Source organism: Lonchura striata, chromosome 7 (genome assembly GCF_050655825.1).
Source record: "Lonchura striata isolate lonStrDom1 chromosome 7, ASM5065582v1, whole genome shotgun sequence".
Classification (NCBI taxonomy): domain Eukaryota; kingdom Metazoa; phylum Chordata; class Aves; order Passeriformes; family Estrildidae; genus Lonchura; species Lonchura striata.
In genome coordinates, this window is record NC_140709.1 from 14,515,517 (window position 1) to 14,567,193 (window position 51,677).

The 51,677-nt window shown below is 37.1% G+C and overlaps 1 protein-coding gene across 3 annotated transcripts; it reads left to right on the forward strand.

Moving 5' to 3' along the window:
- Window positions 1-249: 249 nt before the first annotated feature.
- XRCC5 (X-ray repair cross complementing 5) lies at window positions 250-50,160 on the forward strand. Of its 3 annotated transcripts, XM_085584213.1 has the most exons (22): window positions 250-304; window positions 933-1,022; window positions 2,397-2,507; window positions 3,056-3,239; window positions 4,935-4,983; window positions 6,525-6,647; window positions 9,360-9,545; window positions 12,446-12,560; window positions 14,191-14,329; window positions 16,371-16,483; window positions 20,202-20,264; window positions 20,929-21,066; window positions 21,718-21,808; window positions 23,021-23,148; window positions 27,191-27,387; window positions 31,536-31,626; window positions 33,039-33,108; window positions 40,352-40,461; window positions 40,958-41,054; window positions 43,049-43,116; window positions 47,734-47,805; window positions 48,604-50,160. In XM_085584213.1, the coding sequence occupies exons 3-22, from the start codon at window positions 2,433-2,435 to the stop codon at window positions 48,616-48,618; spliced, it is 2,124 nt and encodes a 707-aa protein (XP_085440339.1). In that variant the 5' UTR covers window positions 250-304; window positions 933-1,022; window positions 2,397-2,432; the 3' UTR covers window positions 48,619-50,160. The 3 variants fall into 3 exon arrangements, with proteins under 3 accessions (XP_085440339.1, XP_021381844.3, XP_085440340.1); XM_021526169.3 differs by lacking the exon at window positions 933-1,022; XM_085584214.1 differs by lacking the exon at window positions 250-304 and having other exon boundaries at window positions 937-1,628.
- Window positions 50,161-51,677: the final 1,517 nt, after the last annotated feature.

Here is a 51,677-nt window from a genome sequence, read left to right on the forward strand (position 1 = left end):
GCTTGTCCTCGGCTACGCTCCGCTCGACCTACGGCCAAAATGACAGGCACGCCCGCGAGATGTGGCGCTTGGAGGGAGGGCTGCGGGGAGCCCCGAGGAGAAAGATGCTGGAGGCAGCCGCCATCTCCCCTCCCTCCTCCACAGCCTGCCCGGGCTGACTCAGTTTCCCCCTCAGCCCGTCCCGAGCCGCTAGGCGGCGCTGCCCCCGGCGCGGCCGCCGCGTTCCCGGCGGGCGGAGCGCGGCGCGGCGGGCGGAGCGCGGCGCGTCCCGCCCGGCAGCAGCGCCATGGCGCCCGGCGGCAAGGTGAGGGCGGGGGTCCGCGCTCCCGCAGGCACCGTCCCTGCCACCCATCCCTGCCACCCATCCCTGCCACCCATCCCTGCCACCCATCCCTGCCACCCATCCCTGCCACCCGGCGGCTCCTCCCGTGCTGGCCGCCGAGCCGCTGCCCGTGCAAAGCTGGCTAGCTCAGAGGGAATCTGTTCCTGCTTCAGAGCACGGTGCAGCTCCCGCAGCAGTGACTGCCATTGCTGGAGTAACGCCAGAACTGGTTTTGCTCTGTTGAAAACGCAGTTTGTGTGTGTGGCGCGTTTAAGGGAACTTATTGGTGAATGCCGTGTTGAGGTCTCTCGTGTTACGGGGCAGTTTGTTATCTGTTAAACACAGCTTTATCGGTGCTGCTGTAGCCATCTCTCTCTTTGCTTTATTATAGCTTCTTCAGCACCGAGAGGCCAGAGATAAAGGCGGTTTGTTCCATCTCGCCCTTAGCAGTACCTGGTCCTACGGTCACACGTGCCGAGCTGGGGGCAGGTGTCGCTTAGGACCCCGCAGCTGAGAGCAGCACCGGGGGCTCGGGTGGGATGGGCAGAGGTTAACAACAGCGGGAGAGACACAGAGCAGGGTTACCGCCAGAGCTCTCCTCTTCCTGCAGGAAGATTCCACATACCTGAACGGGCACCCAGCTTGGGTTTGCTGCCTTCCAGAAGAGCATGTTGGCACTTGACACTTGGTCGTGTGTTTTGTAAGCAAAACGGCAGCTCTGCAGTCCTGCATTTCTTTGGCTCCTCTGCTGTTATCCTGCCATCTTTGAAGGGAGTTTTACCCCTTTTGGACAACAGGATGGATTTGGCTGCCAGCCATTGTGTGTTTTTAGGGAGCACAGCACCAAGCTGAGGAGGGTCAGCAGCTTCTGCTGTGGTAGATACATACAGTGATTCCTCAGGCTGGAGGTGGGCACTGCCAAGTCTCTTGTGAGAACGCAGTGCAGCCTCTGTAACTGCCTCTGCTCCACTCTGAGCTGCTGCAGACCTGGCTGACTCTGGCACTTTTCCCCAGCTCCCGGGCAAGCCACTGGTGAAGGCAGGGTGAGGAGTAGAGTGCTCAGACCTGCTGGGCAGCTTGTGGAGCTCTGTAGATCAGCAGGTACTTGGAGTTGCTTGCAAGGCCATATGCAGAGCTTAGACCAACACCTTTTCTCACTGTTCAACCATTTTGCTTTGAAGAAGCAGACTCTACATCTTGTGCCACTTGGCAGATTTACGATTATTGTCCACATTTTGTCAGCTTAATTTCTTCTGGAATTGGATATATTTTGTATTTTAAAACAAGTCACCTGCCTCCAGCCTAGGTAATATCTGACTTTCCTGTGTTCTGGCAAACATTGTTTTTCAGGCAGTGTACTTTAGTCTATTGGCAGCCCAAAACGTAAGGTCTTGATGTATATTTAGGGTACTTTGGTTTAATCCATGAGAATAAATTTGAGCTGGCTTTGGACATGCAGAGCTTCATTTTGCTGAATTCCTCTTTCAACTACATTTATCTAGATGATTAATCAAGATACGGGGAGTCTGAAAGAACTTGAGAGGAACTTAGAGTCAAGTGAGAAATGGCAAGAAACTATTTTATTTAATTCTAGTATATAAATCAATTCATGGGCAGACTTGAGCAGTGTTTTGTATAGATCAGTTAAAGAGGTGATTAGAAATACAAAAACATAGACTAATGTGAGGGATTTAAGCTCCTAAATTGAAAATTGAATTAATCATTCCAATTGTCAACTAAAATATCTGATTAATTTCCTGATGCAGAAAAGCCCTTAGATCCCGACTATGTTCATGGGACTGTATAGAAATTACATGACCTTTACAGGTCATTGTGTAACATAGGATTTTTTTGTATTTTCCACTGAAACGTCTGGAACATGGTACAGGATGAAATTATTTTCTTTTCAGTGCAGTTATACCAGTTCTGTCTTCCACCATTGTCTCTTATTAACAGTTAGTGTAAAAGTAACCTCTTGTAAAGTTGTTTGATTTTTAAGTTTTGCATGAACCTTTTTAACCTTTTCAGTAATTATGCTTGTATTTTATTTTTTACTCTCACTCATGCTTTTCAGGTGGCAATAGTGCTGTGCCTGGATGTAGGCCTTACAATGAGTTCTTCCCCTGGTGAAGAGTCTTCTCTTGACCAAGCCAAGAAGATTATGACAAAGTTTCTGCAGAGACAGGTGTGTGTGACTTCATAAGTGTTAATAACATCTGTGAAACATTTTTCTCGTTTACTAATAATTGAAATAAATGAGGAATGAGTGAGAATTAGTCTCTATATATGCAGGAGTGACAGTGCTCTTTGTTTCAGCAGTGTTTTTTGTGCATGAGATGTGATAGGTTGGTTACCCTTTTTCTTCAGGGCAGTAGAAACTTTTAGGGAAAAGAATTGCTTTTCTCTTTCTCTAAAATATTTCAACACTTATTAGTTACCACACTGAAGATTCACTTTGAGGACTGGATCACCCAACTTTATTTGTTTTATCCCAGATAAAACAAATAGCCTCTTGCAAATTTATTAGTTTAGCCTCTTGTAAATTTATTAGTTTAATTATATCTAACTTTGTGATCTCAGTCTAAGTTTACATTTTGAGAGGATAGCACCAAATAAGTAAAAACCAGTAAATACATTGTAATTGATGTTTCAAAATTAGTTAGATTTGCCTAACATAGTTGTGTATGAATCTACCTGGTTTTTATATCTATTTTGTGTTCTCTGTATCTGCAGGTTTTTGCTGAGAGTAAAGATGAAGTCGCTGTAGTTTTGTTTGGCACTAATGGCACTAGAAATGACCTTGCCAGTGAAGATCAATACCAAAACATTACTGTACATAGATCACTAATGCTGCCAGATTTTGATCTGCTGGAAGACATTCAAAATGTGATTAAAGCAGGTTCTGCACAAGCAGACTGTATCCTTTTGCTGCAGAGCACTTCTTGAACTGATTCAGCTACATAGGAGACAGGAAGTCAGTGTTGCAAAATTGGGCTCAGCCTCCCAAGTTTTAACTACTATCAGAGTTGAGCTAATTTGTGGTTGTAAGTTTGTCCAAAAGCAGACTTAGCTGCTTTTTGACGTTCTTTTAGGCTAACAGATGTAGCCTTGGCCTTAAAAAGAATCATTGCTTTTATGAAGTGTTCTGTTAATTAAAGAGAACAAAGATAGTAATATAATTTTAGGCTTCAGATAAGGCATGTATTTTTAAAATAGCATTACAGAACTTGGCTTATGCTTTTTAATAAAAATTTTGTTTATTAAATAAGTCAGCGGAAGTTCTAGAAACCAGACTGTCGTGGTTTCAGCCCAGCTGGAAACTCAGCCCCATACAACTACTTGCTCATTCTGCCACCAGTTGGATGGGGAGAGAACTGAAAGGGTAAAGGGGAGAGAACTGAAAGACTAAAAGGGAGAAAACTCATGGGTTATGATAAAGGCAAGTTAATAGGGAAGTTAAAAGCTGTGCACACAAGCAGAACAAAATCAGGAATTATTCACTGCTTCCCCAGGGCAGGTATTCAGTCATCTCTAGGAGAGCAGGGCTCCATCAGACTTAACAGTTACCTAGGAAGACCAACACCAGAACTCTGAATAGCCCCCCTTCCTCCTTCCTGCCAGCTTTATGTGTTGAGTGTGATGCCAGGTGGTATGGGGTATCCCATTGGTCAGTTGGGACCAGCTGTCCCTGCTGTGTCTCCTCCCAACTTCTTGTGCCCCTGTAGCCACCTCGCTGACAAGGTGGTGCAAGGACCAGAAAAGACCTTGGCTCTGTGCAAGCACTCCTCACCAACAACTACAACATCCCTATATTATCATCACTGTTTCCAGCACAATTTCAAGACACAGCCCCATGCCAGCCCCTGTGAAGAAAACTATCTCTACCTCAGAGAAAGGAGAATAGAGGTTTATCAGACTGATTTATTCATAAAGTATTTCTAACTTTGCCAAGTATTACTCCCTGGTTTGAATGCTGTTCATGTTTGACTGTCTTATGCTCTTAGTTATATGTAACTAAGGTGAAGAGTTTTAAAGGGTGATCTGATCTGTATGATGTTCCTTCATTTGTTTCATTTACATTCAGTTCAATTTCCTGTGTTGTCTCTCTCTGTCCATAAAACGATTGCTGTGAGCTCTATCCAGGCAGTCAGAGCTGTTTCAGATAAGTGTGCAGACACTCAGATGGCTGACACATTCCCAGTGGACATTGTGATGAGGCAGAAACTAAGAGATTGTCAGATGCAGGTGGTTCAAAAAAACTTGCATGAGGCAATGATATATATATTGAAATTTTGTTGGTGGATTCAGAGTAATGTTCTAAAGGTTAGATTGCCTCTTCATGGACTTCAGCCTCATTGACAGTTGAGAATCTGAAGGAGTCTTTTTAGTGTTCCATTGGGTAGATGGGGTAGAGACAAGATCACAATACACAAGTTATATAGGGACCCCTTGCACATCAGTTATTTGAAAAGTATTTATCTCAAAAGAGTATTTCTTAACTAAAATGCGTGTGTCAGTCTTTGAGAGGGAGTGAAAATGTAAAATTGTTTTATATTAAAGCCACTTATCATTTCTTGATTCATATTCTGAGATTTTTCTTAATTTTGCCTAGTTTTGGATGCTATTATTGTATGCATGGACTTGCTTCAGAAGCAAACAATGTGAGTATGTAACTCGAGGTCTTACACAGAAGTCTGACTTTGTACTGTTTTCTTGTCAGTCTTATATTTACTATATGTATAAACATGGGAAGTGCTTTCTTAAAAAAAAAAAGAAAACCCAAAACATTAAAGATAAACAGCACACTACAGAAATTAGTCTCCAAAGAATCCTTGTGATACATCTGATTTGTCCAGACAATTGGAGAGCTTTCTGAGGCAACTGGCAACCTCTAGTAGAGCCATGAGAGTATTAATACCATTAAAGAAGGCACAAAGCCTTCCCTTTGTGTCCTGCTTTTAAAAATGGATGTTAAAATGCTTAGAAAAGGGTTATTGAATTTAAATGTGATGGCACATTTTAGAAAACTAAAAAGAAAACAAAACTAGAAAAGTGAATTTGTTCAGCCTAGAAATTTAAAGAATGTTGGAGATGAAGTGGCTGCTTGTAAATATGCAGGCTGTGGGAAGTAAAGGTGCAGTAGGAAAAGACACTCTTTAAGCTGAGAAAAAATGTTGACGTCAGTGTTACAAAGTTATCAGTGCATGTACTTAGGCTGGCAAGGTGTTTCTAACACTCTGAAATAGTGGTGCAAGGAAAGGAAGGTAACTGCACTTCCTCTCAAACCAGAGCTTGATCATGTTTCTGAAAACATTATATGATCTAATTGTGAGTGCAGAAGACTGCACTTGGTGATGCAATTTATAATTTTATTAATAAGGTCTAATCAGTGTGGAAAGCTGTATCCATTTAATGGTTAAAACTGAGTTGTGAAGGAAAATTACTGTATTTATGGCATTATAGACTTGATAGCTATGAAACACTGGGTTTTCTTGTAGCCTGTATACACCAACCCCTTTGATATGGAGATTGTATTAATCTGAGAAAATACTATAGGATAAAAATTCAAGAAAATCACTCTTGTTTGATTATCCAGATCAAAACTGTACCAATTCAACTGCATTTTATTCTGTCATTGGCCAGCCTTCCTGATCTGTACTGTTACTACTTCTTAGAATATTAAGTAGTATTGAAAGCCCATCTTCTCTAATGACTCTCCTGAATTAGATTGCTAAAATGGAACCCCACCAGCAGCAGTAATTTAAAATACATTTTCACAAGAACAGACTTACAGCTGCAAAGGAAATAACCAGTGTAATTCATAAACAGCCTAACATATTTTATTAGCATTTTATCCACATTGATGAAAATTGGCAGAATTCCATTCATTTAGATGTAGTTACTGTCTACAGTCACAGGGCTAGAATCCTCAGTTTTAGGGTAGGAGAGAGAAAGGGGAAGCATATAAAGATAAACACAGAGAAAGGGGAAGCATATAAAGATCAACACTTAGGATGAATAGTATAACCTATGATAGAACAACTTCTACCAAATAGGTTTATTTGTTTTCTTTCATTTTACAAGTATATTTCTTTGGTAAAAGTAATTAAAAATATATTAATTTTGTTATTATTTTGTAAGGAAATAATTTAAAAATAGCCTTATGTTTTCAATATATGTAAATGTTTTTCTCTATTTCAAGAGGAAAGAAATATGAGAAGAGGCACATTGAACTGTTTACAGACCTTAGTAGTCCTGTCAGTGAGGATCAGCTGGGAATTATCATTGCTAACTTGAAGAAAACAGAAATTTCACTTCAGTTTTTGTAAGTATTAAAATGGCTGTAATGTACTATGCCATCTTTTAAAGGGAAATTATTCTTTCTTAATAATTATATTGAAATAGCTGGTGATCTGCTGGATATGGTCTCTTCAGGGGTGTACCAGTAAGGAATATGATTATTGTAAGTACTTCTCTCAGTTGTATGTACTTTGAATTCCACTTATGAGCCAAATCCCCTTGGTCAAATAATGTGCAAATAAATGTTAAGATGATGGCTTTTTCTCCACTTAAGCTTATAGCTTAGAGCCAAAGTGTAAAATGGGAGACAAAAGAAAAATATAAGCAGAGCATTAGGAAACAATAAACCAAAAATAAACCAAGAAACAGTGTTTTTGTCACAGCAACAAAAGGTAAGGGCATTACTGGGAAGAAATAATGAGGTAGTGTTGCAGATGTTAATAGCTTGATTCTGGTGTCAGTAGAGGAGCAGGTCTGGAGAGAAGGGTTATATTCACATTGATGAGCTTGGAAAATGGAAGCAATGTCTTATGTGTTAGAACAGGAATCCCTTGATTGTCATGCTGTAGATACAGGCATTGATCCAGATAATCAATAGTGGTGTTAATGTCTGTATTAGCTGTTGCATGTGATGGCAACTGGAAGCTGTGAGCCTTCTAGAGGAGTTTATTTAAAAGCAAAACTTTATGTGGCTGTTTATAATAAATACTTTCACAGGAGAAAGTTAAAGCCCTAGATTTACTTCTGACCATGTACTTTAGCCTAGATTTAGCATTCTGTAAGGAACAATGTTATGAACTTAATAACGGATTCATTTATACCATTTGCCAACCCATCTGGAAGATTAGAGGGGTTAGATAGGAAAATGTGACTGAAAGTCATGGTCTGATCCACAAAACATCTTTGCCTTTGCTTAGGGGAGGCTGGATGCAAAGATACCAGGTTCCGTCTACACCAGAAAAGCAGTTAGGCTTCCAGTGTGACACACTCCTCCTGGCTTATTTGAGCTGTTGTTGGCACTGGAGGGAGTAGAGGTGCAACATCATGAATCTGAGTACCTGTGCAGTCAGAGTACATCTTTTGGAGTCCTGGTGTTCAGCTACTGCTCCCTTGTCTATGAAGCAGAAAAGAAATGTTGCTGTTACAGCAATGACTTCAGGTTTGCAACCTGTCTCCCAGCCACAGGAACAAAGGATTATTTGATTGTTACTTGTACAAATATAAAATGCTTATTAAAAAAAAAAAATCTTGCTAAACATTTTGTTATAACCTATGCTTCCATCTCTTATGCCCTGATCATAGACTAACTAGGCTGTAATTTGGAGCAGAGAGTTAGTTTTTCTCCCTGTTTCCAGGTGCCAAGCACATGCTGAGCACTGTGTAGTGTTGGGTATTACGTACTTCTCATCACAGTAGTCTCTGGGTATTGTATAGTGAATGTAGCCTAACTTTTACCTTTCAGAGGTTTGAAGCTTTTTGATGTTGCCCTATCAGCTTAAAAATACAGTTTCTATATTTTGTCAGTGGAATCTGATTCCTAAAAAGGTACCAAACACTTTGCCGGAGCTTGATCTTTAATTTTGCTGTATGTGACACTGTTGTGCATAATGTTAACTCTGCTTATTATTGGTTGCTTCGTGGATAAGTTTAGTGAGGACTAATGAGGTGAACGTATGGTAGAGATGTGTAGGTTGCTTTTTAAAAACATAATACAATGCTAAAGTTATTTCACTTTGTAGAAATGTGGTAAAAGGTATCATGTGGTTCATTCAGAATTGGATCAGATGAAAGACCTGAAAAATCTGCAGGTGTTTTCAGAGGCACAGAGTTGAAGATCTTAAAATCTTTCTCTCCTGTGTTTGTTGTACTTAGTTAATACTCTTCTGTATTTGAAGAGCTGCACAATCATTTTATCTATAACCCCTGGCTAAATTTTAAAATCTGATTCATGAAGTGCAGGAAAAATGTGCCATCTTCAGTCAGAAATTCATCCAGTGTTGTAAGCTATTAAAATCGGAAAGAATAACATTTGTTCCAGAAATACCTAATAGCTCCACTGCAGAGAATATCCTGCTTGCTGGCATTTGGAGCTGATACAGAGACACAGGCCTGGAATGGCCTTTAACAAGTCATCTGGAGCAATCCTCTGCTTCAGACTGGGTCAGGTGTATGTCTGTCATTGCTGAGCAGTGTTTGTCTAACCTTCTGATAAAGATTAGCAGTGATGGAGACTCTTCTCTCTCCTCAGGCAGTTGGTTTTAGAGATTATGCTTTGAAATGCCTTTATCAGGTTTTTGACTATCTGACCTGACTGCATGATGTGATTGGAGTGCAGGCAGAATACAAAGAACTGATTGTTTCCTTCCTCTCTGCAACAGCTTTTTGTATTTAAGGCTGTCTTGCCTTCTAATTCCCTTCTTTATTGGCTTTATTTTGTTCAATCTTTTTTAATGGATCTTACTTTCTAATCAACATTGATTTTACTGTCTAATCTATTACTGTATGTAGATGTCTTTATTGATGCACAATACCCAGAACTGGTGCATTGCTCTGGTCAAGATGTTACCAGTGTAGGCTTGAAATACTCCTTAATTTGTTTTGCAAGTCCTGTGGGTCTTTACACATCTGTCTGCAGCTAGATAGAAGTCATTGATCCTAAGAACATTTTTGTTTTGATTTGCTTGGTTATTTTAATAAGGAAGAATGTCAAACTAATTGGTTCTTCTTTTGTTCTTAGTCTACCATTTCCAGTGAGTGTTGAAGGAACTGAAGATACAAGTGCCAGTGTACATGCTCATATGCACAAAAACTCTTTTCCAATAAAGGGTTTAACTGAACAACAAAAGCAAGGTATTGATGTGGTGAGGAAACTCATGTATACTTTGGATGAAGAAGGAGGTCTGGAAGAAATTTATACTTTCAGGTAAATTTGGCTAATACTGGTTATTGTACTATAGATATACTTCCTGATTTCTTCTTCAAAAGATGAAGTTAAGTAATCAGTTGAAGTTAGTGAATTTTATCACTTACTGTACCCTCAGTCCCCTTCATACAGCTTCTTCAGTGGCTTTAGTATAAGTAGAAGAGCGTAGGGATTTCAGGGGAAAATTAATTTTCTGTATCTATATTTAAATGTAAAAATCAGTTTCCTTCCATCTTTAGTGTTGGAGGATTTTGGAGGGGAACATTTCTGTAAATGTCATTTCAAAGACATGTTTTAGAAAGAGATGGAATTTGTGGCATAGTTCACCTCGAACATCTGCATTTAGTGGTGTTCTTTGTTCCTTGGTTGCAGACTACTTTTATCTCACTAGTTTGATAAACTCCCACAAATTCTTTGAGTAAATGTTGTTTGTTGAATCCTGCTCTTTAATCACAGTATGCTGTGCCACTGTGACAAACAATATACTTTTTTATTTTTCATTTTTCTTGCATTAGGAATGCAGGAATTGAAAGATGATTTTTCACTTCTTGTTTTCCCAATGAAAGAATAAAAGTTTGTGTATCTCTGAAAAACTGTAGCTAATGATATATCCAAGACTTTTCTACATAGGTGTTGTCTCAGTTGGGAAACGCACCTATCATAGTCTGATGTTACTGTCTCAGTAGTTCTGCTCTACAATTATGAAAAGTGGTCTTTTAGGCAATGTGATTTTCAGGAAGTTTAGCAGACCACAGCTGTAATGTTGTTATCAAAGGTAATTTTTAGATGAATGTTGTCCCTGTAGGTTTGTATGCTGTAATTCATCAGTTTATTTGTGGGATTTCCTTCCCTCCCCCATCTCAGCTGGTCAGCTTTGCATCTCAGCAGACAGAGAAGCTTCTCCTTGAGCTTTGCTGTGCATTAGTGAAGAGACACGTGTCACTGTGTCTGTGTTCTGTACATGTCAACAGAGCAGTCTGAGTCTCTAGAAAAAACAAGCTTTGTCACTGCTTCAAAGACTGCACAGAAAAGCAGAATCTTTCCTGACCCATTTATCCTTTGCAATAATCCATATGCATGAACCTACCATGTGGCTTGGCCTCTTTATACTTTATCACAGACTCTTGCTACTTTACAAGGCTGTCTTTGTGCCATACTTTCAGGGGAAATCCAAAATCTCTGGATAAATAGGCATTTGGCTAGTAGATTAAAGCTTTAGTTGGAAAAGTTGTTTAAGAGTATGTGAGGTTTTAGATGCAATTAAGTTGCTTATCAAGCTTTAAGAAGTCAGCTTTGCAAATCTGTCATGATAATTGGCCAACGCAGATACGCTCTCCATTTTCCGAGATTAATTATTCCTGCTGGTAAAAATATTTCAACTCTTGTAAAAATAAATTAGCCATGCCAGGAAAATGAGTGAGGAGTTTTTGTTGTGATTTTTTGTTATGATACTCAGCCTATTAGACAGGATGTACTTCTGCTGCCTCTGGGTTTTGAGGGAAGGGATTGCAGAGCAGAAGAGAAAGGTTGTGTTCATTAAATACAAGCTGAAATGTATGTTTGCAAGGTTTTATTGACTGGGTCATCTTTAATTACAGGCAGCATTTTTCTTCTGCAAATATAAGAAATTAAAGGATAGAATTAATGAATTGAATTATATTACATTTTTAGGCATTTGGCACTTGTGTATTTGATTTTTGTACTCATGCCTGACTGTATGTATTGCAGTACTCCTAATGATATAGTACCATGTTCTTTTTTAAAATCCTGTGTTGATGTCTTCATTGCTAGGAAAAAAAAAAATCTTCCTTTCCATAAGAAAAAAAAACCCCAAAACTAGAAAGGAAATTCAGTGTTTATCTCGTATAAAAAACCCAGTGTGTTTTGCCATTCATTGTGCTTTTAGAATTTAAAAAAAACAACTGTTCATACTAGGAAACCTGAAAAGTAGAATGCCTAGTTGAATTCTCTACTGGTCATTTTAGGAGTTTATTTGATTTCTGCCAGACAAGAGCTTTAATCAAGACAGTGGTGGATTCCAGGTTTTATCATAATGTGAAAAAGAGTAGTTCAGCTTTCTTTTATCTTTGCTTTATCATGCAATAAAAGAAAAAAAATTGAGAGCTTTCTCTTTGTTAGAATTTTACAGCCAAATCGGCAATACAGTTTGTATTAGCTGAAAGCTGTTCTTTGGGGCAAGCCTATTTGAATTCACAGTGATATATTATAAATTACTGTGTGTTGTTAATTTTGGACTCCATTGCTAAAAGTTGTGCAATTAAGTTAACACTTTTTAGTATAAATTCATTACAGTTCATTTTTTTTGTGTTTTTTCAACTTCTATATCTGCTGTTTAGGCTAGAAATAGTTGAAATAACTTACTTCATTATGACAGAATGCCCTTAAATTAATGAGTTCACTAGTACTGTATAAAAAAGTGCCAGAAGTTAATTTCTACATAAACAAAATCCTCTTAATTGAAACTGGATTCTTTATTTCTTCAGCTTCACTATAGAAAGCATTTTACCACTTAGAGAGCTTTTTCTAATTTTTGTTGTTCAGCTTGCTACATGGCCTAATTGGATGAGCACAGAAAAATGTAAAATGCTTAAGAAGCAATTGTGTGGTTTTATCACTAGATTTAACACAGTGCCTTTAAGCCCTAGTGTCACACCATCATAAAAGCTCAAGATGGGGATAATCTACTGTACCACCTCTTTTTTTTGTTCTCTTTTCTGACAATGGGTAATGGTAAGATTATTGATACAGTTTATTTGCTTTATGCAATCAAAGCTGAAACAGTTTGGACTCCTGCATTTCCTTAAGGAGAGTGTATTGTCTATAATACTTTATTATAGTTCACCAGAGTTCATTGCTGTTTTCCTGATTCCTTCATTTAGAGAGAGCCTGGAACGCCTTTCAATGTTTAAGAAAATGGAAAGAAAGCCTATGCCTTGGCCCTGCCAGCTCACTATTGGTCCTAATTTGTCTATAAGGATTGTGGCCTACAAATCAGTAAGTGTGTAAGATCATATGTTCCAGTGTAATTTGGCAGCAAGTTAGGTGCAACTACATGTTTTTTGTTTGTTTGGTTTTTTTTTCCTTAAAGCTAAGAAAACAAGGATGAAACAACATCCGGATAATTATATTAGAGATTTTTGTTTGATTGGAAGCCAATACATCTAAAATTGTGGTTCCCACAGCAACTTTAACTTCACCATACACATTAAATAACTAAAATTCATAAGGTACAGAAATGGGAGTGATTACTGTCTGCTCTAGCACTTAGTAGTATTGAAGCTGATGACCCTGATTAAGAATGCTGTGATTGAAGATTTACATTCAGCATCAGTGGTATGTGAGACTTTATATATATATTTCTTAAGCCCTAGGCATGAGAAGAATTTTGGACATGTGTGCATAAAATGATGGGTGTAAATGTTTTACCAGCCATTGTTTCAAATCACATCTGTTGTTATTTCAGACTTGGAATAAAAAGTCTGTTTTTTCAGCTTGTTTGTACTGTTTGGCAGAGCTTGGACCCAGTCTGTTTCTTACGGTTTATATGGTTCCTTTAATCAGTGCTAGGAAAAAATAAGTGTATTTAAAGGCAGCAAATGTGCAAATTTCTTGTTACTGAATATTTAATAGGTGACTGTGTAGTGTGGCAGTATTGATGGATCTGGTGAGATGGAGTTTGTTTTGTTATTTCAACACGAGACTTAGCCTGATATTATGAAGATGAAATATATCTGAAGTCTGAGAGCTAGGTATACTAGCCTTGAAAGACATGAACTTTCTATTTATTTATAGTTATTAATTTTTTTTATTAGGCTATTGTGCCAGACCAGTGCAAATAGACAGAAAGAGTCCCGTCCCAAAGATGTTTACACAAAAAATAGTTAAGTTTGGGAGAATAAGCAACATGAACTGAGTGACTAGCCTGAGGTCATACAGCAGTCATACTGCCATAATGTATTCTGTATTTACTGATTTCTGCTCATTTCTACATTTTTATTCTCATATACTAGCTATGCCATCAATTTCACTTAAGCAGAGAAAAAAGAAAGCAGTTTTATTTCCCTGTAGTTGGGAAACTTTCACTTATTGTAAATACTTATTCCTTCTTTCCTTCCCAAGTCCATAATGCAACTGGGATCTTTTTGCCTTTTGGGGAAGCTGCAGTAATATAAGGTATTTTTATCCTGTAGTGTAGTAAGCCTGATGGAAAACTTGGCCAAGCAAACTGAGTGAACATTGAGTCTTACTGTATCTTTAACATATTTCTTAATGCTTTGTCAAAAGTATTGATACAGTTGGAGGTACTAAATTGCATAGCAAGCAATTTACATGGTATCCTATGACTCAAAGACTTCCACAAATGGCTTAACCTACAGGTTTAATGAAAAACCAGGACAAGTTTGCTGTCAGTATGCTACAGTTTATGTGTTAGGTCTCATACCGATGAAGCAGTGCTGAAAGCACTTTGGTGACAGCCAGAGATGCATTATTTGACAGACTTTATTAGTTCTTTATTGGCAAAACAATGCAGCACTCAGGCTGAGGATTTTTTGTGTGTTCTGTTATGTACTCTGGATCCCATTGAAATGTTAAACATTCATTTTCTTTGAATTCTGATATCAAGGTCACAGAAGAGAATGTGAAAAAAGTTTGGGCAATTGTGGATGCTAAAACCCTCAGAAAAGAGGACGTGCAAAAAGAAACTGTTTACTGCTTGAATGATGATGATGAGACAGAGGTTCAGAAAGATGATACCATTCAAGGTATGACATCTTTATGTGCACCTTGAAGACAAAGGGAAGATAATGGCTTGGACTGTTGGGTCACCTCAGGGCCTCTTAGTTTTATAACTTGAAGCCTAACTGTGGTCTTAGAATGCGAGCCCTGTAGGCTGGTGGAACACAGAGATTGTTGCACATGTTTTCACATGTTTTAAAAAAAATCTTATCTTGCCAGTAGTAGGAATAATAATAATAGGAATAATAGTAATAGGACTAACAACAACAACAATAATAGTAATAACAACAGATGGAACTTAGAAGGCACTAAGTTCCTTTCAGAAGCTTTCTGAACTACACACTGTAGAAGGCCATACCTCAGTTCTGTAGTGAGTAGTTCTGCTACCACTATTCTGTTTTTAGATCTTCAGTTATACCGATAACATGAATGCTTTCATAGTGCTGCTTTTTTTGTAGATGAGCAAGTGCTCTAGTTATTCTGCACTTGGAAAGATGAAGCCATCAAAGGAGGGTTTAGTGTTCAGGAGTACTAGCTTTGCTGTACTATAACAGGATCAATCTGAAGAAGTGGTACGCAACATACTTTTTATGACCTGCAGCTTCTTTCTGAGCAGATTAATTTCCTTAGAAGACTACAGGCCCAGAAACAGCAGGAAATAGTGTACTTACTTTTAAAAATTGAGTTAAGCAAATCTGTTTAATTTTTTGTGATTGTATAGATACATTTTGTTACTAGTTTTTTTCCATTCCTTTGCTATTTCAATCCCACACAAGTAGGGCAAGTATATTAACTATAAAGAGCAGGACTATTCAGATAACAGCATAGAGAGTGCTGTCAGATGAATAACATAAATTGAAAATTAGAATAAGCTGTATTTTTTAATATAATCTATTTGAACTGTAGCATTCATAGGCGTTTCAGAGCAGTATCAGATAAAGTCCCAATGACAATGTGACCTTCTTTAAGCAGAAATGATGGTTCAAAGATGGTCTAGTTATGTTCTACAACTTCAAAACTGTGTAAAGAAATTCCAGTTCTTACAGAGAATGCATTTTGAGGGATTTATGACTGTTCTCAGCTAATCTTCTGACTGCTTAAGTTAGTAAGTAGTTGTGGGATACTAGTAAAAAGAAGTGGTGAGCAGAGATAAAGAGATATCCCTGTCAGTGGTGTGGTATTTCTAATGCTAAAAGAGCTACTGATGCCTCCTGGACTTTTGTGAAGCTTTTGAGAAATGTCACAATTAGACAACATTTTGTATTTGCAGCACCTGTACTTAAATTTTTTTTCATTCTGTGTGTTTGCTTTTCAGTTTGTAGGAAAGTGTATCTTTACAGGTTTTTCATCCAGGGATTTATCTCTGTTCCTTCTGCTTTCTTCACACCTGAGGATATCATCCTTAATCTGTGGCAACATAATAATGTGATGACATTACAGGGAGGATAGTGGAAGCTGAGATAGGAGAATAAGCATTTGGAGCAGATGATACCTCTGAGAAATTACAGCCTCCTATTATATGGACAAATACCTGTAATATATAGCATGGGAAGTAAAATACAGAAATATATAAAAAGACCAGTTCTGCATACAAGAGTGTTTTGGTTTTCCATTGTGTACCTTGCTTCTACTGTTATCACATTCTATTCTCTGAATCTCTTCTGGTGTCACCTAGTGTGGTATGATTTATTGTATGTTTGAGGTTGCTTGTGTTATGTTTGCAGAGAATGTTGCAATCTGTTTGCTGAAATCTATTCTGATTTGCTTAAGTCTATTCTGTGAGTGTAACTTTGTAAGGCAAGATGTTCCCTTATTTTCTTTCCTGCTCTCTGAGAGTACTTGCATTACATAAAATTATGTACAAGGAGTGCAACTGCTGTTCGTGAAGTACAAAAATGTGTCTACGGGTGTTTGGTTTTTTTTTGATAACAGGGAAAGTAATTTGATGAGCATGTGTGGAACGTAGCTGTGGGGCATGAATGCATTGTTAAAATATTCAGAGAGCTAATTTCAGTGTTAAAATTGTAGGCCCATATGCTTACCAGATGCTCTTCTCTCGTTCTCCAGGTTTTCGGTATGGGAGTGATATAGTTCCTTTTTCCAAGGAAGATGAAGAGCAAATGAAATACAAAACAGAAGCTAAGTGTTTTTCTGTTTTGGGATTTACTAGATCCTCTCAGGTGTGATACTAAATGTCTTCCTATTCAGCTTCCTGGGTTGTTCAAGGCAATTGATCTTGGTTTGAATTCAGTAAAGTCATAGTGTTGTTTTGAGTTTCAATATTGGGAATGGGGCATCTCCACTCAGGTATGCAGAGGTGACTTATTTGCTGATTCTAGTACATGTAAGCAATATGTGGTCTTGTGAAGGAGAGAAGCTCATAAATGTGGCCATTGGTCAAGTGAAGCCAGAGCCACTGAGTTCAGATCTCTGCAAAGAGGAGACAGAGGTATTTTTGTCTAATTTCATCTTACAGATTTTAATAGTCTGTCTTCTGTTCAGCTCAGGCAACAGTCTTTCTAGGCTTTGTCCAGCCAAGAGTGTGGCTACTTCTTAACAAAAGTTTTTCCCTCAAGTAATGTTAAAGCAAGCCTGAAGCTGTCTCCATTCATTCTCAATTCCTTAAGGATTAGTTTGTGAACCATGTCTGGTCTCTTCTTTCTATTGTGACAAAACTTAAATGTAGTGAAGACTTCTTCACATAAGAACTTAGACAAAGGTAGCATCATTCAAAAGCTCTCCATATTTCTGTGAGATGCTTGGTGTTTGTAACGCACTTATCTCTACCAGTGGTATTGACTTTCCTATTTGTTGTCCCTGACAGTTGTAAGAAACTTACTTTGAGCAAGTACTTTAATAAAAGTTAACCCAGCACAAGGTGATTTCCTTCAGAAAATCCAGGACTTAAGCATTAGCAAAGCCTTAGGCAAAGGCTTAACAAAATTTCTTGAAGAAGGACACATGAGGAGAGAGTACAGAGATATGAGTGGCAAGTAATTGCTGTGAATGTTAAGCTGCTCCCCATCTTTTTTTTCCTCTGAAAATGTTTCTGACTGAAACTTTGCTCATCTTGGCGTTACCCCACACCCAGTCCTCTTCAGCAGTCAAAACTAAAATTAAATCATAGGGCAGTTCTACACCTTCACTTCTGACAGCTCCCAGCCCTCCTGCTCTTTGAAATCTCTTACTGCCTGAACAAATGAGAACTCTTGATAAAGGCTAAGGCATCATTACCTTTACAGTGAAGGAAATATGCTAATGAAATAGGAGGCATTTGGGAGCTTACTCTCAAATGAATGTAACTAAACACCTTCTTACTTTACAATACAGGTGTCACAGAAACCTTGTGCACGTTGCTATATGTGTCATTAGCCTACTGCAGTGCAGTGTTCCAAAACATAAGAACTGAGGAGCAAGGAAGTTATGTGATTTACTGAAAGGAGAGGCCAGTCCAATTGGAAACTGTAACCTGGTTGTTCCTTGAGGACTTTCAGACTTAGTTGTTGAGTAACATGAGGGCATGTGCACTGCAAGTGATTGATCAAGGAAACATCTCGTGCTTGAGCTTATGTGCTCTAAATTGGCCAGGGCCAGAAAGGTGTTAGGGAGTGCTACCTCCTGTACCAGAAACTGGATCTAATAAGTGAAATGTGTCTGAATCCTGTGTTCCAATGCAACAATTTCTTGGATCTCTCCATACATTATTAGCCTCCAGCTGAGTCTTACTATTGTCATTTAGTTCTGCAAGGTGTATTTCACTGTGTGCAGAGTTTTCTTATGCTGGAGGTTGGCCTCTTGTTTCAACTTAGTCTGACTTTATTTGAGAATGAAAACTAAGAGGAAAGCAGATGAACAAACTGTTATTTCACATGGATTTTTATTTTCCCGTCATTGTTCAGAGAGTGTGGTAATACTTTCAAATACATAGTTAATGATTGTAGGGTTAATTTTAGGAATATTTTTTGAGTAATGTAAATACGCATAAAAGAATTAACAAGTTGTTTTAAAAAAATTTCAATGTACCAAATACTGATTGCTTTTAATTAGTTTTTATTATGTACTTCTCTTGTCTCTGGATTTCATAACAAGCAGAAATTATATCTTAAAGTGTGCTCTGGTCCTGTAGCCAGGAGTGTGAGTAGTTATGCCCAGTAGTAGCTGCACCTCCACTCAGTGGAAAAAAATTATTCAAGTGTGGTTGCAGGATTAAAATTACAGTGGATAGATAACGATATCAGGAAGTTTTTAACTACAGCTGGAATTTTTAAGACCCGTATGTTATCTTAACTTTTGCCTACTAAATTTTATTGTTTGGAATGATAAAACTGACACTATTCAAATGTATGTTTTTATTAAATATTTTTTTTTTAAAAAACTTCCATGGAAAGATGATTCATTATTGACTAGAAAAACTGGAACAGCTCCAAATGCATAATTAAATAAGGACTAGAACCACCTTATATTCTTTTCCCAAGTTGTTCACATCCCTCAGGAAAAAAGATCAGAGGCCGCTTAAACTTTGATTTTTAATTTATAAGCCATGCAATGTAAATCAAGAAATAATACTTGAAAATATTACAAAGGGACAATTTCTTTTGCAAACAAGAAAAGGTGTAGTGATACACACATCTAGTTATGTATACTATGCTAAATGTAAAATTTCCTGAGCATTTAGAGACAGAACAGGAAAGAAGGACTGCAGGTAGAATAATCTGAGCTGATGAATCGTGCTGTAATACAGTAAACGGATCTGCTCTGGTGCAGGTTGTCACTGCCTTCAACAGCCTTATGGTAATTTGCTAAATAGAGAAGATAAAAAGATTAAATGAATGAAAGAAAAATCAGAGATATAATGAAGTTCTGAGACTGTAATTCAAAGAGTTTTTTCTTTAACAAAGAGAGCTTATTTTAATCAGTGTCCATAGTATTATGTGATCTTTGTGACAGGTCTTCTATGATTGCAGGCTTTCTGTGTGTGTGAGCTGCTGTAACTCCAACTAGTCCAGCGATGCCCCTTGATGAAACTATTTTTCCTTTTTGTTTTAGATTCAGCCATGTCCATGAATAGAATAAACTCTGCTAGCACAAGTGCTTCTTTGCTAGCATAGCTGTATGACACGCCTATCTTTTTTTGCAGCCCCCCAAATCACCAGGCTAGCCCAGATATACAGGGCCTTGAGGGAAGGCACGTCAGGAGTTGGGCAAAGATTCCAAAGAGGTTTCAGTTCCCCGATGTGGTTGTCCAAGTTGTTTATTCCATGAGATGAAGGGGAAAAGAGAGAGAACCAGGAAGGGACAGGACCTTATCTAGTCTCAGGACAGGGAGGGCTCTCTTGCCCTCTGCCAACCCCGTTGGGGCAGGAAAGAGGGGACCATATTTATCAGATCCCAGTCATAGGGGTCCCTGGAAGGGGAAAAAGCATAGCCCGAGAGCATTGTAACAGCTGTATATAGTCTGGGTTGCTGTTGAAGTAGTTCTATTAATTAAGGATGTGACTTTTTCCAGCTCCTTTTTGATGTATCTTTGCTAGAAAAATGTAATAACACAGATATGGTAACCCTTAGGTTTAGGTCTTGTATTAACTATTATAGTTTTCCACAATGACTTTTGAATTACAGAAGTATAATTCAGACTGGTAACAGCTGCCAGTAGCATTGTCTTTCATTCCTGCCCATCAGTAGGATGCTGTGAGAATATCCTGCCCAATATGACTGAATATTCATTAAGTGATAAATGGAGATATAAGACAAATACAGGGCTTTAATCTCTATGGACTGTAACTAAATTTGGTGGCTTCTGCCTTGAGTGACACTAGTTGTTTTGTAACCTAATTGGTCCAGTTGCATTAGTGACCTTTTCTTTAGGTCAGGCTAACTCTTGATCATTTGAATCTGTAGATCCAGAGGCATTACTACATGGGCAACCAAGCTCTGAAGGTCTTTGCAGCAAAAGGTGATGAGGTAAGGCAAACTGAAGTTTAATGTTGAATGTATTTTGCTGCAGAAGAAAAAGAATAGTAGTGATGCTTGAGATTGTCCTGTCTTTCTGTGTTAATAAATACTTCTAATACAGCTTACAGAAATGTCTTATTTCATTGCCCAGTAGGTTAAAAAGAAGTTGGATTGAACCCCAAATGAACACAGTATCTCATGAATAATGAAAACTGATAGATATTATGTTTGAGCAAGGTTATGAGGAATCTGAAATTGGTGCTTAAGTCAATTCTCATGCAGAGCAACAGTGTGCCCTGTCACTGTGTTATTTAGAACAGACCTTCAAAGTGCTGGAGGTAAAAAGCTCACTATGGTGCTCTAATATGTTCCTTTAAGGGACTTCTCTCCTTTTGTCTATCTCATGCAAAACCTCTGAGAGTTCTTCACACCTGGTGGAAAAGGTGGAATGTGCTGAATCTAAAGTTGGCTCAGCTTTGAATGTATCCACTATCATGATGAGATTTGACCTTTCTGCTTCTTTGATTTATGAACATGAAAAAATGCTTGTGTTAAAGTTATAACTGATATGGAAACTAGTCTTGACTAAATCAATACTGTTGAATTCCCTCTGAAATATGTATTTCATGATTAAGAACTTGCATGATTTTTTACACTTCTTTTTTCCCTCCAGAATGCAGCAGTTGCTTTTTCTGCACTTGTTCGTGCATTGGATGAGTCGAAAATGGTGGCTGTAGTGCGCTATGCTTATGATAGAAGATGCAACCCACAAATTGGAGTAGCTTTTCCGTATATTAAGGATGCATATGAGGTAATTCTTCTCTCTTACCCTTCTACAGAGAGACCCAGAAGCAACACAGTATGTCAGAACTTTTGCAGCATATGTTTCCCCTGATCTTTCTTATGAGAGACTATTGAAAGAGCTAAATATGTATAGCATGGCTGAGCAGTGATGGATGTGGGGGCGGACACAACAATCTTCAGACTTTTGAAGGGTATAAACATAAAAGATGGAAAGGAATTATTTAGGGTGGTATGAACTGGAGGAGGTAATTGAATAAAGAAAAAATGAGGCAGAGAAATGTTAAAAAAACAGAATCCAGCTTTTGACTTTGGAATACAGTAAACTGTGATAAAACCTCCCAAAGCGCCAATATATTGGATAATTAAAGCATGAGTAATTGGAACTCTGCACAAGAAAAAGGGATCAAATGGGTTGGGAGGTCTTTATTCCACAAGCAGAAAAAATGAGTGTAGCCATCAAGATGTTATAAAATATAATGCTTTGTTGTATTCTGATTTAAAATTGTGTTGCTCTGTAAATATTTTAAGGGTTTTGATGTGCACAAATATTACATCTCCAGATTTTTCATAGGTTTTATATCGCTCTGACATGGCACTCTGGGGATACAGATTTTTTTTTTTCTTCAGGCTCAGTTGTTTTATCTTTCCTCTTGCACAGTGTCTTATCTATGTGCAGCTACCCTATATGGAAGACCTAAGACAATATGTATTTTCATCCTTGAAAAACAGTAAAAAATACTTTCCTACAGGTAAGATATTTGTGTTGTCTTCTAACATTCTATAAAAGAGAATATTTGGCTCACCAATGAAAGCATAAGTTTTGTTGTTACTTTGACTTAGGAAGACACCCAGGTATTTGAGCATCCATTATGGTGATGTCATCTTGAAGTGTAAATGTGTGTTAAAGCTTTGCCACTTCAGGTGCAGGCTGAGCAGAGCTGAGTTTGCAAGCAGTATTTCAACTGTCCTGTTAAATGACTTCTGGCTCAGGTTACAGCATTGTGAGTCTCGAAGGATCCTGTGATAGAGAGCTGTGATTAGTCCTCTGTATCCTTTGATCTTTGAACTCATTTGTGGGAGTAAATGGCCAAACCTTGTGGGATCTACAGTGTGTGATTAGCTAGCTAGAATTAAAGCAGAGGCAGCTGCTCTGTTGGTGCAAAGCTGGTCCTGTAGCCATTTGCAGTATGGCCTGTTAATATAATGTACAAAGGCAAAGACAGTATTTTCTGTGGAGTGTTATTAAACCATGTGCTTATTGGTGTCCAGGTTGAGATGGATGGCATCTTTGGAGAAGAGGCAGCTACACAAAGCTTGACTTGCTGTTCTGAGAGTTTTGCACAGCGATGGGTCTTAAGTGCATGTAGTTTAAAATCCACTCCCACTTCTTTCGTTTGCTATGAGATGCATTGAATGGGCACCTGCATGTCAGGGTATATTTAGCATGCTGGTTTGTTTCTATAGCAGTTATTATTTTCTTGCCTGTAACCAGCAGTTTGATAACAAATCTAAAACGTGTCTTACCAAAGCAGTAGCTGGCTATTGTGAACTGTGTTAATTTGCAATCATAACTTTAAAAATTTATATTATGCCATTTAGTTTTGCAAACCAACTGCTCTCCTTATTTTCTAAGTGGCCTATAAACCTTCTGTTGCAAATGAAAACATCTTGAAAAAGAAGAAAAGCTAAAGCAGAGAGGCAACAGTAATTGAGGTCTTGGGGAAAAAGAAAAAGGCTTTATGACTTTATACTGTAGTCCTTAAGTAAAGCCGGGGTTTATTATTGTGTCCATTATCCATATTCTTTATTGGCACATCTATAGCTGTAGTGTGTTCTGTGGCATGTAATGACTTGGTGAAAATCTTGCATTGTGAAGCGAATCTTCATTTATAAATTGTTTCAAGAAATCCATCCATTTGCAAGTGTATTTAATCTTCCTTTATATGTAATTGCTGCCTTAGTGGATCAGTTATCTGCTGTTGACTCACTGATTGATTCTATGAATTTGGTTCATGAAGATGGAGAAACTTTTGAGGACCTATTTAAGCCCAGCAAAATTCCAAACCCTCATTTTCAGAGGTTATATCAGGTGAGATGAATTATATGGTATTTTTTAAAAACTTTTTTTCTTAAAATTTTTCACCTCTATGTCTTTCTTTGATTCACATTGGAAAGATATGCATTCTGAAAATGCAGATATAAATATCTGGCATTAAAGTATATGGTAACCAGTGACTTCTGTGTTATCCCTGACATCAATTTATTTTTAAAATTTCTAGTTTCCAGGAAGCAAGGGAAATTATACCTGTCCTGAGGTGTCTACAACAGCATCAGTGATATTCACAGGCACATAGACTAGGCAAATTAAAACTTGCCTCTCAACACTGTATAGTGGAAATAGATTCAGTCTTTGGCTTTTGGACAAAGAGAAAAAATTGGCTGAAAATTTGGGATATCTTCAGTTTCTCATTCTGTATCCCATCACTTTTCTGTGCATTATTGCATCTAGCAGTGTTCCAGACCAGGTCAGTCTGAGGTGAACTGGATCAGTAATAAATGGTTATTAACATTGTTGACATTTAAAATATTCTGTTGGGGTGTCTAAGCTGATGCCCTTTATGAGCCAGCAGAACAGTTCACACTTCTTGCAGTTATTATATCAAGCTGTCTCCATTTTGATTTACATTCCTTTCATGTCACGAAGACTTTTATTGCAACTGTGAGGATGAGAGACTTAATTATACATTGGAATGAAAGTGTTTAAAAAATGACACAGCAAATTCAAAAATAAAATTATATTGCAATTTAAGCAACTGCAGAATTGTACTGTATACAGAACCATGGAGATACATTGAACATGTGACTGCTCTGAAAATTGACCAAAAATGGTATTATAGCAATCACATTCATCATATCTCAGCAATTCCACATGATATATTTTGGTTTACAAGTAGGAAGAAGATGTTTTTTAAAATTAAGAAAACTTACCCTAACTTCCCAAAGCCTTGCTTCCTCAGTGTTGTTAAAATAACTAAAGGATCTGAAGATCAATGTGTGTTTCAGGAACACATGCAAGCCCACTGTCTTCAGCCTTACTCTGATTGACACCTGAAGAATTCGGAGGTCTCATCAAGTTCTGCCAGTCATATTGACAAGACAGTGTGTAACTGAATACAAGATTTGATAAGTTGGAGGTTATTGCAGGGCAAGAACTTCAAATGAACTGACCTCTGCACAACTCTTATTTTAGGAAGGGTGGTTAAGCTTGGATATTACAAAACTTGGGCTTTGCTCGTAAATTAAATACATGGGGGATAGAATTTCCTTTGTTATATTGCTATATAGAGTTTTGCATTCTTTTAGTTTAGTGGATGTCACCTATTGGTGAAAGATGTTTGTTTTAGGTGTGCTGTTTGTCTTCTGAAACAGTGTGATGGTGATGTTCCAGCACTTGGGTCAGTTGCTGCTGGAACAGAGTAACCGAGTAACTTGCCAATTTCCTTAGAGGATAATAAGATTTTGTAAGGGTGAGTGCTACTGGTAGAAGAAGCATTTATTGACTGAGTGTATGGGGTAGAATACAATTTGTCTTTGCTGTTTAGAAAGCCCTAAACTGTCAGACCCCTTAGTGCTTTCTTTTGGTCACACACAGCCCTATTTGTTTGTCTTATTACAAAATTGCTATTAATCTATGCTAAGTTGTTCTCTCCTTTGCTGCAAAGATATTCCAGGTTCTTAGTATTTTGCTCTTAGGCAAAGTGGCACTGCTGGTTTCTTAAGAACTGTGAAGAGAAATTCTGCATCATCTTTTGACTGTAGCCAGTAAGTGGATTGGGCTGAATAGAACCTATAAATGGTTTTGAAAAGTAACTGTGAAGAAAAGGATGAACTCCTACTTCATTTCCTTGCTTTGTTGCCTCATGAAGATATTTGGAATGATAAGTGACAAGAGCCAGAATTTAAACAAAAACATCAAGCTAAATTATATATCTGGAAGTAGCAGTAGGCATCAGGAAATGACAGAGTGGGTGAGAAATAGTTGTTAATGCTTTCTGGAGTGGAAAATGAGGAATATCCTATATCCAGACTTTCAACCTTTATTCCTTGCTTCCAGAAAAAAACTAAGTGAACTTCTGTAGCTTTTGTAGTGGTAGACTTCCAACATTATTGTTTAAGTTGTCCATCCTAAATACATGTATTTGAAGCATCTAAGATGTTTAGGGAATGCAGTTAATTTCATTTGTTAGCCAAATAAAAAAATTGGTTCAACAATGGTGGTTCTATAGAGAGATGGACCTGTTGGTCTGTTGGTGTATATATGTCATTGTTTATCACAGAATTAATGGTGTGCAGCCCACTTCATTGCATCCATTGACCAGTATCTTGGTGTGACCCCTGTTCCTGAAAACTGGCTGTGTCTCTTGAAGTAGAAATGTAAGGAATTAGGAAAAGCAATGAGGAGCTAGTGCCTTGGTGACAACCTGCATGAATAGAACAGTGAGTCTGTAAGGCAGTGGCAGTGTGAGTTTCTTCTAGCTGTGAAGGTAGGAGTGATTCCTGCTGGACACAGAAGGAAGGGGTGAAGCAAGGTTAAGAGGGATGGTGTTGCTTTAGAGATTCCAGGTTGTCTGTTTAACTTTGTCTCCATTTAGCACCTGAGTTTTGACAGTACCTGCCATCTCAGGTTTCAGATGTAGTCATCTACTTTAAAAACAGGTAAAAGTGGATGCTGTGTCCGCTCAGTCTGCTCAGCTCTTGCAGCTGCACACATTAAGGTGTCAGTTACAAAAGCCTAAAATACATAGGCATAACAGGGGACTTAAGTTTTTTTGCTTTGTGAGTTTAATTCAATTACCTATTTTTTTTTTATCATAAGAGCCATTACTGAAGCTTCCAGCAACATTTCTACTGCCTTTCAAAATAATTGTGACTTAAATCATTACAAGTGTTTCCAAATCAGTTGCCTTGTACAACTGCCTCCTTTTGGCAGTACATTCTAATGTGGACTGGAATCTTAATGGCAGCCTGAAAGCACATCAGTATTGATGTATCACATATTGTCTCGATTTTCTCTATTGGCAGATTTCCAGTATGAATAGGAGTTTTTATTTGCTTTGATTTTGTTTTTTAATGTCGTGTCTGACAGCCAACAGGGGAGCAAATCTCTGCTGTATTCCTAGTTTACTGAGTAGGTGCCTTCACATGAGTGTCTAATGAACCCAGTGCAATAGGCATAGAAAAAAATTTGTCTCCTTTGTATATCACGTTTTGATGTGTTTGTGTGCATGCACTGGTATCTGTTTATTGGTAAATGCACATACCTCTTTACTGCTATCTCACACTTCACAAAATTGTAAAGATATTTACTTTATTTTCAAAGCCCTCCATGGAATTTCTGTAGCCTGCCTCATTAACCTCATCTCTCCCGTCTTCTTGACTCCGTGACTGTGTGAGCTGACTCTACACTTGGGTGAAAAATCCTTCTCTGTAGCCCTCACCATCTGTTCCAGCTTTGTGCATCTGTCAGCTCCCTTCATTCTCTACTTTTTTCAAAGCTAGGTTCCAAACATTCATATATTCTGTACCTCACCTGTGCACATTTAATATTCTCTTTCTATTTGCATTCTCTCTTAAGCTTGTGAACATTCTTCCTGTATGGATACTGAGTATGATATTTTCTTTGAGGGACATTGAACTGTTACAATAACTGGAATGTGTGGTTGGGATAGATCTCATTTACTTTAATTTTGAAGTGTACAGAAATCTCTCCTGTGGGACTGTTTTATAAGATAACTGCTTTTTAAAGGTAGAGTGTAGCTAAAAATATGAACCATTGCAGATGACTGTTTAATTCCTGGGATTTTTCTAATAATTTTCATAGAACTCATTCCAGTGAGTGTGGGAACACTCATCTGCATCAGTATTCTTGTTTAATATCATTAATAATCTCCTTAAACAGTTGATCATGACTTTCAGTCCACTGTGAGACAGGATATTTTTCAGCAATACAAAGGTAGTGTGTTTAATATGGAAGATATTTTGCAGTTACCATATGGTGTACAGGCATTATATTGAAAGTTTTTAATATAATTGAAAGTTCTACTTTGCTCAGACTATTTTGTTTCTTGCAGTGTTTGCAGCACAAGGCTTTTTACCCTGATAAGCCACTGCCACCAATAGAACAGCACATTTTAGAAATGCTGGAGATGCCTTGTGTGGTAAGAGAAAGGTGTCAGACTCCTCTGGAAAGAGTAAAAGCACTTTTTCCCCTAAAGGAAGTTGGCAAGAAAAAAGAAGAGAAGACTGCACAAGACATCTTCAAAGACAAGTAAGTTAGAGATGTATTATGGATTTTTTTTTTTTTTTGAAAATTTTTTTTACACTTCAGGTTGTTTTTGCTGGATGAAGCAGGCTCAGAATCTTTTGAACAGAAAATCAATGAGTTACACACTGGAAAAAATGCTGATGGATAGAGAATGTTGTGGTGCCACAGAATGTCTGGAGTATTTTGTGGATAGTGGTGGTCATACTGTTGCAGTGCAGGACACACTAGGCACCAGTAAGTTCCTCATGTTTGTATTTGCTGCCACAGAATCACAAAATCCATCAGATTGGAATGGACCACTGCAGGCTTCTAGGTCAACCTGTTGCTCAAAGGCCACCTGTGAGATCTAAGGAGGGATTCGTATAGTCTGGCCTTGAAAACCTTCAGGGTTTGCATCCTTTCTGGGCAACCTGTTGCATTGCTGCTTGTTTCCTGGTCAGTTTGTCCTACAAGAGTTTATAAAATAGTTTCAAATAACAGTAACAGAGGATCTAATTTAGTTTAGAATAAATGCCATGGCAGTTTAAATTAGCCATAAAGTTGAGCCTTCCTTCTCAGCATGCTTGATTTAGGTAATTATCTAGCTTTCATTTTGAATATCAAAAGAAAAGCAGTTTCATTATTATCTACTGTGCAATTAATGTGGTTGTCTCCAAAAAAATCAAGCTGTTATAGACTCTTCCTGGAACAGCTATTGTTTGAACAGTTTTAAGAAAGGTATTTTTGATGTTATTGAATATAGTGTGTTTTGTTTATTTGTGCTGCAGATAGAAGAATAAATGCTAAATTGATACTACTGTTGTATTGTCATCTCAGCCAAATCAATTTGCGTAAACAAAATCTGCTTCTGAGAAATTAATTTACATAAATCTATAATATAAGTACTGGGTCCCTGAGATGCTGGAGTGTTCTCAGCTCCTTCTCCCTTTGTTTCGTCATTGTTGGTTCAGTTCTTTCAGCACTAGGAATGACATCTTTGAAGTGTTTTGAGCTCTTGCTTAGCTCTGTGTTGGGTAGAGCCTCCTCAGCATCTTGTCTTTGGGAAGACATGACACAGGACTCCTCACTTTGCTGCTTGAGACTAATGACCACATTCCTCTCTACAGACTGGGACACACCTGGCTTTCTTTTGTTGTTGTTGCTGATATCAGTGTATTCCTATTGCCTTGGTGTATCTCTGAATTCATACTGATTCAATTCTCTTTTCCTTACTCCATGCCTCAGTTTCTCTGGGTTTATGTACATAAGTGCATTCATATATATATATCTTAAAAAGTGGTAGAGCCAGATTAGAAATAAAAGGCAAAAAATTGGGCTCAAACAAGCTAGAGAGAAAATTTAAACAAAAAGCAGTGACCCATTACTGTTAGTTGCTTTAAAATATATCATCTATTTTGTTTAAAAACTGGCTTCTTTTAGAGAGGTGATAAAAGTAGTTGTAAAAGCAATTTAGATAGAAATTGATGTTGGGCATTAAAATTATTTTAAAAAATAAGCTGTAAAGGAAGTAAAAGATACAGACTCAACTATGCAAAGAGGAATGAATGATAGTTAAGATTTCTTTTTAAATTGCAGAAAAATGGTATTGCTGTAGTAATGAATGGGGCTGGTAGTATTTTATCGTTGGTACAACAGCAGTCTTAACTGTATGTTTTTGTTGTGTGTTTGGGGAAAACTGAGATGATATAATTTATTCATTGGATCAAGAAAAGTGCATCACTCTGCAACAATGATTAAGGAAAATATTAAATTACAGCGGCACTGGCACAGGTTGCCCAGAGAGGTTGTGGATGCTCCTTCCTAGCAGTGTTCAAGGCCAGGCTGGGTGGGGCTTTGGGCAGTCTGGTTTAGTGGGAGGTATCCCTGCCCATGGTAGGCATGTAGGAACCATTCTGTGATTCTCTATGCTATGGTTCTATGAGATTCAACTTATTGATACTAAGATATAGGTTGCACTTAAGTATTTGGAAAAGTTGCTTAGGAGATGTCTTGACCATTATTTTTGTTTTCTATAACTGATTTCTATCTCCTGTCATAATACTGACCAGATTCTTCTCTGTTAATTTTTAAGGTCTAATGGGACTAAAGCAACATAATTGTAGGCATGATATCTTAATAGAGATTTTGGTATTAATTTGTATCACTTTTGCATGAGATCTGTGTAGTTAAAAAAATCCAGTAATATAGAAAACGTTTTACTTTTTCCTTCTTAGGTTGGCTATGGAGAGGCTGTTATCTCATCCAGCTTTGCAGGATATGAGAGGCTTCTATATTAATGTAGAAGTGGGTGTTTTAAATTAATCTTGTATTTTATTAATTTTTCTCAAATAGTAATTGCACGTTTTGCAGTTTAAAAATACTGCTAATCAGTGCATATTCTAAATGTCAGATCCTTGGCTGGTATAAATGGCTATGAATTCATTAGTTTCTGCTGTGCTGCACTGATTAATGACAACTGTAGATTTGGTCCTAGGCTGTTAAATGCAGCATCATCATATATTTTCTCCTTCCTCCAATCCCTAAGCATTTTGAATCAGTAAAAATAATGCAGGAAGAAAAAGAAGAAAATTGATTGCCATATACTTTTGGAGGAAAATACTCAAAAAGAGAATTTTTGTTGTTCTTTACACCTTTCATCGAAACATATTAATATACAAGATTTCTGGTTCCAGTGGAACTTCTAAACTCTCTGGTGGTGATAAGTATCAGTTTCTCCTTTTACAGAGAGACACACTGGTTGTTCTAAACAATCAAGCAACTTGTTCAAGGTTAGCCAGAAAGTCAGCAGAGATGAGAATGAAGCAAAGGTATCTTATCCTTGTCCTTAGGCATAGCTAAAGTCATCATTTCTCCTAGAGTGATAAGTAAGGTTATGCTGAATGACAGGAGTTGCTGAGGAAAAGAGATTTCATTTTGGTAGTGACAAAATTAAGTAAAGGACACAGAAGATTTCTGAAACAAAGTGAGAGAGACAATGATTGTAAAGTAGGGGAGAGAGTGTGCTATAGAAAGCAAAAAGGAAGACTGCACAAGTTCTTTCTAATAGTTGATTGCTTCTGTAACGTGCAGTGCAGTTTTTGCAATCACTTCTAATCTTGCAGGATGAAAAGTGGCTCCTAATCCAGGATCTCTGACTTTGTCCCTACATCATCATGCAGTTTCTTCTTTTCACAGTAGTAGAATTTTTCAGAAAAACTTTTTACTTTGTTTTGGGATTCCTTGAACACAAATCCTGCCTTTTGGGTTGCTGAGTAGCTTTCAGTCATTCTTAAACAGAAATCAATTCATCTGTGTCAGTAGCCTGACAGCATCTGATTTCCTTTCCCTTTTGTGATTATCTGGATTTTCCTCTGTTGCCGAGATGTGCTCTGAAGTGTTGCATGTTAGAATTAAGTTCCTAGTTTGAATGTACACCTTTGTAAGGACAAAGCAAGAAAGTAGCCCAAAATCACAATTAGCTTTTAAAAAATAAAAATAGTCTTTTGAAAGCATTTTGAGATGTAGCTTAAAATGTCCTAAGAGAGTTCTGATCTTCTTAACTGGAGTTTGTCTAGGTTTTAACAAATACAAGGTGCAAGTTTACAGAGCTTTCATGTGCTGATGGAGAATAGTGGTCATTAGGCTCAAAAGTCACTGTGTAAACAGGTTTGTATTAGCTGTAAATTCCAAGACAGGATCTAGCAGGTAGTGATTGAACAGTAAATTAATGTCTTACTAAAATGGTACATTTTCACTTACATTTCATGTTTATAAAAAATCTAGTGAAAATACCAAATGTCATATTATATACTGTAAATTATCAAGGCTAACTCAACACAGAGGTTCTAAATAAAGTGTTTGGAGATATTTTGTATTTAGAAAGATGAAGAAGGTTTGTATAAGGAAATTCATGCCTGAAATAAGCAGTAATAATCTCATACTTTCAACAAGTGATGCCTTTGCTGGATGTGAAGATGAAGTTTGATCTGTTTTTACTGTCTGGCTTATGCAGCCCAAGGGAAAAATAAGGCATGTTTAAATGTTGATTTTGGAACAGTTGTGTAATGAAGTTTAGTTCAGTGTATATTTCATTAATTTATTGACTCCCTGGTTAGTAGGCAGGACAGTCATCTTCAAGTGTTTATATTCATTTTTGTCCTTCTCATTTGCAGCGAAGATGAACCCGGCCTTAAGAAACCAAAAATTGAAGATGAGGAAGAAAGCTTTAGCATTATGAAACTTGCTGAAGGCAATATCACCTCTGTAAGCATATTTTTACAAATCTGATTATTAAAGGGGAAGATTAATTCTCGAAATCTATTGTAGTGAATATACAGAATTCCTGATAAAAGGAGAGTTTCTAGCTGAAACATGACTGAAATACTGTCTACTTGTACATCTGAGACTCTGCTAGAGATTCTGAAGACAACTTTCTCTGCCCTTAGGCATGTGTTAACACAAGTTTCCATCAGTCGTGGATATTTTAGGACAAATTTCTCTCCTGGTGTTTAGAACTCTAAAAGAAAAGCCTGAGGATCTGAAGAAAACAGAATTGGAGCTTAGTGGTTGAATTTTGTTCTCGCCGTCTTTCATATCTTCTGCAACATAAAAGTTGCCTCTGTGTATTTAATCAAAAGTATTGCTGTGATTTTAGACATTGTTCTCTGCATTAGTTTGGAGGCTAAATCAGAAATTTGGCTTCATCTTGCCACTAGATCTAACTTATAATTTTGTGGCTAGACAAAACCTGTATCATAACTGTGCACCTTCCTTTATTTGATGTTTTCCTATTATAAAAGAGTAATTAATATTGAGCTAACTTCTCTTGTTTTCAAATGTGCTGTTCTTTAAGGTTCATTTTGAAAAAAGCATTATTGATACTTACAAAAATATTTGAAGTCGAAAAAGATTTCAGTGTTCTGACTTCTAATATATTTTTTTGGTATTTCCTGAAAAGTGGCATAGCTAGATCTTGAAGAAATACAGTGAAACCAAGCAAACTTATTGCAAATCCATGAATTATTTTGACAGCAAAGCATAAAAAAAAAGTAGGAGAATTGATTGCTGATAGAAAATTTTAAGATTGTTGTTTTTTTTCCCTCAAGTTAATGCATCCATTTTTCAGTGTTTATTTATATTTGACCTGGTTTTAGTTCCTTTGAAAGGTTTCTGCATTTGCATGCCGATTTAGAGCATTTAGACTTTAAGATGTCAGACTCTGCCAGAAAGCCTAGATGATTTAAGTGCAAGCTTTTAATTTTGAGGCCCTATTGGAGTGGCAAACCACTGATTCTGTATCCACGTGCCTCGGAGCTCACACTGCTCACTAAGCATCTGGTAGATTAGAGAGGTCTAAGAGGTCTGTGCTACAGATGGTCTCAAAGCTGGACTCGCAGATAACCTCAAGTGTTGTGCTCATGTCCTCTCAGCACCAGGGAAGTGGTCGACTTGTCACAGCGCAGCTGAGTGACTTCATCTTGCTCATGTCATAACCAACCTTTGCCAGGAATACTGTGCATTAACACACTTTATAAGACTTGCATTTTTGAGTCTGAATGCAGAGAAGTACACAGTTCAAATATTCAAATAAAAAAAATTTAAAGATTCTTGTTGCCTGACAAGAAGAAAGAGATGCATTTTGGAAAACAGTTGAATTGGTTTTGTACTTTTTGTAGGTAGGCAGTGTTAACCCAGCAGAAGATTTCCGAATTCTGGTGAGGAAGAAAAATGCTGACTTCAAAGATGGTAAATTACTTTTGTCTATCTTAATTTTATTAGTAGCACTTTCAGAGTTCATTAAATGCAATTCATTTGTCTAAACATAAGTTTCTAGTGCAATGTGACTTGCTCTGGAATTTACAGGTTAGCTTGTAGTGCCACTGAGCCAAGGAAGTTGTCATCTGTAATTCCCGTGTTAATACTTGCCTTCCCCAATTAAAAGTCTCAGGTAGCTGTGTTTGGGTAAAAAGGCACTGGGTAGCTACATTGAGGCACCTGAGCAGCTCATCAGTTGTCTCTAACAAAGACCCCTTGGTAGTCACTGATGGCCTCATTCGGAATGATCCTCAGCTTCTCATTCCTGGGATCTTCCTGGCCTGAAGTGGAGAGCTGTTGGGTGTGCACAGTGTGAGAAACCTGTCTCATGTTGCATGAACAAAAAAAGAGACTCTCATGCCTGGGACTTAAATCTTCATATGCAAAGGTCATTTCTTACTGCTTGTGAGTGGAAGAAAGCACAGGTGAATTCAGAATGGAATAAAAAGGTAGTAGTATTTGTAATCTGAAAGTTGAGAGAAGGCTCTGTGAGTACTGACTCTTCTCAGAGATAAAAAAGAACACAAGGCACAGGTCAAGCACCGTCTTCCATGGCCTAAGTCTGAAAATGCTATGAAATTATCATTGGTTTGTATGGTATTTCCCTCCTGGAGTAGCTATACAGGGATATATGTAATCCAAAGGCGTCCTAAAAAGAAGGCACAAGATGGATAGGGTCCTTTATTTCATAAAGGATGATTGGAAGGTTGTGGCAGAGTAAACCTGATCTGCCAAATAGCCACTAATGTCACATTCCTTTTCAAATAAAGATTTGCAGAGGTGCTTAAGTGAGGTACTGGGTATTACAACAAGGCCTTTGGTCCTTTTGATGTAGTTTCAGGAGTGTATTTAGCAGGTATATTGAGTTGTAATATGGCCTGTTAAATCCTGCATAGCTATTTCCAGAATTTCCAGACCTCTATGCCAGCTAGGTAGATTTTATACATGGATTTTTCATTAGACCTAGAAGAAATTATTTATTTAAAAAATATTGAGTTGTATTCTTAAATCTCAGGTATATTAAGATGCGGTTAAAAAAGCATTGTACAATTCATTAGAATACAGAAAATGTGAAACAGTTGACTACTTTGTTACAGTGATAAATTTTATCATGTAGGAAAGCTTTGAGCTAGAAATAAGTATAGTGATTATCCTTGAAGATGGTTTAACTAGAATGAGTGTTTAAATATGTCCACTTGGTAGCTGTGCTGGAGATAACTGCAGTACATGGTTGGAAGGTTATGAAATTTTGAGCAATTTGCTTTTATTCTCTGTGATCTGCTCTGTAATGATAAGGTGTAGTTAAACAGAATGTAGTGCAGTCACCCATTTGAAGGAGAGATAGAAGCCACTATAAATAAAAACATACTTTGCATATTATCTCTTTCTTCTGGATAATCCTTTTTGTGCTTTAGAGTCTTTTAGGTAGCTTAATATATTGAACATTGCAGGCATGTTTTTAATGGCTTGCTATATTGCACTTTGGTTATGTAAATAGTAAATTCTGCCTTAAAACTATTCAGTGGTTCTAAGCGGTTTTTTGGTATAATTTTGTCATTTAATGATGAATTTTTTTCCTTCTGCTAGAACATAAGAAATATAAAATTTCTTTGCAGAGAAGGATAATCTATGGCATTCAAATACTTATTTGTAAAAAGGATAGCATTTCACGTTGTCAGGATGCAGACAGGAGAACTGCTAAGCTGCATTCTGTTTTTATTTCTTGTATTTAAAAAACATCTACTACACTCTTCCTAACTGAATAGAACTTACATTCACCTTTTAAAATAACAGCAGTCCTTTCATAGGGAGGAGAAAGACCTTTCAACTGTTTGATTGGAGGTGGGTTGTTTTTTGGTAGATAAGAGAAGTTGTAGCAGTAGGAAGAGTTGCACTTTAAATACTGACACTGCTGTTACTTTTTAATTCAGCTCCAGGTTAATGGCACACCCACACCAAAATTATAAAGTTAGCAGTACCAGGGGATGGCAAGGTGATTATTTTTCTTTTTCTTCTGAAACAGCTTGTAGGAACTCCTGATGGTATATTTATCACTGAAAATAGGTACCAGTATATTTCCTGCAGTGCCCTCACTGGGATTCATTAATCAGGGCTTGTACCTTTCCTAGCCGAAGTCTTAAGTGGAAACTAGTCTGGGTCTGATGATGTATAAGAACTTTGCCACTAATTCCTAAATAAAGATTTTTAGATTGGCAAGGATCTTAGAGATAGGTTTTCTGGACTGGCAGCTCAACTCCTGAAACAATAGTCAACTTCGTTTTTTCCTGAAAATTGTGTTGTTTATTACAGGAGGGAGCTGCTTAGGGGTTACATGGTGAGATATGTTTGATGGTTTCAGCTTAGTTGTTAATGCTGATGCTCATGTAACTAGAATTGTGTTCCCATACTTTCTTATCCTCATCCTTACTTTCTTATTTGCATTCACGGCCAGAGAGGTGTTATGTTATGCAGGTCTTATTTTGAGCAAGTCACAAGTGTACAGTCATTACAAAGAGATGTCTCCTGATAACAACTTCTGACATTTTTGTCAATGACTGCACATAAAATAGATTAGTTTACCTGAGTAGAATCTAATTGTTGCTCCCAAGGGTGTACAATGAGTTTCTTCATTTCTGTGGCTTCAGAGAATGCAGTCAGTGCTTGCCATCTTTGTAATGCCAAAGGAGTCGCCACGTACTACCAGTTCATCCTCCTGTTTGGAGGTTTCCATCCATGTCTGCATCTCTGGAGAGCAGATCATGTCTGATGTGTTGTGTTGTATTTTCATAGACTTCTGTATGAGATAGAATCAGGGGAGTAGAAAAAGGTACTGACACGTGCATAATATTTTCTCTGATTTGTAAATTTTCTGTGTGAGTTTATAGGCCACATTTATTGCACCTTACATCCTATCTGAGACCATGATCTTGAAAAAGCTTTTTTAATTTACTGATTTTCAGCTGGGAGAGAAATCTGCATGTCCAGAGACAAATTGCACTAAGCTCTCATTTCTGTATTTATAGTAAATTAGTTAATATTTTTTCCTAACCATTTCTAGAAAAATATAGCTGAAAGAATCAGTAACTGCATATGAACAATGATGATATTTCATTGCAATATTTTCTGTAGAAATAAGTATAGTTAATTACCTTTCTGGAGCTAAGATAGTTTTCTAAAAAGCAAATACTTAATTCTTTGTTGGCGTGTTTTTGCAGTTTGCATTTTTATCTTACTGGATGTTTTTGTATATTTCAGAGACTATTCATGCTCTACTGCTAGGCAAGCCAAATGCAATGACTGGTTTGATGAAAATGATTCAGTCATTAGAAGGGTTTTTGCAAACCAAATACTTAAGTCTATAGAATCACTTTGAAGTTTTCTGTATAACTGCTTCACAGAGAAGATGAAGCCAGGTTTGTCTTTGAAGGGCACAGTGATTGGGTGAGACTCAAAGCTCTGAGTTGCAACAAACAGAATTTGAATTAGATGTTATAGGGGAAAAGATAATAAAGATCACACTTATGGGACTTAGACAGAAAAAGGGGCCCATGAGAACTTGGAGACTCCATTTTTGGAGCTACATGGAACTCAGGTCTCTGGGGCACTGAGGCACCTGTTCCACAGTGAACCCTGTTTTTAGCAGGGATTTTCGTTGTATGTCCTTCAGACATGCAGCCTCAATCATGCTAATCCATACTCACAGGTCATTTAGAGACACCATTTCAAAACTGAACAGCACCTCATAGGGTATTGGATTAGTTCAACAAACAACAGGTCTTGGTCTTAAAATTCTTATTTCTTAGCTTAAAGATGAAGGAGGCCCTTAAAAATTAGTACATTTTTCAGTTCAGAATTTCTTTCTTCTTTTCAGTTCTAGAAAGATGATACAGAGCAGTATTTTAAAATGAATTACCAGGTGATTTAACTGATTTGTCAGTGAATCACACTTTAAACACTGCCCATGAATACAAATCATTATCACCAGCAGCACGTAAATCAGAAGATTAACGGGAGTCTTTTGTCTAAAGGAAGAAATTTTTTTTAACCCGATTTTTTTTTTGGGGGGTGGGGGAATCTCCAAGGAATCAAGCCTGGATTGTAATAATAGACAGTTTTGGCTATTATTGTATAATCTGATTGGTATAGTAATCAAGACCAAGAGCTGAACTGAACAAACATGAAAATACAACTGCGCTTCTGTATTGTAGCTGTTCAGAGATAACAAGTGAATATAATTGTTCATGGCATATTTCACAAAAAATGACAGCAGTAGTGAATGTATTTTGGAGTAGCAAATGTATCTGAATGCCAGAGGGGAAGGGATTAAATTCTGCTAGAACTAAAAGATCTTCTATTCTGGGATTTTTTTCTGCAGTTCTCCAACCGTTAATAACTATATTTGTTATCTAACCAGTCAGGTACAATAGAAAAAGGAAAGAGGACATTAAAATTTCTTGGGATGTTCTGCAGAATGTGGTGGTTATTAGGAGTGCTGGAAATTCAGTTAATGCAAAATGTAGAAATCTGTTGTTCACTTTCTTAAGAGTGTGTGGAGTTAGGGAAGTTGGGAGAGAAGAAAAAAGTTGCAATTACAGAGGAATGGCCTGAATAGGCTGTCAGTTTGTAACTCAAGGGTCTACTCCTCAAAACCTCAATCCTGAGATTTGTCTGGGACATATCAGAGTTAATGCTTATCACAGCTTAGTTAAAAAGACATCTTTATGCAGAACATGCCTTGCTCCAAAAACAGGGACATTATTTTTTGCAGCATCCAGACCCAAAGATTCAGACTAATGAAAAGGCAGCAGGAAATCAATGAAGTTCTCAGATTAGAAGTGTAAAGGAACAGCAACCACTTCAAGAATTTCCTGATATAATCCTTATCTACTCTCTTTAACATTACTTTTGGCCCCCTGAAGTAATTTGGTAGTCTAATCAGAACATAGGAATTTTTGTCTATTTTAGATTGATCCATCATTGGTCTATCATTTAAGGGAAACCCAATGAACAGAACCAACTTTTTAGCCAAGCAACTTCAGGATATTAGAGGAATGTGACTTTAATACTGTTGCCATGTTACCTGTTTGCTGCCTATATTATGGACTCTCAGTGCCTGGTAAAACCTTGCAGGTTTCATTTGGTTCCTTACCACAGATTTCAAAAGGAGGCATCTCATAGTCAGTAGCAAGAAAGTATTTTCTTCTGATGGCTGCCAGGGCAATAAATGGAAAGGGATTTAAAAAAAATTAAATGCAAAAGAAGTAGTAGAGTGTCAGATAATTTCAAACAGTATGCTGGAATCTTTCTGACAATAAAGATTTTTATTGCACCCTTATAGTGCCTGGGGTTTTAATTTAACACATCAATGAGAAGGCAGTGTTTAAAAAAACACCACCACCACTGAAAACACCAGCAGGACTTGCTTTTATTAGTGCAATTCATAAGAAATTAGAACATTTAATGAGAAAATCATTAACCATGAAAAAAATGGACTGACTTAACTTGGGAAGCTTAAGTAGTTAGACTTCAATTTAGCTTGTCAGCTACTGGTGAAATAAATAGAGAGTGAACTGATTACCTCTGGCACAGCAGGCACTTCAGCACACTTTGTGCTGTCGCTGCCGTTGGGCAGAACCATTATCGGCCTCCTTTTCTAGAAACTATCAAAACCTAGTGAGGGAATACCAAACATGCCTTGTTTCACACTATGCAGAGATATTGTCCATCAGATTAAGTTCAATTAGGCATTTTATAGAAAATTATGTAACAGCTGGTGCTGTGCATGCTCACAGTGAGCAGAGAGGAACACAGTACTTAAACAATGTCTTCTTCTTGGTGTGTTTACTTTTTGTTTCTTCCACCAGTCTGGCAGGTGCTTTTCTTTGTTGATGCTTCTTGAAGTGATGTCTATGCCCATTTAACATCTGGAGCTGGGAAGTGCTATAGGTCGGGGAAAGGTTCTGCTAATCCACTGACTGGTCTTTAACAGTACAAGAACAGGACAGGCAGGTGCTGTGACTTGGTCAGAAAGCTTTTCTGAATCTTTTTCTTCAGTGGCAACAACACTGTTAATCTCCCTTGACAGGCATCCTCTTTTAAGAATTGTAACAGACATTTTTCAAGTTGTCAAAACTTAAATCAGCCTTTGGTAAAGGGGTTAACTGCTGATGTATGTTTCAAAAGATCGTGTTTTATTGTTTGTTCTTAACCCAAGTCTTGACTCTTGTTTTGAGAGAGGCAGAGCACTATCAACTCCCTATTCATTCTTTTCACAATGCTTCTGAATTTATAGATCACTGTTGTATCCTCCTTACACTTGTTTTTTCCCTGGCTGAGGTGTTTGCCAGAAGGTAAAATTGGACAGTTTCTTAACTGTAAGTAAACAGGAAGAGAAAGTAAATTACTAAAATTCAGCAGAAATTAGTTTGGATTTGCAGAGCTCTTGGGTGACATTTTCTCTTGTCTATTTGCAGTGGTTTACAGCTACCTACCTTTTAGGAGCTCAACAGTAAGGGTAAAACTGCTGTTCACCTTCTTGTTGGTACAGGTCTCACTGTTTACTTCTGATTCTTCCTGTCAGGCATGCACACTTTATAATCTATAATCACAAACCTCTTTGCTGTGATGAAAAATTATCAAACTACCTGTGCAAGAGACGAGACATACTCTGATGTCAATAGCAGCAAGGTCTTTTAACTGCAGTCACCCTACACATGTCCATTTGATGTTATTATGCTTTTCTCTTAAATTTAATGCTTTTATTGAAATACACATTGACTATTGAAATACAATTGAAAATTGATTGCAAAGGATGTATAGGGGATATGCTTGTGTTGTAAAACATTAACCTCCCTAAGCTTTAGGATCCCAAATTTTTATCAAACAAGTTAGGCCACTGCTTTTTTTTCCTTGGCTTTCAGGGAAAATTATGCTTTGGACATGCTTGAGGTTCTTCCTAGTCTGTCTGGCTTTTCCAGAGAGGCTGAAATTATTGTCACTAACTTATATAACAATTACCAGCTTGCATAGCTTGAGGCAGTGCGGATATGATTAAATACTTAGATGCCTGTGGAATAGAAAAAGAGAGATATAAAAGAAAAGTTGGATTTTTTTTTTTCCTTGAAAGTGTTCATTCTTTTATTTATTTATCAGTTGATTTCTCCTTGTCTTCCAGTGAGTCAGCAGTTGATAAACCGCATTGATCAGTTCTTGGAAAATAAAGGTTCACAGTACTACATGAAAGGGATCAACTGTATCAGAGTTTTTAGAGAGGAGGCCATGAAGGTAATGTTAATGTGTGAATACTCTGACCTCTTTCAAATTAAAGGCATGATGGACCTATTTGCTTGATAATCTATTGCTGCAGCAAAAATAATTTAACTTTAAATATGTTTCAAATTTTAGAAATAGAGTTACATTTATGGGGGCTTTTATTGTTACTGGAATGAGGACTAGCCTCTCTGGTGTTACTTGCTGTTGTTTTTGTTTAAACATAAAACAGAAGGCCTATGACCTGATGCTTGTGCTAATTAAAAGTACAATCCTACAATTTTCTTCTTCAACAGAGCTAGTTACAAGAAAGTCTTTCTCACATTCTGAGGGGTGCTTTTTGTGGCTCACCTTTCCTTAGAACTCACAATATTGATAGAAAAAAAACCCCAAATTCTGTAGAGACTTTTGTGTTCACCATGCTAAATTACTTCATGAAGAATTAAGCTTGCATTGCTCTTTAGTAGTTCTAATATTTCTTGCTTACATTTGCTGTTACATTTTTTTTCAGCTGTCCAAGGTGCAGTGCTTTAATGATTTTCTGCAGGCCTTGAAAGCAAAGTTGGAAGATAAAGCCGTATCTGATTTCTGGGAGATCATGGTACAAGGTAGGATGGCATTTAATAAAAACTAGAAATTTCTATTTGTATTGCATTTATCTACTAAGTAAGAAAGCTTTGTTAGCAGTGGGACAGTTAAACTAACCCCACTGCAGCATTTTGATATGCTTCATTCCTGCAGCCTATTTAAAAAAAAAAAAAAACAAAAAACCAAAAAAAACTTTCATGTTGCAACTTCCTTTCCTTTTCTGCACTGATAGTTTCATATCAGCATTATTCATAATGCACTGCCAAGTCTTGTTGAAATGGTAAATTAATTGTGGAAGAAGAGACAAACTAAATGTTATGGGGTAAGGAGAAGAAGACACAATTTCAGAATAAATGGAAAAAACTCATGCAGTAGAGCTATAAAAAGATTCTTGTCGTCTGAGCTTCCAAAAAGTCATAGATAGCGTTGAAATGTGTCACTGATCATTTTGTATTTAAGCAATAGGAGAAGAACAGAATATGTGGTAATATGACACCTACCTATGATTAAACTGGGAGATACAAGGCAGTGCTATTCTAAAAGACATTCAGAGACTACACAAGTGATAAATAAAGGAACATTTTCACAAATAGAAAATGTAGTGGACTAAAAAAAAAATCTACATCATACTCTTGTTTTTAATTGGAACCAATGCTAAGAAAATCTGTTAAATGCCCAGCTGTATCTCTGAAGGGTGCATGCTATAAAATTAATTGCTATGATTTTGTGTAGTACCATTCAAACTGATGAATTCCAGACATGCTGTAATGTCTACTTCATCCAGCTTTGAATTACAGGATGGGAATTTGTTTAGCAGTGTAAAAAAAACAGCACAGGACAACACTGACAAGAACATTATATTCAGTAGTGCTGTAGGGGACCTTATCTGTATAAATTTGGAGAAAGAAACCAATAAACTTTGAAAGTAGCAAACTTGAATCTTTCAAAGCCATGAATAATTTTTAGTTGGTATAACTCAGAGTTTTTGACAAACTGGAGTATGGTTTTGAGGAAAAAATCAACCAAACAAAGAAATACAAGGAAAGATGATATTTTCATGCAGCATAGATTATCTTCCTTTGAGAACATGGTGAAATGAAATCTTGATGCTTAATGCATAATCTGGCTGTTCTCAGTAGGAAGATGAAATTGCTTTTTACTTGCTGCTAACAAGAGCAGGAGTTGTTTTCTCTCATTCTTGCCATGTGACCCATCCCCTCTTTTCACCAAGTGTGATGTGCATTGGAGTTTGTCATGAGTGACTGCCATCACCAAAAGAAGATGGATGTAAGTTAATGAGTTAATGGCTCAGAAGAAAGGCAGATCTTTGTTTCATGAAACCCTGCCATGTGGCTCTGTGGGCACAAGGAGGTGATTCTACACTTACACTGCTGCTGAAATTTCTATGAATCTCCTGTTTGCTCTCACACCCACAGCTGCTTATTTGGGCACAAGCATTTGTATGGCTAAGTGATGAACTGGACTGGAAAAAATTGGGGTCAAAATAAATGGAGATTTTTTTGAAGTTTTTTTTTGGCGGGGGTAGTGCTGCTGGTACAACCAAGGAGTAAAGTGTGGCAGGACCAGCAGTTTGATAGTCAGACTGGGTAATTACAGCACAAGTGTCTGAATTTTAGGAGTTAATTTTTGCTGAGGACCTAAGAGCATGCTGTGAATGACTAAAAGTGTAATTTTTTAATAGATTTTCAGCATTTCATCTGTGATCTATGATTTCAGTGTCTCATTAGTTTGATTGTCACAATATTAGCAGTTTTCTAAATGGATACTTCCGCAAGCTTATGAATATGCTCATTAATTTATTTTTATATCATATTTTATATCATAGTTGACTCATTTATGCAAGTCACATTTTCCTTTGAGTGATACTCTTTTATGCTGGTGATGATGACACATCCAGAAGTTGGAATGTGAAACATTTTTTTCACTTCTAACATTAGGTGAATTTTTGGGAAGCCTTCTAATGATATTTTTATGACTTTTTTTTTTTTTTCAGAAAGAATTTCTTTGATCACTAAAGATGAAGCAGAAGGAAGTTTGGTGACGGGTGAAGAGGCTGAGAAGGTATCATTTTTTTTCATGAGCATCTGTTTGTATAGAGCCCTTGCTGTGGAATTGAATAAGATCCATATGAAGAATTAAGAATGTTCATTTGCCACACAATTGAAACTTCTGCATTTCAGAGCAAAAATACCTTAGCATGTACTACTACAATGTTTTACTCTAACTGGTCTTTTAAAAGTAGCATGTATTGAAATTATCTGAAAATATCCTCTACAAAGAATAGGAACTTCAGCAACTCAGTGTAGTGGAACAGCAGAGAGCTATTTACATATGTAAGATCACTATTTGAACTTCACAGAAAGAAATATGTTTGCACTGGTAGCACCAGTCCAAAAATCCGATACTTTTTTTTAATGGTTTTATGAACTCCAGCAATTCAAGTTGTTGAGGCTAATTTTCACCATACATGCAGTGATAGCAATATTTTCACTTCATGCAGCTCTTGTGGATTGGTGGACATAATATGTGATGCTGGGGGTATTATTGGTGACCATATTAGATCCTTTTGGAAATGGGAGTTTTGGACTGTTTACAGGTATACTTTCTACAGACATGTAGCATTTTAGTAACTACAGTAATGAATGAAGGATGTCCCAGTTACAAAGGACTGAATTGTAACAGGCAGAATGGTGCCTTCTCTTTGGAAGGAAGCAGAATTCAGAGCTGCTGTCAAAACTTAGGTTTGTGTGGAGAGGATAAGATGGATGTTTTTGTATCAGGCTGCTAGTTTAGGAAAAAGGTCCTTGTATCACAGACCCCCCAAAGGTAAAACTGTGTCTAAAATCACCATTTTGCAGAGAAGTAGCTTTTATAAAAATGGCACATTGATTTTTGCTACTTCCAGGCCTTCCATAAGCAATAGCCAGAAGTGGGTAAAAGTAGGTTCTCTATGATTTAGTTAATGAGTAGAAAGAATCTGTATTTTAGAAACTGCTTTTTTCATCTGTAACAATTTACCTCTAGGTGAAGAAGTCACAGAAGTGTTATGAAAATGAAAAGCTAACAAACCAGGAGTCCAGAAAGCTGAGCACATGTGCAGGATACAAATGACAGAGTATGCTGATTTTTCTAGACATGAAGGACCTTCTGGCTGTTTATCATTACACATAAATGTATAGAGCAACTTTTCCCCCAGTGGTGGTTTTAAAGAGCATCAGTCTTTTTTATCTACTTCAAGTGCTATGAATTGGAAACTTCCTGAGACAATATTGTTCTTGAGAACTGTACTTTCTAGTCTGAAATTACCACTGATGCTCAAAAAATGTTCTAATGCTGTGTGAAATAGCTACTGTTCCTTAAGGAAATTTCTAGTAACCACGAAGACCTTGCAGCTTACCATTGTCTTCACTGTGAGCTTGTGGTGGTTAAATAATACTATGCCTGCATAGGAATGCAGCACAAATGATAGAGTATGGACTGTATTCACAGCTGCCAGGCTAAGCTGGAGAAAGCATTTGCAGGCTGGCTGCAAATTTACACTTCTGTTTGCCATCATCCTGCAATCATCATATATACTGCAATATAGGAAACTATTTTGTGACTGAAGGTCATTTTATGATTGATCTTTTGGTCATACGGTAGCTGTATCTTCCCATTAAATTGGAGGAATACAAGATACTGCATGAAATCAGTTTTGCAGCAGAGTTCTCTAATATGACAGTTACTTTAACTTCCAGACTAATTGGATTGCATCTCTTTGCTATTCACTAGATAACCATCTCCCCACACACTGTCCAAATCCAAACCCAGAACCCTAATTCCCATTGTCTGTTAAGTCATATGACATTTTCATTAAGAAACTGCAAGACTGTGTATTCTTGGAGTAAGATCTGCAGGGATAGAAAATTTTATCTTGATATTGTGGGGCTGGTATAAAATCTAGTCCTTTTTGGTCCAATTAAACCCTGCCACAGTTTTCCTGTTTAATACAAAGCCAGCATTTTCCTAGATCTACAGCAGATTGCAGAAGTGCTTAATTTGTTTTCTGAAAGCAATGCTCTTCACTTAAGGGTTATATTGGATTTTTTCAAAATTCCCTACAGAGAAATATACAAGTTTCCTTCACCTCTGTAGAGGTTATGTGCAAGCCTGTAGGTCATGGGGTTGTCTGTCAGTGTTGTCCTTTGTGACACAAAAGCCTTTTCTTTTACATGCAGTTTACTAGCTGCTAGTAGTTTCAAGACTGTTTTGTCTGTAAGATTACAGATTATATAGGGTCGCTGTTTGCAGGAAAAAGGAAGACGTACCAGGCTGCTTATTAGACAGGTCAAACTTTCCTTTTTCTTTTTGCTTGAGGTAGGTTATGCATGCATATTTTCCTATCACTGAGAATTTTTTTCCCCCCCTGTAATAGTGGAGATGCTCTTTTTAGAGCATGAGGAAGGTAGGTTAAAAGAGCAGGAATGTCAAATGCTTTTTCTGGTTGCTTTGGGGAAGATAATGGATTTCAGCACAGCTATTATATGTAATTTGCTTTTGCATAAATGTAAAACAGGTTTTCAGGGAAAAAACCCAACTTTAGATGTTCAGCATTTGATGGAAACTTCAGGTTTCAATTTGCTGCAAATCTTCATTTTACATTTCTCTAGCTTTTAGTTTCCTTTGCATAATTTACCATGAGAAAGCTGATTGTAAAAATTTTGATAAATGTGCTACTTCCAGAAATACCAATTGACTCTTAATTAAATGTGAAAAAAGGAAATTTGATCTGGCACAAAAAGCCTTTCAGAGCTGACAAATGTCATTAGCTTTTAGTTTCATAGTATGTGCTTTATATTACTACTAGATTAAGAACTCTTCCAACAAAAAAAGATAAACAGACGTACAGCATCTTGAAAATCCAATTCCTTCTGTCACATTCCCTGCCTTTTCTTCTTTTTCAGCTTCAGAATCTCTACAATAAGTTAAACTCAGCATGTTAGAACATGAATGTTGTCTGTGGAGTGAGATTTCTATATTTCTCTTGGTTGTTGCTGCTTAGGATGTAGGAAAGGTCTGACCTTTGGTCACTGAGACAATGAGGCAGAGGTTGCCTGTATCCTCTGTCTTTGGGTGTTACCCAAACATGATGTATTTGCTTTTCATCCTGGAGGATGCAACAAGAAAGTCAGAGTTTTACCCCATGCCTAAAGCTGTCACTGGGATTCTAGAGAAGGATCAGAATATTTTATTTATTTAAAATAATGCTTAAGCTTTTTACACTACAAATGTATGGTCTCAGAGATTGGTGATATTAATAAGAATCCCATGACCTCTTACACAACCTCTCTGGCTGATACAGTCAAAGTCCCCAGCTGAATAGAAACTCCCTTTTAGGAGCACAAAAGAGTTATCTAAGCAGGTATTTATTTGATGTGGCTATTTTCTACTTAGCTGTTCTCTTTCATCATCTGGAGTTATAGTGAAGTTGTTTCTAAATTAAGGATGACAGGACTTCAAGTCTGGGCTTTTCCTTGTTAGCTTCATACCGATGTTTTCTTGGGGGGCAGGGTTGTTTCTAGCTCTGAATACTTGTTCTAGTGTGTTTTAATAATAATAATAAAAAAGACTTAATATTAAGGATATTGGTGAAAAGGTAGTAACGAGGATTTGTAGACAACTGGATTTTTTTAAAGTAAGAGTTAAGTATTGCCATTTTTTCCCTACCATTTTAATGTTTTGGGTTTTTTTTAGGCTAAGAGAAAAATCTGTGAAGTAATTTGGAGGTGGTTGTACTCCAGATATTGTCTGTATGTTTGATTTCAGTTTTTGTAGTATCTGAGCAACTTACCTTTCTCTTCTGTTTATGAATGTCGTGCTTTAAGTGAAGTGCATATGGCGAGTTGTATCAGCAGCTACGGCAATGTAATTTTGCATAATGAATTTTCCATTTTTAAGACTGGCATTCTGACCATCTTTCATCTTAAGAGAGTTTTTTAAAATTAATATCTTTGTTCATTTGGTGAATGCTAATTGAATTAAATGGGGAAGCTTAAAAATTCAACACAGAACTAGAATGCTATGTGTAGGAAATATCTCAAAGAAGCCATTGGTCACCCTTGTATATGTACTCATATCATTGGGGGTATTTTGTTATCACTGAGCATTTTGTAGCTACACACAATATTTTTTAAGATCATAAACCTGGTCAAACTGAACTGGATAAAATTTTCATCTAATCCAGAATCCCATCTGACAGTGGACAAAAAGGGATGGGTAGAGAAAAATGTATAGTCCCAGGCTGCAGCCAGTGATGTCTCAAAAACTTTTTGTGCCTCAGGTTGTTTCTGTGGACATAGTAGACTTAAAATGATTTCTCTTCTATGCATCTTTCTTATCCCCCCTTAGTCTAGGGAATAATATTTGCAGCATCCTTATTACAGGGTGCAGCCTCACAATGTGTTGTCTCAAGAACCATATCCTTATGTCTGGTTTTTGACACAAAATCCTTTAAAAGCAAATCTTACAAAGTTTTTTGTAGTTTAATATGGTTTTGGAGGGTGGAAACCAGAAAATACTTCCTTCCTGATTTTTAATATCAGGTGACTTTGTTTTGATATACAGAGGAGACATTCTGTTAATTTAACATTAAAGGCTCTCAGTTTTGTCAGTATCACATAAATACTTTTTTTTTTTTAGTTCTTGGCTCCAAAAGAACAGAAAAATGAAACTCTGCCTCCTACAGATGAAGGTGGTGATGTTGATGATCTGGTGAGTACCATAAAGATATGGTGTGGCTTTAGAATTAAGGTCTAAGTGCAAGGTGCAATGAGAAAGCCAAATGCTTCTTAAAGCAGTAGATATTAGAGTGCATGGCTTAGAAAACACCGAAGGAATTGAATCAGAAGAGCCACATGAAATTACTTACTTGCTGTTGTTAAACTTATCCAGGTGTATAATTTCATGATGGCAAATACTATGTGATATAGTAACATAGGTGTTTACAGGGGCAAAATGTGGCTTCTAATATGCTTCAAAATAGCCAGTGAGCCACTCATTTAACAGTGGATTGTTATAATTTACTATAACAGCATTTTAAAAGGTTTGTAGATCTTGAACAGCTAGTTATGTGGGTTGAAATCTCAAAAACATTTTTAAAAAGATGTTTTGATTTTTTGAATTAAACTTCTCTATGTAGGCTTGCTGAAATTCAAGGATACCAGGTTTTTTAATAAATATTTTAGCCATCTTTTACAGGCTGACTCATTACAAATCTGTCTCCAAGGCTCAAGCTGATGGTGTAGATGGTTTTAAAGAAGCTTTGATAACAGACAGATTGCTACATTTGGACTGTAATTTTAAAAATCTATAAATTGCACGGATGATTATGTGAAGATGAGATTTTTAGGATTGTTTTTGGACTTTATAGAAGATTAGTACCGAATTTTGTGCAATCTATTTATGTTACATGATAAGGATTTCCAAATTTGCTTGGTTTTCTCAGCACTGAACACATGTAAGAAATAACTTCAATGCTGCTTCTTTCAAATCTGTTTCTTCTCTTTGTAGCTGGACATGATGTGACCAGTGATATATGGTGACTATAGAAGCAAAGTTTGGAAGAGATGTCTCTGTGAAATGGGACACAAAAAAAGATGCTAATGAGAAGACAGTGCATCCATCTTTATTTTCTTAAATGAGAACAGAAATCCCAGAAACGTTTCCAGCTGGTATAAATGTCATCTGACTTTCAAAACTAGAACAGAAGATTGAAATTGTCTGAAATATTTGGGAAGTAATGATACCTTTAAGGCATCTTTTTTTTCCCCTTGTCTTTAGAACTGAATTTAGCTTGTCCTTTGTATTAGCTGAACACTTCTAAATTTAATGAGAATTGCTCTGATGCCTGAAACTCTTGTTGCATTGCCTGGGAAGGAAGACACAAATGTCACAGCAAAGTTACCAGGTAATACTGAATATTTAGTGGAGGTAACCCTATAGGTTTATTGTTACAGAAGGGGAAAAGTCTTATTTTCATGTTTTTAAAAAAATGAACCAACCAACTCAAATAAACAAGAAACAAGAGAGAGCAAAATAAAACCCAACAAAGCACCATGAAAACCACCACAGAAGCTTGTGGGAGAAAATTCTAGGCCAGGGACTCACACGTTAATAGTTTGAAATACACAACAGAATCTAAAGCACACAGCAGGGCGTGCTGATTTTGCACCAGGTGTGCTGATTTTGCCACACTGACCCCAGATCAGTAATTATGGTCATCTCTGTACTACAGGTTCTCTCTTGTCAGCTCAGCAGCAGCCCAAGGTCCCTGTCCCTTTCTGTTACACATTTTCATGTTTCATATGCTGGGATTTTTGATTTTTTTAGACATCTAACTAGTAGGGTTACTGTAGATGCTCCTGGTACTAAAAGGAGAATGACGCAGTTCTGTGTCCATTCCATACACTGCTGAGAACTGCTAACCCAGAGCAGAAGAATCCCTCAAAGCTGTACACTGACACCTGTGATAGATACGTGATAATAGTTAATACTGGTAACCAGGATGGAGCAATGTCTTCACAGAGCAATCCAAACTAGTCAAATACTGCTTAGAAAGAGAGTCTGATTACAGAGCTGAAGAGACAGTAATGACACCTTCACATATGCTTGTTGGTTCTAACCAGATTCATTCCTTTAAAAGCTGTTGTTTCATTATTATAAATATATAAATATACTGTGCAAAATGGTATTAAGATCACAAAAAAAGGAAAAATCATGATCTGTAGTTGCAAAATGTTGTGGAATATTTGCTCTTTATACTGGCCAACAGCTCCTGTGTGGGAAATAGCAATTGCTTTTTGCCCCTACTTCCTTACGCAGCAACCTACTCTCTCCTGTCTTACGTCCTATCCTGACTGAGTTGAAAGCATTTTTCAAATGCAGATGGCAGGGAGCAAGTGATTTTTGCAGACCTTTATAGCTTTTGTATCACCAGAAGATATTTTTCTCAACTGTAAATAAGGATTATTTGATCAGTGTTTTAAAGGCCAATATATGGAGTATACTGGCTGGGGGTTTCTTTTACACTTTTTTTTTTTTTGTTTAATAAAAATATTTTAAAGGTCAGGTTTTGTCTTCAGAGCCTTGTTTGCTGAAATCGGGTGACTACTTATGCAGTGCCTAAAGGAAACTATCAAAAGCCCCTCTTCTGGGCCTACAGTGCAAACATTGAATATCAAAATCCCTTCATAGAACCAGAGTATACTTATTCTATTCTTTATGAACTCTAAACTTTGCAACACCCCAGTATAGTAGTTTTTACTATATTGTAGAGATGATGAGAACATCTTGGGTCAAGACCACACAGAATATAGAACCTGGTGAGCAGAATATGGAGTTACTTTGTTTCTTTTGATTTAGTTGACCACCTTTCTAGAATGTATTGCTTCTATCTAGGAATATACATTTAGTTCATGGAGAATTGCTGCATAAATCTTCTTGCTACCTGTACAGCACAATATGTACAGGTAGGCTTAGTGTGGTGATTAAGTTGCTAGTACTGAGAAGAGGAATGAAAATATATGACTCAAAATAAATTCACTCAAAAGTGAATTCTTGGAAGGCAAAAAAATAATGTTTTATTCTGTCCAGGCTTCTGAGTTCAGTCTTCAGAAGCTTCTGATTTAGTGAGGGTCTGTCACATCAGCAGCCTGATGTTACATTTGTTCTTTGGCAAAGGACCAGCTTTCAGGTTCACATTCAATGACTGAAAGAGATCTTGCATTTAGCTTAAGTTCACATTTTCAATTACAAAGTCTGACTTACTGTTTAGTAGGCTGACTCACTGTTTACACTGAGAATTCTCATTTTCAATTGCCACACTGACCAGTCCTCAGAAGCACTAGAGCAGTTAGGTGTTCACTTCAAAAGCAGCTATAAAGGAAACATACAGTGCATTTGTTTTCCTGCAAGTACATCCTTGTGATGTACTTTATAGGCAGAGAAATTATCAGAGCATCTACGAAAAAAGAAGACTGTGAAGACTTCTCTTCCTTAATTAGAACAGGGGTGTGGACTAAAAAAAAAGTATTTTGCAGTGTGGACTTTGGGAGGTGGAGAATATCCAAAAGTATTGTACCAGAAAGTATAAGTAATATGTGAGGGATCTAGGACCATAGTGTGGAACTGAGAGTACTCCACAGAAAAGGGCAAAATACCCATAGAGGAAGACTTATGGTTACAATATACTGTGAATCTGTTAAGTTTCTAGGCTATATCAGTTCTGTACAAAGCATTTTTCTCTGTCACTGTAGTGGGCTCTGCTACCTGTTATGCAGTTCTCAAGTTTGGTCTCATTACTTTTGTACTCAGAAATCAAATTTGTCCTCTCTGACAGTTGTCACATGCCACAGTAATAAAAAATAACTTCTAGAATGTTACATAGTTGAAGACTTGTGATTTGTGTGATAGTAATCAGGTTGAAATGAATGTCAGGTCAACAGTGTAATAACAGTATGTTTGAAGAATTCTGAAAGCAAGACTTCATCTCTGTCCTTAGAATGTGGCACAGAAGTGTTACACATACCATCAAAACACTTCTAATGTGAAGAGACCTGTTCTGCTGCACTGTGGTTTCTTAGTTG

Excerpts from the sequence above, each read along its gene's own strand:
- XRCC5 (XM_021526169.3), top strand. Across the intron at positions 6,648-9,359 it reads GAAATTTCACTTCAGTTTTT|TCTACCATTTCCAGTGAGTG; the intron begins GTAAGTATTAAA and ends TTTTGTTCTTAG. Across the intron at positions 23,149-27,190 it reads ATTTTCAGAGGTTATATCAG|TGTTTGCAGCACAAGGCTTT; the intron begins GTGAGATGAATT and ends TGTTTCTTGCAG.